Source organism: Dendrobium catenatum, unplaced genomic scaffold (assembly GCF_001605985.2).
Source record: "Dendrobium catenatum unplaced genomic scaffold, ASM160598v2 original_scaffold_75961, whole genome shotgun sequence".
In the NCBI taxonomy this organism is placed as follows: domain Eukaryota; kingdom Viridiplantae; phylum Streptophyta; class Magnoliopsida; order Asparagales; family Orchidaceae; genus Dendrobium; species Dendrobium catenatum.
Genome location: NW_021394407.1, coordinates 52,282 through 110,258, shown reverse-complemented (window position 1 = coordinate 110,258; position 57,977 = coordinate 52,282). Strand labels below are relative to the sequence as shown.

The 57,977-nt window shown below is 32.3% G+C and overlaps 1 protein-coding gene across 1 annotated transcript; it reads right to left on the bottom strand.

Moving 5' to 3' along the window:
* Positions 1–5,621: 5,621 nt before the first annotated feature.
* LOC110108318 (putative mannan endo-1,4-beta-mannosidase 9) lies at positions 5,622–8,723 on the bottom strand. The gene is made up of 5 exons (XM_020838903.2): positions 8,318–8,723; positions 6,751–6,945; positions 6,516–6,638; positions 6,187–6,392; positions 5,622–6,076 (listed from the first exon to the last, which is right to left on the bottom strand). Exons 1-5 carry the CDS (start codon positions 8,666–8,668, stop codon positions 5,701–5,703), a joined length of 1,251 nt encoding a protein of 416 aa, XP_020694562.1. The 5' UTR covers positions 8,669–8,723; the 3' UTR covers positions 5,622–5,700.
* Between the last annotated feature and the right edge of the window lie 49,254 nt (positions 8,724–57,977).

Sequence of the window (57,977 nt, the reverse complement as noted above, 5' to 3'; positions counted from 1 at the left end):
ATGAGATTATTTAAAATCAAGCCTTGAATTCATCAAATAGTCAATGATCTCTAAGTTTAAAAGTTTCGAAAAAACGAGGGAAGCTTGCTTTTAGTGGGCTCATTTAGTGCCTCTTGAATCTTTGATTGGCTCTTGAGCATCTTTTATTTTGATACAAAAATGTTGTATAATTTCCTTTCAATTTGCTCATTGCCTCTTTCCTTTAATCTTGCAAGACTAAAAGCTCTTTTGCTAAACTCTTAAAAGAAGCTCAGTTTGAGTTCCTAAAATATTAGAGAATAAGAGCTCTCTCTCTAACATAGGAAGAATAAGTCACAAAATAAAATAAAAACATGTGACATAAAGCCAATGACAAGATTTAAATAACTCGAAGATAGTAAGAGCTTTAGATGTTATGAATAAGATAGATATTGTAGAAGATAGTAAAGAATCTTAGTTTCAAAACCATTGGCTAAATGGTAGACTTTGTTTAAAGAAGAAAAATTATACCACTAAACAAGTCAGAAGGGAGGAAACTATCCACGTGTTTCTCCCGTTTAACTAAATTTAAAAAAGCTAAACACAATCTTCAAAACTCCAAAATCTAAATCTTGAAAGATTTCAACAGTTGGAAGCAATTTTTAAAAACAAGTGAAGTTAAAACACACACATAATAAAAAAAAACAAACAAAGCGAAATAAAAACACACGAAACAAAACATATTTCAAAAATTATTGAGCAGCAAGTTTGAGCATGAATGAGCTGGGAGCCTCATATGTTATTATCCTATGCCCCCACAGATCTTTGGTGAGAGCACTCCTGCAAAACTAACAACAGTCAGATTTAAAACCCAAAAGTGGTTTGGGCTCCTTCTTAGGAAAAGTACGAATGCAATGCAGTAAGGATATGTGTGAATTATGCATATTAGCTTCCACACCAATGGTACTACCGGGAATGTGCAAGTGTGTGAGATGTGTCCTAGCTGCCATATGAAAAAAATCTAACTCAGGAAAGATTTCTAAAGTGTGAATTATAATACCTTTCCTAGGTTTTGGCAATGATCAAAAATAGATGTCTTCCTAGTTTTTTACAAGCTCTTAATCATTTTGGATCTTCAAATTATGCTTTTTAAAAACTTCATTTTCAATCCTCAAATATTCACACTCTCTTTAGATTCTTAATCAATTTAAGTGAGTGTGTTGAAACTTTTAATGCATTATTTTCATCAATTAATTCCAAATATTTTTTTGTTAATTATCAAATTCATCAAGAAGAGCCATGATTTAATCAATCGTTGCATGATCTTTGAGAAAACTTCATGCTCTTTTTGTAAATTCAAAATTTCTAATTTTAGGCTTGCATGAGTCTTCTGAGTTTTTGTGTATGATGTATGTTCTCTCACAATTTCAAATAATTCATCATAGGTGGGTTTATCATACCTCTTCCTCTATCACTCTTGCTCAAGAATGATTCCCCCATTAAGACAAGTTTGTGTTTCTCATCTAGTTCATCTCAGAGAATCAGTACCAGATCTGCCCAAAACACCTTTTGAGATTCTCTTCTTGTCTTTTTAAACTTAGGTTTCTCTCAATCTTTTACCTTGCTTGTGTTATATGAAGTGTCGGGCAATCGGCTCTCACATGTCTAGTTCCTGCATTCAAACAAACAACATCAGAGATCCTTTAACATGTTTATATCCTTACCTTTTCTCATTTGATGGTGCTTTTGTTTCTTCCTTAGAAAGCTTCTGAATTTCCTAGTGATGAAGGCAATTTCATCTCTTTCAGACCCGAAAGATTCATAATCTGATTTGATGTGCCTTCAGTGCAATCTTTTCTCCTTTTCTTCTCACCTGACATCAAGATTTTTTGATTCACCCTGCTCTTAAGCAATGATGAGCCAAGTAATTATCAATAGAGTAAGTGTTCAAATCCTTAGATTCAGTGATTGCAGGATTTAGCATCATATGACGAAAGGCAAGCATCTCAAAATCTTGTTTACTTTTTATTAGTTCGAAGTTTTTTTCCTAGTGCATGCAGTGAAGTAACTATCTGAGTTAAACTAGTATACATGTCAGAAATCATTCATAAGTTTCATAAGAAAAAGTTGTAGTCATGCAAGAGAATGTTTAACGGTATTGTTTAACTCATTAGTACCTTCATAGGTGATGCACAATTTATTCCAAATCTCTTTACCAGTTTTGCAAGTTGAGATACGCATTGAAATCCTCATATTTTAAAACACGGAAAAAGCAGTTCAACATTTTGCATTTAATTAGACTAAATCTCATTCACTCAAAATCCATTCAGTAAAAACAACTTCATTTTAACACCATCAATTCACGAGAAGGTGGAGAATAACCTCTTGATATAAGCATTCACATGCAATAATCAGTATTGTAAAAACATTGACATGCAGGTTTTCCAAAGTCAAAAGGTAGGTTATTCGAACGGGAGGCGGGTAATAGAAATACCCTTCCGTAGTGTTACGATTCCCAAGATTAGCCATGATCAATTTCAAAAAGTTTTCAAACTTAAATTATTGAATCCCGTCTGATACCACTTAAAATTGTTAGGGATTTAAGCCCTATAAACTACCCAGCTAACCAAAGAGGGGGTGATTGGTATTTTAAAAATTTCTTTAACAAAGAAAAAAAACATAACTAAAATCACGCCACAAAAAATATATGCGGAATTAAAGTCGGAAGCAAGAATAAATAAGAATACAGAAATTTATAGTGATCGTCAACCGAACCTACTGTCCACTCCTTGGAGGCAGCCCTCCAAGTATTGCACTATAAAATGGGACTCTCCTTTAGCCCCCACGGCTAGGGGAAAGCCCTTACAAGAACCTCCTTTTTGCCACCCCGGCAAGGCAAGAACCTACTCCTTTTGCTTCCTCTCGAAGCTGGCAGAGAACCACAACAAAAGCTAACACCTTACCTCTACCGACTCTTCCACGACGAAAACTCTAGAGAAGAACAAGCAGAGCGATCCTTGAAGCAACCTTGTGAATCCCTCACAAGGCTCCCCTCACAAGATCCTCTCTCTCTTCCCTTCTCTGTATTATTCCTCGAAGGTCTTCTCAGGTAAAAAGGCAGCAGCACAAGGTCATCAAAAATGTTGACATGAGCTCTTAAATAGAAGAGCTTCAAAGGAGCTCATTAATTGCACAGTTGCCGACTTTATTCGTCCAGGCCCGATACGATTTGGACATCGGCCTGGCCGATCAGTACATAACTCAGAAGATCGGCTAGAGCATCGCCCTGGATACACTCCTGGACGATTGAAATTTGGCTTGATTATCCGGGACGACCTCACGATCGTCCAGGCCGATTAGTTCAAATCAGAGGAAAATCGTCCTGAGAATAGCCCTGGATACGAGCTGGTTGATATTATCGTCCTGAAGTAACTTAAGGTTTTTGAATAGATCGTCCTGACCGATCCTGCGATTGTCCAGGACGATATGATCGTATCAATCATCCTTAATTACTCCCTTGATTTCCTGATCAATTAAGGCATAATCTGTGAATATCGTCTAGGCCGATCAATGATCGTCCTGACCGATAATTTAAAAATACAATATACCTTAATTGTCTATGGCGGCACCTTCTTTCTATTTTGAGCATATCGTCCTGGCCAATACACGTGTCATCCAGGCCGATATGTTAATGACGGCTACCTTAATTAAGAATCCTCATTTAGACTTTGTGTTTTAAGCCTGATCGTCCAGGCCGATGTAAAAATCGCCCTGGCCAATATGAGTAAAAATAGAAATTCTAAGTATCTCAAATGTGTGTGTGTAGGGTTACTTAGCATCAGTCTCTTTGACCATTACAAGTAGACTCAAAAAAGTGAAAATCAAAAGTACAGACTGATTCAACCCTAAACCTACGCAATCCTGAACTGGCTTTGTCTTGTTCGTCCGATCTTCGATTCCTGAAAAGTTAGAAGCAACAAGCAGTCCAAGAGAAATAGTGTTTGTCAATTATCAAAACATAAGCCATGAAAATAGATTTGTAACACCTCTCCCACGAAATCTCCCACGGCATCTCCCCCGAGATGTAACATTTCTGCTAGGACCAGCACGAACCAAAATGAAATCGTTGCCAGGGTCCGAACCCCCACAAAATTCCGGAGTCATCAAGCCCGTTTCAAAAAAATCAGATTCATATCCATACTCCGACGATCCGTCCAACCAATTAAAATGGTTCCTAATGTCCAAACTAGACGATTCACCCAAGCGATTAGCCAAAGACTGTGAATCCACCACATTAACAGGAACCTCAATTAGAGGATTACCATCAACTCTAACTTCCGATGCAAGGGCCACAGTAGAGGACACTAGAATATGCGGGAAAAAAGGAAGAGCATTTGGTGAAAGACCAACCGTGACAACATCCGAAAAAAAATCACCAGCTACTCTACCAACCGAATCCTCCACAACAATAACATTATCCAACTCAACATCAACGGTAAGTAATAAAGCAGGTTCAAGTTTAGAATTAACAGGAGACTTTAAAACATCACATAAACCCGGTAAAAGACAATCAGCCACAATACCAGGAACGTCATTACCACCAGCCACAGTAACAGGAGAATTCCCAGTCGCAGGGGAACAGCCCGAAGGCTCAACAGAAGGTAAAGCCTCACAAAAAACATCAGAATTAGCAAAATGAATTGTAGTAGCAGCCACCGAATTATTGCCACCAGCATCCAACACATCCGACACCACCCCAGTGATACCCAAATTCGCATCAATAGGGGCAACCACATTTTTTGGATCTTTAATAGAGGGATGCAAGATAGGACACGAATCTTTAAGATGACCTAAGGAATTACAATGTGAACAGAAGTGAGGAATGTCATCAAAAATAACATTTTGAACATAGCCTGATTCCACTGACCCAATCCAAATCTTCTCAGAATGTTTTTTAGTAACATCCATTTCAACAAGTATACGAGCCAGAGACGGCCGGGATCCATACGCAGTCGCCAAATCCGACTTGAGAGGACGACCAAAAATTGACCCTAAGCCAAGAAGAATCCTAGGAGAGAAAAGGTGAGGCCTAAGCAGGGGGAAAGAAACCCAAATCGGCACAAAAGGAGAATCCACCTCAATTTCCAAGTTAGGTGACCATTTTACAACTTTCATATAACAATTTTGAACAAAGTAAGATCTATGAGAAAAAAGTCGGCAATAGTCAAAATCATTCACCAATTTGATCAAGACATTTCGATGATTGAGGACTGTTATCGAAAAATCACCAAGCAACTTTAAATTGAAACAGAAATTCCGAATAGCATCGACCGATGGTCGCTTACCCAGAAATCTTCCAACTAAAGCAAAATCGAAAGGGGAAACGAGAGACCGCACCTCATCCTCAGAAATAATGAAAGAAGGCAAGCCACGATGAGAAGAGACCTTTAAATCAGGGAAAGACGACGAAGAAACCGCAAGAGCTTCCTTAAAGGAGAGAGGCGCGGAAGCCCCGAGTCTAAACACAAAAATTTGATAAATTTTACTATATTATTTTTTACTAATATTAAACTAAAAAAGAAAATATTAATAGTAAGAAAAACATTTATCAACATTCCCTTAACAAATTTCAATTACTTACAAATTACCATTAAACAAAACAATCTACAAAAAATTAAATAAATACAAAATAAATTTTCATCCTCACTAAATCCTTTAAACCAATTGAGCCTAATAACTCTTTCATGTAAAAGCATGGGCTTTATTGAGACTAAAAAGCTTTTGGGATTGATGATATACAACAAAGGCTGTAGATGGTGTTTCGGAGAGGATAACCTCATAGCCATCTCTCAGATCATCTAAGCCATCAATTAGAAGTTGCCAAAATAAGCTACCGGCTCCAGCACCACCTTCTTTGGCTGAGCCATAGACACCAGAGTATACTAATTTATACAAGCTGTCTCTCTCTTTTAGATTGACCGGATATGAATTTGGACTTAATCGGCCAAACTCCGTGATCAGAAGTGGCTTACCGAGGATTTCATTAGAGTCTCGAATGTGAGCTTGAATCCAAGATTGAACGAAAACAAATTGGTCCAATAGAGTCGAACTTGGCATCCTGTAAGTTCCAAGGTTTTAGAGCATGCAAATTTTGGTATTTATTCTTTCATATAAGAATTCAGTTATATATATATATATATATATTTGATTTGTTCAAATAAAGCGTACCATTGCTCCGGATAAATATGGATTGTGGCAAAATCAATTCCAGCGACAAGATTATTCGAAATAAAATCAGCGCCAGCTCCATCATACCAAGGATTAAATTGCTTCCTATCAGATATGGAATCTCCATAGAACCCTTCTAATCCAATTTCAAGAAGGTGATTATTGTCAATTGTTTTAACATAAGCGGCCATCTCCTCAATCCAAGCCTGTCTATTCAAAACTAAACAAAATTAATAATTTATCTTGTCATTAAGCTGAGCAAGAAATATTAATTAGTCAATCTGTGGTTAATTAATATGCTCAATAACCACCATTTAATAATTAAATACCTGTAAAGTATCTCCAGAGATATCGCTTTCGCATCGAGGCTCATTGATTAGTTCCCATGCTAAGATGTTGGGATCATCCTTGTATGGTATCCCTGTGATCGAGTTGTTCCTAGTAAGAATTCTCTGTTTCAATTTATTAAGAAAAATTAATTAGAATAAATTAGACTAAAAACTATTTAACAAATTAATTACAGTTAAATAAAAAAAGCAAGCAAGGATGATGATATTTACATACTTTGACATGTTGCTTGTAGAATCTCTTGACAAGATCATCTGTAAAGAAATCATCAGGAGAGGATATGGGTTGGCCTTTCTCTCTTGCCCATTTTACATACTGCTTCTTACCTCCAAAATCCTCATGATTATTAACTAAACTTAGGATTAGTAGAACTCCATTCTTCTTTGCCTCAGATATCACAAAATCTAGCCCCTGATGTGTATTATTTAAAAAAATCATTAATAAATTAACTTCAATATATGATCAATATACATGCTATTTATATGGGCCACTATTTCTGTCAAATTCAACAAATTAAATTGATTTGGAATTCACTTCAATTAAAATATTTCAAATAAGCAAATTTAAAAAAAAAAAATTGCTCAGCATTATGTCTGATATAAATTCTCAGTTTAAAATGTAAAATTAGTAGTATCGTTTTAAAAGATGATAATGTTTTATCAAATAAAAAAATGATTTTAAATAATTTCTTACATAATAAAAATAAACAACTAACCATTGAATAAAACATCTTAGTAATAAAAAAAGTTTGCTGCTATCTCCTATGCTACGCTGAAATTAGTTTGAATATCCAGAGTCAAATATATTTCCCAATTCCCACAGGACTTTGATTTTGACAAATTCAACCTTTTATAAATATATATATATATATATATATTAGAAAACAACGACAAAGTTTATTGATGATTATTTAATTAGACAATTTAATTTTGTCTTCGTCTTGCACGAGTTAAATATTAGAAGTAGCTTTAACTGACAGTCTGGATGACCGTATTAATTCCTAAGTATTGTCGGACAATCAAACAAAATATATTAATTATATTATTAATTGCTTAAAGATGATCAAGCATGAGTACAACTAATTGATGATCATTTTTTTTTTTTTTTGAAAACAATGATCTAATTTAAATATTTTTCTTAATTTGGCCAAAATAACCTAATATATAATTTTTTTTGTGAGAAGATATCTCAAAATCATTAGATTTACCTGTATATTCATCCATTATAAATTGCCTTATGTATACAATACTAATATCATAACAACTTCAATATTTTTCGGATTATTAATAATTTTTAGTAATTAATTTTAATCAAATTATATTAAATAGAATATTTATATTTAAAATAATTCATACTATAATATATACAGCAAATATTCTGAGTCGTAATATTTTTAAATCGTTTTAATTTACTTTCGAATAAATAAAATACCTAAATAATTAATCAAAATAATTATTAAACTCGTTTTAAAATAATGTTAATATATTTAGATTCATCCAAACAAAAGTTGGGATATTTCATATTTCTATAATAAAAAAAAAAATATTTTCTATAAAAAATTTATAAGATATTTACATAACCATTTTAATAAAATCAAATAATAAATAAACATAATAAGATATACATGCATACTGAAAGTATTTATACTTAAGGCTATTCATCTTAATTTGTGGGTTGAGAATTTTAACCACCCATTTAGAGATTTTAAATTAAAAATTTAGGTATGTTATATGTGAGAATTTATCTTAATTATTTAACCAAAAAATATATTATAATTAAGTACCTTAAACATTTTCTCATTATAAAATCCTGGAGAAGTCTGTAGAGGAAAGTAGTCATCAGCATCACTGAAAGCCCAAGTCCTTACAACATTCATGCCCAATAAGGAAGCCTGATGCAAAGCAGTAGAGACTTTTTCCTTCTCGGTTGGCTCTGAAGCCTTACTCATAAGCCAATAAGCATTTAATCCATTTATGTAAAATGGCTGTCCATCTTTAACAAACTGTTTGCCATTTACTTTGATAAAGATTCCTTCAGCACTTCTCCGCGGATCAGTTGCAGGTAAGTTGAGAGAATGTATTACTGTGAAGCTACTGGCTGCAATAAACAGGAAGATTTGAAGATTTCCTAGCATTGTTACTTGAATGGTGAGAGAGACGAGAGAGAGAGAGAGAGAGAGAGAGAGAGAGAGAGAGAGAGAGGAAGGGAGGAAAACTTGAATCGTATCGTACTTTTCTCGTGAATGGTTGAATGAAAGTACTATGTAATACTTGAAGGTTTAAGGTTGTTTATATAGTCATTTTGCGAGACCAGATGGAGGTCAAAGAACGAAGGGGCGGTGGAAAAGAGAGAAAAGATAAATGCAGTGGTAGTCTTTTATTTGAAGTCTGGAGATAGAAGAAGGGACGTAGACAAGGCTGTTTCTTATGACTCGACGGACTTGCTGGAAAAAAAAAATTGCTTCAAGTAGAAGCAAAAGAAAATCCATGAGCCGCGTCGGTAAGATGTAGAATTTTTTATTTTTTATTTAATTAGACAATGTTTATTTGAATTTATAAAAGTATATTTATTTTTTTCTGACGTATTGTTATTTAGTTTTTTTTTTTTTGTTTCTTGTTTTTTAAAAAATCGTGATTTTGTTGAGTGTAGAATATTATGGTAGAAATACAATGATAAGTCACCAGAAAAATACATCTGGTCAAACACGAATTCAATACTATTTTAATTTAGAAGTTTCAAAATTAAATTAAAAATTGATATATCATTAAAAAAAATTCTTGATGGGGCACAAATTTAGAAGTAATATTAAGTTGGAAATTTTAAAAATTAAATCGAAGTCCATCTAAACTCCGATTTCAGCAAACTTATAGTCAAACTAAACGTCTAAAAAATACGAACCCAACAATACCAAATTCGACTCAATCCAAACACATATGAGTCAAAATCAAAGATCTTAAGCCCATTTGGAAGGTTCAAACCATAATTAGGATTACCAAATGATTTTCAAACGTGACATGCTTATAGCCGAATCGAGCGGCTCGATGAGACGAATCTAACGAGGCCAAGATCATCAAATTTTGATATCATTAAGACATTCAAATGTCCTGTAAACCATCCCCAAATAAGGGATTAAACACTGGTCATCCATTCAAACCACTATCAATTTATCCTTGATCTTCCTCCTATTTACTGGTCATGCCACACTCATAAAATTATAAATAGACCCCTCATTTCCCATGAGAGGGGGGAAGCAATAAGGAAGAAGGGACCCCAAGGGAGGAAGAAAGAGACCCAAGCGAGAATAGAAGGAAGAGAATGAAGAGTTCTCATGCCACCTGACTCCTCCTTGACCATCTCCGGACCACCAGCTGACGTCAGGCTTCCGCTTATCACAGGACTTCTACTATTGCATCTTTGTTTTCATTACATGTGTATTTTTTATGATTCAAAATTATTGTTAGATTGATTATTGTTTTCTCCTAACATATAATAGAAATATTGTTTTTGTGGTTTGTGTGTACAAACGTTTCAGGTAGATCATACTTCAAATTGCTGAAAACTTTAAGACAAATTTGAGTAGGGTTTATTGTATTTGGAGTTTGCACTTTTTATACTTTTATTGAGTTTGAGGAAGTGTGATTGTATTTGAGATACTGTGCACACACATACACACTAGGGATTGTAAAAATCATAAATTTTTAAACTAATCGCAATGTACCATTTGGGATCGTACGGGACAATTTGGTCTGAGCAATCCTCCAAAAAGCAGTTAATCGAATAATGCATGAAATTTTCTAAGTAATGTTTGTACTGTACGAATTTATCTTCATACAAACGACTTTCAAAGTACAAAATTGATGCATATCTTTTCGTCCATATGAAGAGTTAAATTTTATTTAACTATTCATACTGTACAAACTTTTGGGTTTATACAGACAACGTCTAGAGTACGAAATTGATACGTACCTTTTCATCCATACAAATAATGAATATTTTGAATTGTTCGTATTGTATAAACTTGGATTCGTATAGACAACTTCTAGAGTACAAAATTGACTCGACCATAGGGTGTGAAAGGATAACGGTTCTATACCGACACTTGGAGGATGCGAATGAATGACGGTACTATGCTACACCGGGGATTGGTGGAAGAGAGGTTAATTATAAAGGCTTTTCCGCCTTATTGTGAGAGAAAAAAAAGAGTCACTTTGGTAATAGTGTAATTAATACCTAAAGAGGGAGTCTTCAGGGAGTGGACATATGTCTAGTTGGACTGAACCATTATAAATTTTTGTGCTCTTTTATTTATATTTACCACATTCTTAATTTTTTGTATTTTTATTTTTGTGGTTAAAAAATTTAGTTTGATAAAGATTTTATTGTGTTTAAAATTATAAGAATAATTTTCTAAAATTTCATTTGATTTTTTAAATTACCAATTCACCCCCTTCCTAGTTAGCCTTGAGACAATTGCTTTAGGTCTAACAACTTATACAAACTTTCAAGTGGTATTAGAGTAAGCGTTCAAAAATTATGGTTTAGACAATTTTTTGAAAATAATCATGACTAATTTCGGAAACCGTAACACACCTGAATAGTATTCAATCACTAGACCCCCATTAATTGATTATATCCCTTTTAATTTTTGGAAAATACGTATATCTACTTTTCTTCAATCACTTAACTATCACATGTGGATTTTTGTAAATGAGGGATGTACTAGACCAACTAGACATGTATATGACATTAGAACTAAAACACCATTTGTTGACTGGGCTATAGTAGAAAAAGAATTAGCTAAGTGAAATACTAAATATTTGAAAAGTTTTTTTATGCACTTAAATATGATAAGTATATGTGTGTCTCTACCTATAGATCTTGAAAAGAATTTTGGGATAGACTTTGTATCACATATGAAGGGACTAACGAAGTAGAATAATCTAGATTGAATATTTTACTACATAATTATGAACTATTTCACATGAAACTAAATGAATCAATCACTGACATGTATACACGTTTCACTCAAATAGTCACCTTATTGCATGTTTTAGATAGGGAACTAACGAATGATAAGAAAATGAATAAGATACTTCGTTATTTGCCAACTGCTTATGATGTAAAGATAACTACTATAATGGAGTTAAAAGACTTAAATATTTACTTTATTCACAATATTCTTGGATCACTAACTGATTACGAGCAAGGAGTGACTCAAAGACATATTGATATAAGTGAAAAGAGAAAATAAAAGATTATAGCATTGTAAATGGATGATTTTTTTTTTTTTGAATAAAAAGCATCAAATTGCATTAATATGAAAAAGAAACAAACTACAACCTAAACATATTGCATTCCTCCTTTAGCAAAGCCATAAAATAAGGACGAACCTTATTCACCGTAATGACATCCCAAATAAAAGAGCTAAGAAGAGCATAGTTAGCACATAAGTCTGTTAACTTATTACAATTTATGTTTACACAATTAAAAATTACAAGATTGAAATCTTTGATAGCATGAAGCGCCTCTAACTTAGGAGTGCTACTTGATTTGGCCTCTTAAAGAAACTTAATAATATTAGAATTTTCTCCTTCTATGATAATTCCCTTGTACTTGTACATCTAATCATTAATAACCTCCTTGAAAGAAAGAGTAGCAAAAATCTCCAATGAAGATATATCCCAATGAATATATGACTTTCCAAAAGCCAAAAGAAATTGTCCTTTGTGATCATGAAATACCCCTCCAATTCCATATTTATAAGATGGAACTAATGTTGCATCAACATTCACCTTGATCCAATCGGGCGGAGGAGGATGCCAATGCGAATTAGATAGACAAGGCGACTAGTTAGCACCCCATATACCTGAGCTTCTACTAGCACCATAAGCAGAAATAGAAGCATAACAAACGGCATTAGTAGCTATGCTCAATGAGCTATCCTCATACCCTTTATGAATTAACTTGTTCCTCGATTTCCATGAAAAGACACTATATTGTAATATAGATTCTCCAAAAAGGAATTCTATTTTGACAACCAACTACAGCATTCATCAAGTGAAGTAAAGGTAGGAATAAGAAAACCCCACCTATTAATGTGTTGTAGAACCTCCAATAGTTTTTTGCACTTAACTGTAACATGCTCACTATTTTCTTCTTCATTGCAGTTCCTAGGACAATTTGCATCCCTTTGCAATCTCTTATAAGATAAAAAATTATAAGTAGGAAGAGCATTATTAAAAATTCTCCACCATAATGCCTCCACTCGTGGGTTCAATTTGACCTTTCTAATCTAATTTCAAGTACTGAATTGGAGCAGTTTGCTAAATCGTAGCTTCATACTCAAGGGAAGAAATAGACTTTCCAGAATTTTGCTAAAGTAATTTAAGCCTATCTTTTTCCATTTCAAAAAGTGGATGATTTGAAGAGTGATTTGTCTCTGCCTGAGGATGAAGATGACATTGCCTTGATGACAAGGAAATTCAGGAGTTTTTTGAAAAGAAAGAAAGCAGACATCAGTAGTGAAATAAAGGTAAGTTCCACAAAAATTTTAAGGCTTCCAACGATGTTATTTACTATGAATGTAGGAAGTCTGGACACATCAAATAAAATTGTAGAAATTATAAAGCCAATCTTAGCAAGGAGAAGGTCGATGAGGAAACAAATGTTAGGAAGGGCAAGAGGAGATTATAGAGAGCATTTTGGGCAGATTCAGATTCGGATTCTTCAAAAATAGAAGTAGAGAAGGAAGTCACAAATTTGTACTTAATGGCTAACAAGCTTGACCAGTTAGATCAAGAAGAGAATCGCTCTTATACTAGACCTCGTAAGACAATTTGGTACCTAGATAGCGGATGTTCGAATCATATAACTTGAGACACTACATAATTCATATCGCTATAAGCCAGGTATGGAGGCAAGGTTACATTGGGAGATAATATCATTAGGAAAGTGGTAGGCATAAGTATGATAAAAAACTTAAACAATTTTTTTTTATTGAGAATATTTTATTGGTAGAAGGATTAATATATAATATGTTGAGTATTATCCAACTATGTGAAAAGGATTATAATGTAAAAATATTTTCCACTAGCTGCATATTAAGCCAAAATAGAATTGACATATTGCATAAAAAAAGGGTAAATAATATATACATGCTTAATTTGAATTGTATTAAATCTCTTAATGCTTTTTGTGTAAAAAAAAATTAATGATGAATCATGATTGTGGTATAAGAGACTTTATTATGCTAGCATGAAAATTTTTTAAAAAATTATCCAAAAAGAACTAGTTAGATGAATACCAAAACTAGATTTTACTAAGGATCACCTATGTAATGCATGTCAACTAGGAAAACTAGTTAAATCCTCCTTTCACAAACCATTAGAAATCATTCATATGGATAATTTTGGACTGGTTAGAACAATAATTTAAGGAGGTAAAGTGTTTGAATTTATGATTATTGATGATTTTCCTAGATTCACTTGGGTTAGTAGAAAAATATTGTCAGTTTGAAGTATGATTTTTTGAAGAATTTTATAAAGAAAAAGGAATATATCATAATTTTTAGCACCTAGGACCCCTCAGCAGAATGGAGTAGTAGAAAGAAAGAATAAAATATTAATTAAAGTTGCTAGAGCCATGTTGGCAAAATACTCACTTTTGAAATAATTTTTGGGCTAAACTTGTTAGTACAACTTGTTATGTTCTGAATATGGTAAACATTAGATCAAAATTGAATAAGATAACCTATGAAATTCTTAAGGGGAGAACATCAAATTTTGTACAATTGCATATTTTTGGATGTAAGGTGTTCATTCATAATATTAAAAAAACATTTTTAGAAAAAATTGATACAAGACTTGATGAAAGAATTTTTCTTGGACACTATAATAATAGAAAATCTTATAAAGTTTTTAACAAGAGAACTTTGATAGTTAAGGAGACCACACATGTTGTGTTTAATGAATTTATCATTTTGGAAGAGCCAAGGTTGGAAGAGGATCATATTTAAAAAATCTCCCAAGGAATTGAAAAGATAAATATGGAAGAAAATATTATTAAAAAAGAGAACACTTAGAGAATAGAAATTTTCTAAGAATCATCATAAGAAATTTATTTTAGGTGAACCTAGTGAGGATGTAAGGACTAGGCATGGAGTTAGCAAAGAAGTGAGTAATTCTACCTTTATATCTATGGTTGAATCCGTTAATATAAATCAAGCACTTTCGGATAAATTTTGGATTTTGCCCATGTAAGTAGAGTTAAATCAATTTATAAGAAATGATGTTTAGGAATTGATTGAAAGGCTAAATAATCAAAGTATTATTGGGAATAAGTGGGTATTCAAAAATAAAATGAATGATTTAGGAATTATGATTAAAAATAAGATAAGATTGATGGCCAAGGGGTATAATTAAATAGAAGGGATTGATTTTGAAGAGACTTTTGCCCTTGTAACTAGACTTGAAGCAATTAGAGTTTTATTAGTCTTTACCTCTTTTAAAGATTTTAAATTATATCGGATGGATATTAAAATACTCTTTTTGAATGGGGTGATACAAGAGGATGTTTATGTTGAGCAACCTCTAGGTTTTGAAAATTTTAAATTCCCTAATTATGTGCTTAAATTGAAAAAGGTATTGTATGGATTCAAACATACACCTAAGACTTAATATGAGAGGTTAAGCAATTTTTTATTAGAGATATCATTTTTAAAAGAAAGTGTGGACATCACTCTCTTTTTAAAAAAGATAGGAGATGATATACTCATTTTTATAATATATATTGATGATACGTTGTTTGGATCTAAAAATAAAAATCTTTATGATGATTTAAAAAATAGAGTTGTTAATTTGAGATGAGTTTAATGGGAGTTTTGATTTATTTTCTTAGTTTTAGCATAAAATAAATTGAAGAATGAAAATTTCTTAGATAGTAAAAATATATTAAGGACATTCTTAAAAAATATGAAATAAATAATGCTAAGCTAGTGACTACACCAATGAGTTTCTCAGTTCATTTAGATATGACCCTAAAGGAAAATATATTAATCAATAGAAATTTAGAGCTATAATTAGATCATTGCTTTACTAGACTTCTAGTAAACTAGATATAATGTACAATATTTGTTTGTGTGCTAGATTTCAATCTGATCCAAAATAATCACATTTAATAGTAGTAAAAAGAATTCTTAGATATATTTTAGGAACTCAAAATTTAGGGATTTTGTATCCTAAGCACTACTCTTTATTTAAAATTGTTGGATATTCTGATCCAGATTTTGCAGGTTATAGGGTTGGTCAAAAAAGGACATTTGGAACATATCAACTCATAAGAAACTCTTTAGTTTCTTAGTCCAGTAGAAAACATAATTTATTATCCCTATCTAATGCTGAAGTAAAATACATTACCTTCGCATAATACATCACCTTAGGTAGTTATGTGGCACAAGTTTTTTAGTTGAAATAATAATTAATTGATTTAGGATTTTCAATTGGCACAATTCTAATTTTTTGGGATAATACTAGCGCCATTTGCATTTCAAAGAATCCTATTCAATACTCTAGAGCCAAGCATACAGACATAAGACACCACTTCATTAGAGATCATGTAGCTAAGGGAGCGATTGAATTGAATCACATTTCTATGGAAAATCAACTTAAAGATATTTTCATAACATCATTGGCCTTTGATACTTTTAGCACCTTAGAAACTAGGTTAGGTGTGATTGATCTTAATGCTTAAATTAAAAATTCTACAAACTTGATGTGTTATAAATATGTGTCTACTTAGTTTATCTCTATTTATTTATTTTTTGTAATTTTGTTCTTGTGTGTTTTATTTTTATTTCCTTATTAGACTGGAAGCATATCATTTGATGTAAGGTGTTTGATTTTGAGAAGATTTTTTTATTGTCATGTATTATTTTATAATTATTATTTTTGTACTATACAAAATTTGTTCATCTTGTATGAATTTTGTATTATATATATAATAGGTTTCTGAGTTGAGAAAGAAAAACTTTTTTTTTCTTCATAAGGTTCATACTATACGATAACATCATTATACTGTATGATTTATATAGTTTCTTCTATACACGTGGGGATAGTTTACTAGTTGTGTAAGTTATTTATTGCTGATCGTACGTATGAAATCATATTTTATCTGTATGATCCAGTTGTCAGTTGCTATGCTGGAAAAAACTTACTGTCTTTAAAATTATGTTTAATATTCTGATCGTCTCGGATGAACACCTATTCGTCTGTACGATCATATGGTCAAAAAGCCTGTACGAAAGAAAGCCACGAAAATGACTTTTTACAAAAGTTCATTTTATTTTTTGGCCATTTTTGTTCATATGTGCAAACTTTTTTTCGTTCCATACGATTTAAAAATCATGCGTATGATCAAAGTTTTGTATGGAATGATAGGTTATTTTTCTTTAAATAGAAGGGTCTTTGAAATCATTTTCATTCACTTTCATATCCATTTCAAAATGTTCTAGAGCCCTCATCTTAGGAAGGAGAAGTTTTAGGAAACGTCCATGTTTTTCTAAGGCTTCTTCTTCTAGAAGTGATAGGGATGATAACTTTCTAGCTAAGTAGAATGAGGATGCTTATTTTAGGTATTATGCTACCAAAATCACCCCTTTTAGACTTCTCATTTAGGGTAATCTTCACTTTTCTGTCATGCCCTTATTGTTAAGAGAGTTGCTATTTGCACATTTTACATTCTTGCAACTTGTATAGTTTTGATGATTTCAAATATTATTTTTTTATGTATAGTTATCTCCTAACACTTTTTGGAAGACTTGTTTTTGCTCTTGTGTGTACTAACATTTCAAAAAAATCAAACTCCATACTACAAAGACTTCAAATCAAATTCAGCATTAGATACTTTGTGTATTTAAAAACTTGTATTTTTCTTTGAATTAAATTTGAGAGGGAGTGATTGTAATTGAGTGAATACACACACACACACACTTTAGGAGATCTTGAGAAATTTGTACTGATCGTACAAGACGAACATAGTTTGTACGGGATGATCAAGTCAATTATCTCCTCGTAAGAGCAATGGAACGAACAGGAATTGAAGAAAATTGATTTGAATATTTGCAATTTGTAGACGATTTTTTTGTGTCTTTCCTACAAATAGTCCAAACTAAACTACCACATAATGTTTTTGCCTACTGATCTTCGTGCCTATTGAAAGAAGAGTCAAGTAGAGAGTGTGAGAGAGTGTTTAAAGGAGATTTCTTGCCATTTAAGCGTGAAGGTTTAACTTGGTACTCAAAGGTAAGAGTCTTTACTCTTGGTTTGTGATTATTTCACTCTTTTCTCTATTCCTTCTAAAATTCTTGTGAGAAGATTTGTCAAGGAGATCTGATTCTCTGCCGATACTTGGAGAGTGTGAACAGCCGAAGGGTTCTCTGCCCACACTTGGAGAGTGTGAACAGCCGAAGGGTTCTCTGTCTACACCAGGAGAGTGTAAAAGGATGACGGTTCTCTGCCAACACTAGGGATAGTATAAAAGGATGACGGTTCTCTGCCAACACCAGGGATAGTATAAAAAGATGAAGGTTCTCTGCCAACACTGGGGATAGTGTAAAAGGATGACGGTTCTCTTCCGCACCGGGTAATGGTGGAAAGATTGTTTATAAAGGCTTCTCCGCCATGCTGTGGGTGCAAAAGGAGAGTCACTATTGGTATTAGTGCAATACTCGGAGGGTGCCTACGGGGAGTGGATGTAGGTCTGATTTTGACCGAACCACTATAAACCTCGTGTGTTTATTTTTCCGCTGCCTTTTTTATTTTTGTGTTTTTACTTTTAAAACTGTGGTTGAAAAATGTTTTCTACTAAACTTATTAAATTTTATTTTTCAGTTTAAAATTTAAAAGAGGGATTAATTTTTTAATTACCAATTCACCCCCCCTCTTGGTTAGCCACTGGGACATAAGCATAGGTTTAACAACCTAATTCATAGTGATCAATTTTCAACAAATGATATCAAAGCTTTGTTTCAAAATCATAAGTTTAGACTACTTTTTGATTAACATAGATGGCTACATTTGGAAACCGAAATACACCCAAGGGTTACTCTATAATTAAACCTCTATTATTCGACAATATACCTTTTGATTTTTGGAAAACACCCATGTCTATATTTTTACAGTCACTTGATTATCATATGTAGAACTTACTTCAGGAAGGGTATACAAAACCAACTAGATTAGTTGACGGAGTTAGAGTTGAAACACCTTTTGCAGACTGGATAGTAGAAGTACATGACTTAGCACAACTAAGTGCCAAATGCTTGAATAGTTTCTTTTATGCTTTAAAATCAGAAGACTACAAGCGGGTTTCCACTTGCAAAAGTGGAATAGATATATGGGATAGACTTTGTATAACTTATGAGGGGACTAAAGAGGTTAAATAATCTAGACTTAATATCTTGCTGCATGATTATGAACTATTTCGCATGAAACCAAATGAATCCATTTCTGATATGTACACAAGATTTACACAAATAATCACCTCTTTACATGTACTGGGTAGGGAACTACCGAATGCTGAAATGGTTAATGAAATTCTTTGCTGTTTGCCTACTGCTTATGATGCTAAAATTACTGCAATTATAGAGTCTAAGAATCTAAACATTTACTCTATTGACAATCTTATTGATTTGCTAATTGCTTACGAGTAAGGAGTTAGTTAAATAAAGATTGATGCATGTGAACCACGAAGGGAGAAAAATATAGCACTAAATGTGGAAGAGTTTGAGAGTGAACACTCACAACCTGGGGATGAAGACGACATCGCATTGATGACTAGATAATTTAGAAGCTTTCTAAAGAGGAAGCAGAAGAGACGCCGACATTGGAATAGAGGTAAATTTAATAAAAATGCCAAGGTTTCAAATGATGTGATTTGCTATGAGTGTAGGAAACCTGGTCATATCAAGAATGAATGCCCAAAACTCAAAGCCACTCCTAGAAAGGAGAAAGTTGAGAAGAAACCAATTGTAAAGAAGGGCAAGAAGAAGTTTCAAAGAGCTTTTTGGGCAGACTCAGCTTCAGATTCATTAGAGACTGAGAAGGAAGAGGAAGCCACTAATATGTGCTTAATGGCCGATAATCTTGATCAATCAGATCAAGAAGAGGTCTGTGACTTAAACTATGATGAACTTTTTGAAGTTTCTGAACACATGCATGATGTATATAGGAAAATGAAGAAAATGCATGCTAGTCTAAGTTTAGAGTTTGAAGAATTACAAAAGGAACATAAAATCCTTAGGAAAGATCATGCTTTAATTGATGACAACCACATGAAATTACTTGATGAGTTTGATGACTTGAATAAAAAATAAGAATATTTAAAATCATCCTATGCTGAACTTGAAAAAGATTTTAAAAATTTTAAGGATGAATCGGAGAGCAAAATTTATAGATCAAATTATACAAATTGAATTTTGGAAGATATGAATTCATTTTATAAATTAATGATAAAAGCTTTCGAGGATAATAGGATACCCCCTAAACTTGAAGATTTTATTAATCCTATTTTGTATCCTAAATTTATGCAATTCTTGAATAGACAGATGAATGGTAGAAGACTTAGAAAACCATTTCCAAAAGTAAAATGTAATAATTGTGGATTATTTAGACATATAGCTCACACCTGTACTTTGAAGATGAAAACTTATTTGGTGTGGAGACCTAAGATGCATAAACCTAGACATATGATAGATGCATCTGATTATAAATTGCCAAAAGGAGAACCCAAACTTGTTTGGGTTCCCAGGTCTAACGTTTGATAATTTTGCAGGGTCGCTCTCAAACAAGACATCATGAGAGCATATGATACTTGGACAGTGGATATTCAAAGCATATGACTGGAGATACCACACAATTCATATCGTTGGAAGCCATGAGTAGAGGCAAGGTTACACTTGGAGATAACACCATAAGAAAAGTGGTTGGATCATGTATGATTGGAAATTTTAATAAATTTTACATTGAGAATATGTTATTAGTAGAAGACTTTGTCATGCTAGCTGCATATTAAGTCTAAATGGTAAAGATATTTTGAATGGTAAAATGGTAAATAATGTGTATATGCTAGACTTGAATTATATTCAATCTCCTACTGCTTTTTATTTGAAAACTGTATCTGATGAGTCATGGCTTTGGCATAGAAGACTTTGTCATTCTAGCATGAAAAACCTTAGAAGGATTACTCAAAAGAACTTAGTGAGAGGTATACCAAAACTAGACTTTACTAAGGACCACCTTTGTGATGCATATCAATTAGGAAAGCAAGTGGAGTCCTCTTTTCAATCAGATAAGAATCTTAGAACTAGTAAACCTTTAGAGATTTTGCATATGTATCTTTTTGGACTAGTTGGAACTGTGAGTCTATGAGGGAAGGTATATGGATTTTTGATTATGGATTATAACTCAAGATTCATATGGGTTAGATTTGTATTTAATAAGAGTGAATCATTTGAGGAGTTTAGAAACTTTTTCACTTAGATTCAAAGAAAACTAGGGTGTGAAATTATTTCTATACAAAGTGATCATGGAGGAGAAATTGAGAATGAGAAATTTGAAGAATTTTGTAAGGAGAAAGATATTGATCACAATTTTTCTACACTTAGAACCCCTTAGCAAAATGTGGTAGTTGAAAGAAAAAATAGAATATTAATAGAAGCCGCCCGAGCAATGTTGACAGAATACTCACTTCTTAAATATTTTTGGGCTGAGGCGGTTAGCACTGCATGTCATATTCTGAATAGGGTGAATGTGAGATCTAAACTAAATAAAACACCCTATGAGTTGCTAAAAGGAAGAACACCTAATTTGTCTCATTTGTAAGTTTTTGGTTGCAAAGAGTTCATTCATAATAATGGAAATCTGCCTTAGGAAAATTTGATCCAAAATCTGACGAATGAATTTTTGTTGGGTACTCAAGTATTGAAAAATCTTATATGAACTTTGGTAATTGAGGAGACCACACATGTTGTATTTGATGAATCTGAAAATATGGAAGAGCCAAATATTGTAGAATATGAGATTGAGATTAACTCCCAAAAGATTGATAAGATAAATTTGGATGAAAATTTAGAAGAAAATGTGGAAGAAAATTTAGAGATAGAAAATCCTTTGCCAAGAGATTTGAAATTTTCTAAAAATCACCAAAGGAAAATGATTATATGTGAACTAGGTGAGGGCGTAAGGACTAAGCGTAGATTAAACAAAGAAGTTAATCATTCAGCTTTCATTTCAACTATAGAACGCACCAATATTGATCAAGCACTTTCGAATGAATTTTGGATTTTTGCCATGCAAGAAGAGTTGAATCAATTTATAAGAAATAAAGTTTGGAAATTAACTACAAGGCCAAAGAATCATAGTATAGTTGGAACTAAGTGGTTATTCAAAAATAAAATGAATTACTCAGGAGTAGTCATTAGAAATAAGGGTAGATTAGTTGCTAAGGGGTATAATCAGACTAAAGGGATTGATTTTGAGGAGACTTTTGCCCCTGTAGCTTGACTTGAAGAAATTAGGGTTTTGCTAGCTTTTTCCTGTCTTAGAGGATTCAAATTATATCAAATGGATGTAAAAAGTGCCTTTTTAAATGGGGTAATTCAAGAAGATGTTTTTATAGAACAACCACCAAGTTTTGAAAATTCTAAATACTAAAATCATGTTTTTAAGTTGAAAAAGACATTATATAGATTGAAACAGGCACCTAGGGCTTGGTATGAGAGGTTGAGCACCTTCTTCCTTGAAAGATCTTTCGAAAAAGAAAGTGTGGATACAATTCTCTTTTTAAAGAAATGTGGAAATGATATACTCATTGTTCAAATTTATGTGGATGATATCATTTTTGGACCTTCAAATAAAAATCTTTGTGATGATTTTTCTACAACAATGAGTAGTGAATTTGAGATGAGTCTAATGGAAGATTTAAGTTACTTTCTAAGATTTAGCATTATGCAAATTGAGGAAGGTACATTTCTTAGTTAGTCAAAGTATGTTAAGGACATCCTCAAAAAGTATGAAATAGATAATGCTAAACCTGTTAGTACACCAATGAGTTCCTCAGTTCAGTTGGATAAGGACTCTAAGGGAAAAATCTGTTCATCAAAAGAAATTTAGAGGGATACTTGGATCTTTACTTTACTTGACTGCTAGCTGACCTGATATCATGTTTTTAGTGTTTGCTTATGTGCTAGATTTTAATTAGATCCAAAAGAATCACATTTGACAGCAGTGAAAAGGATTTTAAGATATCTGTTAGGAACTCAGAACTTTAGAATCTGGTATCCTAAGTTTAGCTCTTTATTTGAAATAATTGGTTATTCAGATTCTGACTTTGTAGGTTGTAGAGTGGATAGAAAGAGCACTTCTGAAACATATCAATTTATTGAAAATTCTCTAGTCTCTTGGTCCAGTAGAAAATAAAATTTGGTAGCCCTATCAACTGCAGAAGCTGAATACATTGCATTAGGAAGTTGTGTGGCACAAGTACTTTGGTTAAAATAATAATTGAATTATTTAAAATTAACTATAGGCACTATTCCAATTTATTATGATAACACTAGTGCTATTTGTATTTCTAAAAATCCTATTCAACATTCAAGAACCAAACATATAGACATAAGGTATCATTTCATAAGGGATCATGTATCCAAAGGAGAAATTGAACTCACTCATGTATCTACTAAAAATCAACTTGCAGACATTTTCATAAAACCTTTAGCCTTTGATACTTTTAGTGCATTAAGAACAATGCTTGGTGTGATTGATTTGAAAGCTTAAATAAAAATGTTTTTGCAACATTAATGTTTGTTTACTAGTTAATGTGTTTGTGTGTTTTTTATGTGTTTATGAACTTGTATGTGTGATTTTCTTTATTTAGAGTTTGTGTTTTCTTTTCGTTGTTTTATGTTTTCACGTGTTTGTGTTTAAATTTTTGATTGAGTACAAAAATTTGAAAATTTTGAGTGACAATCGTGCGGGATGAAATGTTTTCGTACGAGACGATTTGTGTAGTGTGACAAACTATCATATTTTAAACCGTTTGAGTGCAGTTTTTAGTGTTTTATAATCACTTCGTCTGTACGATCGTCATGATCGTCCGGGATGAAATGTTCTTCAAACGACGGGACGAATGAATAAAGCGATTGAATGGATAAGGTAGTTATTAATATGAACTTCATACATATGTGGACGAACACATGTCGGTTCGATGGAGGGGACGGTTTCAACTGCCATTAAAATGATATAAGTTCTGATCGTCCAAGGATGAACACGTGTTCGTCTGTACGATCAGTCTGGTCAAAAGTCTGTACGAAAGGATGCTTCGTAAGTTGTGTTGATTACAAAAAGCCGTTTCATTTTGACGCATTGGATCGTCCATACGAAATTTTTTCGTACAGGATGAATTGAAAAATTCATTTGGGACGAAATTTTTTCGTCTGGTATGAACGTGTCGTTTTCAATAAATAGAAGGGCTTTTGAACTCAGCAGTCACACTCAAAACTTCACTTTCAATCTCTTTCATACTCTAGATATTCTTCTAAATGGCGGGTTTAAGTAAGAAACAAAAGTTTATAGCAAAGAAACAACATAGAAATTCCTCTGAAAACTTCCTTTCCAAAGAAAATGAGGAATCTTTTCTTAGATTTGCCTCAGCAAAGATCACACCCTCAAGAATCCTAATCCAAGAACAACTTACCTTTCAGGCAATGAACTTATTTGCCTCAACACAGTTTGGTTTTATCCTTATCCTCGTCTATCTCTACAATAAAGAAATCTTCCACTACTTCCTCACCAACATGTCCTTTAATTCTAACCATTCTATAATATGTTCCTTTGTCATCAAACAAAAAGTTGAAATCACCAAGGCTGACTTAGGAGCCTTTTTGAATTTAAGGACAGAGGGAACCAGAGCCCATCACTTGATCAACACTCATGATTATGCATGGTATGAACTTAATAATGTGATTAGAGGAAACAATGTGAATGAATATGTGGCTAGAGTATCCGATCTAGTTCGTAATGCTCGTATCATCTAGCATGTCCTTAGAACTTCTATAATTCCTATAGCTGGTGATAGAATCAACATTACCCCTCTTCTTTCTATGGATACCTTCTTGATCATGACTAAAGAACCTATAGATGAAGGCTAACTTATCCTTGACTATCTTTATGGGATGTCTGAAATTAGACATGTAGAGCATAAGAGAAAGAAGAACATCACCTTAGGACATCTTGTTTCTTACATTCTAGAGAAGAAATATAATTTGGTTTATCCTCATTAAGAGTTTGAAGAACCGCTCTACTACAACGATGGATCATTTAGAGCAATCTTCAAAGAAGAACCCAGTAAAACTCATGTCATTAGTGATACAGAGGAAGAACCAGAAGCTGCACCTGCACCCGCCAACGAATCAAATTATCATGATTTGGTTCAAAGATTTGATTGCTTAGAGACTCATTTTGATCAATGCTTAGATTAAATTAAAACTCATCTTCAGCAGCAGGCCGCTCAGTATCAGCATGACATGAATTTTATGAGGGATTAAATGAGTGATATCAGTACCAATGTGCTTATGATGAGTACTTACTTTAACATCTTTGGTGCTGCACCTCCTCCTCCACCATATCAGGGTCCTTCTCAGTGATTGTTGCACTTAATTTTATGTATTTTCTATAGTTTGTGTTTTAGATGTGTTTTAAGTAAGTTTGTTGTATTTTCTTTACTTTAGATGTTTTGTTTCTGTATTGATATCCTGACCTTAAATTGTAATATCTACATAGTGATATCAATATATATTCTCGTATTTTGGATTTAATTATATTGAAATGTGTGTTAGCCTTCATGACAATCATTAGATTTTTGATCATAATAGTGTTATATTTTGAAGTGCAAGTCTAAATTAAATTCATTAGAAAATCTATTTTTTTAATTTAAGTTTTGCTTATAACTTGATATAATTAGGATTGTCAAGTTCATGTCTCTTATTTAGATTACATTAATTATAATATTATTATTGCAACTATGATGTTTTTTAATTTTATATTTCACTTATTAATAAATATTTATGCACTTAGAAAAATTTGAAATTTTTTATTATTGATTTTGGAAAAATCAAAATTACTCTTGAAAAAATATATAAATATACAAAAATCAAAAGAAATGCGCAATGTTTCGCAATTAGAAAAAGAGGCACAAAATAAGCCCAAAAGTAAAATGATGCACAAAAAATGTTCCAATAATTTGAAAAAGATGCGCAAAGCGCCACATATGGTAATTATTTCTTTCCATTATCCTTTAATCTCTTATTCAAATTGATCTACTGTACATTTATATTCTGTTTTGAAATTTGAAATATACAAATTTTCTATTCATCTTTTTTGCAATGATTTTCTCTATCTTAGTGTCTAAATTAACACATGCTTTTGATAAATTCTTTCTTTTATCAAGGTTATATCTCTTCTTAAATTCTATGAATTAATATGATTTGCCTAATATTTTAATTTTATTTACATAACATATTTTAATCACTTTCAAGATTGAATTATCAAATAATTTTTATATGTCTACTTACATTTCATGTCTTGTTCTTCTTTACTTTTTGCTGTTGTCAAAAAGGGGGAGAAATTATTTGTATCATGTTTTTTGGTTTTGTTTGATCTGTTTTTATTTTTTGTTTTGTGTTTTATATTTGGTGTATACGTCCCCATCTGTATATTTCTAAAAATGCCTCCTTATTTACATGTGTTCATCAATTCAAAGGGAGTTTAGGAGATTTTTTGAATTTGAAAATTATACAAACAATAATTATTTTGCCATCATCAAAAAGGGGGAGATTGTTAAGAGAGTTGCTATTTATAAGTTTTACATTCTTGTAACTTGTATAGTTTTGGTTATTTTAAATATTATTATTTTATGTATAGTTATCTCCTAACACTTTTTGGAAGAGTTATTATTGCTCTTGTGTGTACTAACATTTCAGGAAAATCAAACTCCAAACTACAAAGACTTCAAATCAAATTCAGCATGAGATACTTTGTGTATTTAAAAACTTGTATTTTTCTTTAAATTAAATTTGAGAGGGAGTGACTGTTATTGAGTGAATACACACACACACACTTTAGGAGATCTTGAGAAATTTGTACTGATCGTACGGGACGAACATAGTTCATACGGGACGATCAAGTTAGTTATCTCCTCGTAAGAGAAATGGAACGAACAGGAATTGAAGAAAATTTTTCTAAGACCTGATCGTCCAGGATGAAGTGTTTTTGTCCAAGGAAGAAATGTTCTCTGGAAAATTTTTGTTCAAGAATGAAGTGTATTCGTTCCGGGATGAGTTGCTTTCTGGAGTAATTTTGTCCAAGACGAAGTGTAATCGTCCCAAGATGATTTGCTCTCTGGAAAAATTTTGTCCGGACGAACCAATATTTGTCCCATGATGAAGTGAACCAACTCTAAAAAATTAAGTGGCGTTCTGCAATTTTTGGGAACCGACCTATGGAATAATCGTTCGTACCAGACAAACCTAGTTCGTACGGAACGATGTATGAGTACGAAGTCATTTCATACCCATATACATTAGGTTCATTTCTAACGCATTTAAGTAAAATCGTTCAGGATGATCCACGATCGTACGGGACGATCCAATTCGTATTGACTTGAATATTTATAGTTTTTGGATGGTTTTTTTATGTCTTTCTTATAAATAGTCCAAACTAAACTACCACATAATCTTTTTGCCTACTGATCTTCATGCCTATTGAAAGAAGAGTCAAGAAGAGAGTGTGAGAGAGTGTTTGAAAGAGATTTCTTGCCATTGGAGCGTGAAGGTTTCACTTGGTACTCAAAGGTAAGAGTCTTTACTCTTGGTTTGTGATTACTTCACTCTTTTCTCTCTTCCTTCTAGAATTCTTATGAGAAGATCTGTCAAGGACAACCGATTCTCTGCCAACACTTGGAGAGTGTAAACAACCGAAGGGTTTTCTACCCACACTTGGAGAGTGTGAACAGCCGAAGGGTTCTCTGCCTATACCGGGAGAGTTTAAAAGGATGATGATTCTCTACCAACACTGGGGATAGTATAAAAGGATGACGGTTCTCTACCAACACTGGGGATAGTGTAAAAGGACGAAGGTTCTCTGCCAAACTGGGGATAGTATAAAAGGACGACGGTTCTCTACCGCACTGGGTAGTGGTGGAAAGAGTGTTTGTAAAGGCTTCTCCGCCTTGCAGTGGTTGCAAAAGGAGAGTCACTATTGGTATTAGTCCAATACTCGGAGGGTGGATCCGGGGAGTGGATGTAGGTCTGGTTTTGACTGAACCACTATAAACCTCGTGTCTTTATTTTTTCGCTGCCTTTTTTATTTTTGTGTTTTTACTTTTAAAACTGTGGTTGAAAAATGTTTTCTACTAAACTCATTAAAATTTATTTTTTGGTTTAAAATTAAAAGAGGGATTAAGTTTTAAGTACCAATTCACCCCTCCTCTTGGTTAGCCGCTGGGACCTAAGCTTAGGTTTAACAACCTAATTCATAGTGATCAAGTTTCAACACTTATTTGCTTCGAATCAACTTTTTTTCATCTTTACTCTGATATATGCCTATCGTAAAGAGTATTTTCAATGCTTATTGGCCAACTTGAGAGTTAATGAGGAACACTTTAGAATTACTTCTTATGGTTAGAAATAATGAGTAGAAATTACCAAGGTAGATTTAGGCAATTATCTCCACTTGAGAACCTAAGGGATTCGTGCCCACACTTTGACCTCAAGAGCTAATTTTCATTGGTTAAAAAATAATCAAACTCTTAGAGGTGTCTCTCAAGTGAGTCATTTAGCTAGAATTTACACTTTGAATCAAAATGCTCGTATCATCTAACTTGTTTTGAAAACTTCTATCATTACAAAACTGGTGATCGAATTAACATGACTCCTCTTTTATTTAATGTCACCTACTTGATCATGACTGAAAATCCATTTGATGAAGCTCAATAAATCATGGATTATATTACAGTCTTTATGAAATTGGACTTCCACATCACAAGAAAAATAAAAATGTGGCTTTAGGACATTTAGTTGCCTACATCTTAGAAAATAAGTACTATTTAGTTCATCCTAAACCTCCCACTGAACTCCCTAAATACTTTACTGATGACTCTTTTTGAGCACTTTTTGGAGAGATCAAAGTTTAAGTGAAGATTTAGATGTAGAAGAGGGGGGGGGGGGGGGGGGTTTTTTCCCCAGCCCGGGGGGTTCCTACTCCAGTACCTGCACCTTGACTCGATTAGAATTTCTACCAGGAAATGGTACAGCATTTTGATAGATTAGAGACTCATTTTGATCAATGATTTGATCAAATTGAGAATCACTTAAATTAGTAGGATTCAAGATATCAGAAAGACAAGGGTTGGATTCTAGGTCAATTTGACATTATTAATACGAATGTAGCTATGATGAATAGTTACTTTTTAATGTTCAATTAGCCGCCTCCACCTTATTAGGGCCCCTCAAGTTTTTAGAAGCAATTCTATACTATTGTTGCAGATGAATTTTTATATTAATTGTTGTAATGTTTCTTCTTGAGTTTGGCATTTTCATGTGTTTAGGGTGATGATGTTTGTTGGTTGCTTCTATGTGTAGTATCAATGAATTGTTTGTATGTGATCTGTTATATTAATGAAATGTGATATGTTTTATTTGACATGTATTAATTCTTAATTCTTGAAATATTTGTGTCTTTAAAGAGAAAAATCTATTGAAGTTGATTGTTGAAATAGGTAATCAATTACTTTGCTCTATAAATTAATTTTATTATAAAATCTTATCTTTAAAAAATTAAAATTAAAATTATAATTGGATTTAGATAAGGAGATAAATTTTATGTTCTTATAGACAAACATATCTAAACTATAATGATTGCAAGATTGATGTGTTATTATTTTTATTTTCTTTTTTAATATGTTTATTTTTATTATCAGTAAAATTTTAATTTAGATTACTGATATTGGAAAGACCTAAAAAGTTAAACAAAAAAGTGAGAAATGCACAAAGCATGCAAAAATAGAAAAGATGCGTAATGGTTCACAAAATAAAAAGAGGCACAAAATTAGACTAAATAGAAAGATGCACAAAGTGTGCCATAAATATTTGAAAAGATAAGAAAATTCACCAATTGAAAGCTTTTATTATGTTCTTTCCATTATCATTCAATCCCTAATCCAAATCCATCTAGTTAACAATCATATTCAATATTGAATTCAAAATTCATTAATCTTTATTTCATCATTATTGCAATAATCATTTTTATTTAATTTGTCTAGCATGAATAATAAATATGGTTGACTTTTGTTATCTTAGTTGTCCTTTGATTTAAAATTTTGAAAAATTTTTTTTTAGTATATGAAGCAAATTTTATATTTGCAATTAGTTTACAATCTTTTACTTCTTCAACTCTTTTGTCTTTTCTACAGAAACATTTCGTTTCAAGATAAACTTCCCTTTTTGTTATTGTCAAAAGGGGGAGTCATAATATTATTTAATTGATTGATGATTGTTGTTTGATGATTTGTGTATGTTGTTTTGAATGTGTGTTGTTGTTTTAAATATGCATGTAAATATGAATGTGTGTGTTTTTATGTTTTGTTCGAGTATTTTTTAAAGGGTTTTGTTTGTTGATCTTAATGGAATCCCTTTGTTATTTAATGGGTCATTTATTTAGGGGGAGGTAAGGAGAAAAATTGTGTTAAATGTTAACTCAAATAATAATTAGTTTTGCCATCATAAAAAAGGGGGAGATTGTTGCATCTCAGTTTTCATTAGTATGTTTTTCATAACATATGTGTTTTTTATGATTCCAAAATATTATTGTATTAATTATTATTTTCTCCTAACATATATTGAAAATATTTCTTTTATGGTTTATGTGTACTAACATTTTAGGTAAATCATACTTCAGACTGTTGAAGACTTCAAGATAGATTAGATTAGAGTTTATTGTATTTGGAGTTTGTACTTTTTAAACTTTTATTAATCCTCAAGAAGTGTGATTGTAATTCAGTAACCGTGCACACACACACTAGGGGAATGTAAATAATTATAAATTTTTAAACTAATCGTACTATATGATTTGGGATCGTACTGGATGATTTGGTCTAAGCGTTCCTCCAGAAAAAAGTTAATCAATTTTCTAAGTACTATTCATACTGTACGAAGTTACCTTCATATATACGACGTCTAGAGTATGAATTTTTTTAACTATTCATACTGTACCAACTTGGGTTCGTATAGATGACGTATAGAGAACAAAATTGATGCATTTCTTTTCTGCCATATAAATAAGTGAATTTTTTGAACTATTCATACTGTACGAACTTGGGTTTGTACATATGACTTCTAGAGTATGAAATGGACTCAACCATTTTCTTAAAAAATGAAGCATGATTTGATCAAAATAGTTCGTACAATATGATATGGGGTTCATATAGACGACTACCAGTGTATGAAATCGGTTCAAACAGTATTGTACCTAACGATCTTATTTAATTTTGAACTGATCATACTTTATAATGATATTTTGTACCGACCTCTGATAGTGCAGAAAAATGATTCATACAATATTGTATGAGCAATTTTTGAACTATTCATATGCACAATATTCACTCGAATTATGCCATAATGGATGAACAAAATTGAACTTTTTAGTTTTCTGGATGGTTTTTCCTGTCATTCATATATAAAGTCCTTAAAAACTTATTGCAATGAATCCTTCTTAGTATTTTCTTAGAGAGTAAGTGTGAGAGTGCTTTGGGTGAGTGTTTTGAGAGTGAGGAAGGAGATCTTGCAAGTGAAATTTGTGAAGGGTTCATAAGATTGATCAAAGGTGAGAATCTTTTTGTAAGTGTGTCAAATCTCTTTGTTATTTCTATGAAGTTGATCGATAGAAGATCTGATTATCTACGGACACCAGGAGGGTATGAACGGATGATGATTCTATGTAGACACCAAGAGGGTGTGAAAGGATGATGGATCTCTGCCAACACTTGAAGGGTGTGAAAGGATGAAGGTACTCTACCGCATTGGGGATTGGTGGAAGAAAGGTTAATTGTAAAGGCTTCTCTACCTTTTTGTGGGAGAAAAAGGAGAGTCACTTTGGTAAGAGTGTAGTACCTGAAGAGGGAGTCTTCAGGGAGTAGACTTAGATCTAGTTGAACTGAATCACAACAAATTTCTGTGTTCTTTTATTTTTAATTGCTACATTTTTAATTTTCTACATTTTTATTTTTGTGGTTGAAAAGTTTTGTATGATAAAACTTTTAATGTGATAAAAATTATAAGAATAATTTTCTAACATTTCAAGAGATTTTTTAAATTACCAATTCCCCCCCCCCCCCCTCTTAGTTAGCCTTGGGATAATTGATTTAGGTCTAACAACCTATACAAACTTTCATCCACCAGTTACCAAACTTATGCCCTTCTCCGGATGACTTCTACCTGGCATCGATCTTTCGCTCATAGTAGGACTTCTGCCCGTCATCAGACTTTTGTCAGACTTTTGCTCGACACCGAATTTTTATGTCCCTAGACTTTAGCCCATCGCTTGACTTTCTCTGGACTTCTACCCGGTGCCAAACTTCCATCCATAGCCGAACATCTGTCAGACTTCTACTCAATGCTGAACTTCCATCCATCGCCAGATCGTTAAACTTCTAGCTGATGCTGGACTTCCACCCATCGCTAAATTTGTACTTGACGTCTGGCATCTGCCCGACCACGGTCCTTCTAACCTCTGCTGCCTGTCGCCTATGGTCTTTCTTACCAAATGAACAAGCTAATAGTGATGCTTCCTATTTCCACCATGTAACACTCTCTATATGATGTATATTTTTTACATCAAGCCATGGCCATCCTTCTAATGAAGAGACTCATTTGTAATCTACTACAAATAATAGTGGATTAATCCAAACTGGGCCAACCCCTATGGTGTTTACCCTTTCTAGGATTTTAAACATAAAAATCTTTATGTCTCTTATGAATACCACACCATATCTCTCTTATTTGATTGTGTGTTGGATCTTCGTATAAAGCTAAGAAGTTAAAATTTATAATTATCTGCTGCCATGAATATTCCATGACATAATAAAGTTTACCAAACTCGATTTTATTCAAGCATGCAGTTGAAACAAACATTTTGTCAAGTTAAGCCCAATAATACCATAATATTCTAATTTGGTCAAAATAATTACAAATCAAACACTTGAAATATGGTTAGATAAAACTTTGTTTAAAACACCAAACGATCTATGAATATTACATGTTTACTGTCAAAATGAGCATCATGAGGAGAGGAATTCAACAAACAAATGACTAGTTAGTTACAATATATTTAAAGCACTTAAATACAAAAAGAATGATTAGTGATATTTGGAATTTGCACGAGACATTAAATAGAGTATTTTTTTATTTTGTCTAAAATTATCAAGATATCACTCATTAAAATTATAAATATAAGATAATTCTTCACATGAAAGGGATCGTAATTTTAATACTACTAGATGTTTTAAAGAATTCATTTTAAGAAAATCTGTTATTACCAATAATGTTTTCTAAAGGAATTGAGAAATTTTTTGGCAATAATGAGATTTTCTGACAGCTTTCCTGCTGATTATTTTCTGCCGACATATATCGCATAGGAAACTAAAACCTGCGGTTCATTTTTGGGCTACGCTGGCCTACTAGGCTGCCCTCCTTCTCTTCCCAGCTACCTTCAACCCGTCTATCATGGGAATAGAACTCATACTAAAAGAAACATCAAACTCCCAGTCATTTTGGCATGAAGGAAGATGCATTAAAAAGTTACCCTTTTATATTTAAACTATAATAATATGAAAATTAAAATTTTAAAAGTATATAATTAAAATCTTAAAAATAATAATTAATTAAAATAAAGAAGTAAATCAATAATCAATTAAAATAAGTTAAAAAATTAATAGTTAATTAAAATAGAAAATCTATCAGAAAAATTTGACAGAAAGAAATTTTCTGGAAATTTATGTTGAAAAAGTTATCTCATTGTATTTCATTGAAAAATAACAAGAAAATTTACTACCAAAAAATTCTGTCGGTAATCGGTGATTTTTCTTTAGTGATTCCAAAGCTCGGTCTTTATACATCATAAAAAATTATCATAATTGGGCTTGAATCTCATGTCATATTAAAATAGAAAAAATTCAAAATAAAAATTTAGACCATTCAAACTCAAATTTCAACAAACCTATAGTCTAAATGAATGTTTTGATAGGATGATCTAAATGACACAAAAGTCGCTCAAGTCAGAGCCTTAGTAGACCCAAATAAAAGGCACAAAACTTATTTGAATGTTTTAGGATATTAATTGGATGTTCAAATGATCTTCAAATATGACATATTTATATTCAAATTGTGAGGCTTGATTAGTTGAATGCAATAAGCTAGTAATTGTTGAATTTTGACATCAATAAATATCTTAAAATATGAAGAAATGTTATATTATAACTTGAATAAATATTAGTTGTTTTATTGAGCACTATTGATTTGCTCCTGATTTTCTCCATATTTATGGGGCATGCCACTCCCAAAAAAAAATATTAATAGGCTCTCACTCTCCATATGAAGGGAAGGAATAGACCCTTGGCTAGGAATGGGAAGGGTGCTTTGGGGCATGAATAATTCCAGAGCTCTACTGCAAGCACCACCGCCTATGAACCCTTATGGCCTAATCATCAATTTTGGACCTCCTTCACATGACTATCGCCACTACCCCTCAACCCAACTGTGATTAGACATCAGCTTGTATGTTGTCACCAAAGCTTTCATTGACAAATCATCACTGTTAGCCATTTTCTTGTTGACATTTGCTCAAATGCCATCATAAAAAATTTCACCCACCAATCACCACCAACATACCACCATTGCCTTCCAATAATGGTCCTCCATCATCTGAATATAATCCTAATACAACCATCACCAAACATGGTCTTCTAACAATTATCACATAACTATGACCCTTTCTAACTTCTTTTTTCGCAGATAATGATCCTTTGACCTCCATTGTCGGCTAGTAATAAGACTCCGAACTTAGTTACCCAACTATGGTCCCTCTGACCATCGTCACTATAATACACCCCCTCTGATCTCCTTTCAATGATTACAATACATTTGACCACTTACCCCGACTAGAATCACTATAATCATAATTGCCTTAATATTGTCCCTCAATACTTAGTCACCAATCTAGAGTTTCTTTTATCTCAACACGTGACTATGGCCCGTCTGACCACATTCATCAAATAATGGTTTGTTTAACCATCATTTCCAAATAGTAGCCCATTCTATGACCTGATCTTTATCATGGTTCCTCTGACTAGTGTTGCTTGACTAAGGTCCCTCCAACCTTAATGGCCCAACTAGGTCCCTCGACCCACTATATCTGTTAGATTGATAGATACAAGTTTTAGAAATAAATGAATTATGCATGTATATTTTTATACTTTATATATTAGAGCATTTCATATATCATATTGACTTAAATTGCATAGAACATTATTTAAATATTATAAGATAAATGTTATATGCGCATTAAATCAAGAAAACCTTATTGTTAATTCAATAAATAATATGATTTGGTTCTTAAAATATAATAATATGCATAAGAGGGTGGGCCAACAAGCTTTCCATTAAATAAAAGTTTTTTTTTGCAGCCCTATACATAGCTTGTGATTGATTAACCAATTTAAACAAAAAGGAATAGTCTAATGAATCTTAATGATTTATTGAAAGTCATTTGTTGATTAATTTATGATTTATGGATATTGATATTAAGGTAAAGATTGATGACCATGTTGTCAATAATTGGGATTAAATTAAATATTATTGATCAAATGGTCAACAATTAAGATTAATGAGGTTGAAAATACCATATTAAAGCTAGATATCTTGCGTAGTACTCATAATCACATGATTATACTTCCATAATAAATATGAATCTTTTAATAGAAAGAAATATTATAGAACTTATAAGATCATTATTAAGATTGATAAAATATGGCGTATCATATGATATGAATTTTGACACATATTAATGGATACTGATACAACATATTAATATAATATGCTTACATGGCATATTGATAAAAAGTTTTACATGACATAATTACCAAAAGAAGCATGTGATAACAACATTAGCATAAATATTATTGATAAACAACTTAGGCTTATTTAACAATAAAGAATTTATTCCTGATTATTGGTCTTTTTACTACTTTAGTTTATAGATGATAAGAATATTTTGCTTATTGAATTGATCTAGTTTAACTGATCATATCAATTTTGCTACTTATTTATATTGATTGGAACGATAGTAGACATATTGATATTTATGTCTTATACAAAATGCAGTGATAAGTTTTGGTTATCTATTAGGCAATATGTCTATTAGATAACCGAGTGAGGCTAATTAGCTGGTAATAGTTTAGGTTTTATTTCTCAATATTTGGTTTTGTACATTATTTTATAGACATTGTTGGATATTGTATATTGTATATATTTTTGGGATCTTATTAATTATTAAAATACTTAACAAACAATAATATAATTATGTTATTTTTATCTTATGTTGAATTCTATGAGCTCTGATTAATGTATAGAAGATAAAAAGATATTTAATTTTTCCACTTTAAATTCTATGGTATGATAAAGTGGTATCAGAGCAATAGTTATGAAAAGAATTAATTTGTTATCAAAGTTGTAGGATTTATATTAAGTATGTAGTTTTGATTACTTAAAATTTCATGTTTTACGTGGTAATTTATTAATAAAACATTTTGTAGATTTGTTTTCTTAAGTATTTATTTTACATTTGAGATTTATTTATTGATCATGGAAAATGAATCTAAGTGAATTAGAAAATAAGACTAAATCGGATACTGAAGCATTTCCCTTAACATTTGAGAATATGGTAAATTTTGGTAACATGATTGCTTAGATGGTTTTCATAAATTGGTAAAGTACTACAACAAGGTCTAAGAAGATTATAAAAGAACCTTCTAATAGTACTTTGTAATATATCTGGTGTGGGAGAAGAAATGTAGGACTTTGTTATAGAATGTTAAGACAATGTTTTTGGTGTGATAATTTTGCGCATAGAATGGCATAATGCCTATTACCTAGACATGGCTTGGACATGTTTAGATATAAAGTAGATAGTTAAAACTAGTGAAAGAGGGATCTAAATGTTCTTGATGATATGAGTGGTAAGATTTTATTTTATTTTTGTATGTTTAGCTTTCTGATGTTATTTCCTATATATATTTTTTAAAATTGATATTTAATGTTTAAAGTGATTTTTATTTACATATTATAGATTTTGGTTTATTTTATGCATAATCTCTTAGATTGATATAAAAATATTGAGGAAATAATTTTTGAAGGTGGGGAGATTACATTGAACAAAAAGTTTAAAATAAATTTATTTGATAAATATAAAAATATGATATACTAGGCAACTCTATGGTATTAGGCTTGCAAGGGCTACAGTGGTTTGATTGAAAGTGCTGTGGCGCTAAAGGCACTGTCGCACAAAAAGATACTACTATGGAATTGAATGCTTTATTCTATAATAACTCTGAGGAAGGCATATAACGGAAGGCTTATGATAAGCTAATATAAGACTAGCTGACTTTGAAATATGCCTAGATTTTTTTTAATATAAAATTAGTAATAGCCCACTGAATTATGTAATATATGAGTTGAATCATGTGATAAAGTAAAGGTGTAGCATGTCAAACCCACAAATAAGTATTCTTGTAAATTATAACTTAAGTAGTACTGCTTATTTCAAATGCACCACTTATCCTACTGAAAAGCTAAAAGGATGTTTAGATTTTTTATCACAAAAAGAATATTAAGATTGTAAAAATGAATCTGGATACTTATGAGAATAAAATATTTTAGACTATTGAATGTAAATAACATAGTTTTCATAATAAGACTTTTAAATGTATATATGGATCAAAGAATATGCATCCTAAGATCACTATTGAACTTATAATGATGAAAATAAAGGTTGAAGTACTTCTTTCAGTTTTACTATCTCTATAGAACCTAGAATATTCATACATCTTATATTAAAGTATGGCAATATTCTATTTCAATATTTTTAATTATTCTAATATTCCTCTATCGAGGCTATACATCATGCATTTTTTAACTACCAACATGGTCATTATATGCATTAAATAAAGTTCAAGAAATATTAAGAATATTAATATTTTAATTAATGCATAAGAGTCTATCGAAGTAATAACATTTTTTTTTTACATTATTAGCCCAAAACTAGAGAATTAGTCAGATATATAGGAAATAAAAAGCAAATACATCTTACTTATTTTCATTTAAAGGAAAAATAAAAGATAATTAATAAGAAAATTATAACGTAGAAGGATCAAATGATCTTATACATAATCATACTTCCACTAATTATAGAGTTTCCTACACAAACAGGCTAGGATTTCCACAAGAAAATTATCTTGCACTTCTTTATTCTTTCTTAAATAATAATCTAAGGGTCACTAAAGAAACACACTAAAAAATACAAAAATTCATTCAAGTACTAGAACTCTATAATTAATAGAACTGAAAAGCTATTTATAGTAAGTATAGGGTTGGCACTGCGGTACTCGACATGGTGGCATCATTGTGATAAAAAATAAACTAGTGTCTTAGCACTGTATTGCTTGCTCCAATATAGCACTGGCTAAAATGACACCATTTTTAATTAAAACAATGCATATATTTTTTTTTTGAATTAGTGTGCCTCCTCACATTGGTAATTAATCCATAGTGGTGCTCTAGATGTTTGAGCACTATGATGCTTTGATGGGAAATCTATCATTGAGGAAAAGAAAGGAATGATTCTTTAACACTCATTTAATAAAAGAACCAGTTCTACAGTGTTGAATTTTAGTGTCACTGACATTACGTAACACTGTGGCGTTTACTTTAGTACTCCTATGGTGCTTTCGAATAGAGAAGACAAGCACTATATTGTCTGCAATAGGTACCTTGATGCGATAGATTTTGGCACTATGAATTTATATAAGTTGGCGCTATGGCACTGAAAAACACTTATACTGTTTTCCATTTCTAAACATTTTCTGTGAAAACAAAACTAAAATAATATATCTTTATTGAAATTTAAATGTAATAAATAGTAGATAATTTATTCTTAAAAAATTCTCTCAGGCAGTACAACTTCATGGAATTAGTTAGCACATGAATTCCTAGATAAGTATTTTCCACTTTCAAAAACTATTAAACTTAGAAAAAATATTAATTTATTTACACAATTTGATGGAGAATTAATTTATGAAAGTTGAGAGAGATTTAAGGAGATACTTAAGAAATGCAATAACCATGCTTTATTTGATTGTTTGATTATTCAAATCTGTTATAAAAGAATACTATTAGGATATGTTAGGTCAATCATAATTGCTATAATTGGAGAATATTTAATGTCTAAGCTAATTGAGTATGCTTATGAATTAATGTAGGAAATGACTACTATTAATTTCTAATGGCCTTCTGATAGTTGAATCCTAAGAAAGTGGTTGGAGTCTATTTATAAGATATTTTCTTATTTATTATTGCTTAGGAAGCTACTATTTCAATAAAATTAGATATTATTGGAGTTAACATAAGATCTGGCTAATCTATATAATCGGAAGTGACTCATTTAAATTATGTGAGGATACTAGTGCTTAATAAATTGAAAAATTGAATTTTATTAGAAGAAAAAATAATCCTTATTGTAATACATATAATCTATACTAAAGGAACCACCTTAATTTTAGTTTGTCAAATAATATATGAGGTAGTAATTAGTGGAATTTAGGTTATCCTAATCAAGGAGGAAATAAGTATAATCCTTTGGAATCTATTGTGAGTCCTAGACTTTCTTACCCTCTAGTATTAAATCAAAATAAACAATATGGGAATAGAAAGTCACCTTTAGAAGAGTTAGTGATTCAATTGGAAACTCAATTATAAAGTCAAACTACTACAATTAAAAACTTTGAAACTCAACTAGGACATTTTAAAAAATCTTTTAGTAATAAACCTCTTGGGTATCTCGCTAACAATACTAAATTTAACCTTAAAGATAAAGGAAAAGAATCTAGTGGAAACCACTTGAGGAGTTGTAGTGATGTACCCTAGCAAAATTGATAAATCTAGATAAGTCTAGTAAAAGTTTATAAATTTTTTGCTTATGGGAGGCAACCCACTTGTGTTTGCTATTTTTAATAACTGTTAGTACGTTGTGTTTACCTTATATTATTTTACATATTATTAAATTTCCTTATGTTTCAATTGTTGCATATTATTCTCTAAGGTTATTGCACCTATTTCCTATTTAGCCAAAATAAAAATTATAATTAAGCATTATGTAAATTTAGGATAATAATAAAACCCTATATTATAATTTGAATGAACATTACCTAATAATTCCTTCTTTAAAAAATATAACACTTAACTAATATAAATCTTTTATGCTATTGAATTACTTTTCAAAACTATTATACATTAACTTATGTTGAAGACAAAATTAAAAATCAATAAATAAATTTTAAGACAAGAAACAAGTAGCTTAAATCAATGAAATAATAGTTAGACTTGAAACTATAACAAAAGAATTTATTGAATTTTTATATCAAGTCAAAATGATTGCTAGAGAAGAAAAGAAAAAAATTAATATTCAAAATCATTATGCTTGTACTTCTCAAAATAGAAAAATAATGAAATGGTTCAAAAGGAAAAAAGATAAGAACATTCAAAAATTGGTATTAATTTTAGATTTATTTTAATAGTATCGTACTATCTAACTAAAAAACATAAAATAAGTAGACATGTAATAGTGCACCCATGAAATACCTATTAAAACTATGAGTAACTAATTCCAAGATTACATTATTCATTTATATTTATAAGACATTTTTTATTTTTAAAGGTAGTGAAAAAATTCAAGATAAGTAATAATAAGGATGACTGATTATTATAAATGTTATGTTTTTTCAAATATGAATTATAACTTATTCATTCAAAATAACTTATAAATAGTATTATATTTTCTTATGTTTTTGTAATTTGAAATGACTAATTTTTACTTTTTTATAATGGAAATCAAGGGGTGAATGTAAGTATTACTTGAGGATAAGCAAGAGTTTAAGTTGGGGAAATTTGAAAAGTGTAAAATTTCTATTATTTAACTTATGTTAAATTAATAAAAAATATGTTTTTTTTTGTTATATTTATATAAGAACTATGAAGAAGAAAGTAAAATTTATAAATTTTAAATAGCCTTGTATCATCAACATTGATTATATAGTAACATCTTCTCAAAAAAATGTTGAAGCACTGATTTCAACAAGGTGGTTCCAACCTTCTCTATTTGCAAGCACTGTGACATCACCAACATCAATGTTACGATGTATCAAAGCACCACTATGCTTAAAATCAGCACCGTAACATTGGGTGTCTTGGGAAAAATCAAGGAGTGAAAACCCTTATAATACTGCATCACTGAAATGTCATGATAGGCACCGTAGTGCTCACATTTTAAAGTGCCATGGAGGAATAATTACGACTGCTAAGAGAAACAATAATTCAGGTTGTAATCATACCAGGTCACCCAATGCCACAGTGGAGCTAACACATTGTGGTGACATGCTAGTTCATTTTTCACCATCGTACTGCCACCCTATCCATGTACTTATTATAGATATATGTCAGTTCAATTATTTGGAAATTTCAATACCCTTAGTGAAAATTTATTACTTTTCAATGTATTTCTTTAATGCCCACTCAGAGTAAAGTCTAAGGGAGTCTAGGGAAGTGCAAGATATAATCTCTAGGAGATTGTAGTGTGTGTTTGTACAAATAACTTTATATGTAAAGAAGGAAAGAGTGTAGAAAAGACACTAGGATATGTCCTAGAGATGAATTTCTTACTACATCCCTTGCACTTTGTTCTTCTATGATTAAAATATAGATGAGTTTGCATGTTGTATCTTCTTGGTCGAACCATATCTCTTATCTTTGTCCGAAGATGTAATGTGCATATTAAGTACTAATATAGACCCTTACTCTTTAACAAAAATATGATGCTCTTGATATTTCTTTTTCTCATTTAATGCATACAATGGCCATATGTATAGTTAAAACATAGTTTGATGTATAGCCTTGATGGAAGTGTGTATGAATAATTAGGAATTTTGAAATTAAATATTGGCATGCTTAGACATAGGATGTTTTAATATTTTAGATTCTATGGAGATTATAAAAGTTTAGGATGACTAAAAATATATTTTTTACTCCTATGACCTCGACAGAGATCTAGGGATGCACATGTTCCTATCCACATCTACTTTTAATAGACTCATTAGAAAAAATATATTGTTTACATGCATCAGTTTAAAATATTTTATTAAAATTGTGTTAACTATATTGCTTTTTTTCATTCATTGGTAGGAACTTAAAACTTTATTTTTTATTTTAGTAGGATAAATTCATGTAATTGGCGTAAGAAGTAGTAGTTTTTTATGGTACAGCAGAATACTTCCTCATGGGTTTGGCACTCCACTCTATAACTTTATTACTTGTTTTGCATGTATGCTTGCATATATTGGTGATATATATATATATATATATATATATATAGAGAGAGAGAGAGAGAGAGAGAGAGAGAGAGAGAGACCTTTGTATATTTAATATTTAGTAGGTTTGATAACGTCACACCATTATCCTATCACATTATATGCCCCCATCACAAACTAACACTCATAACTAAACATAAATTGGATATTACAAAATATATATTGCTACACACTTAGGAAAATAATTAGATAAAAGGAAAAAACTTTAAACATAAGTGGGTTACCTCCCACTAGCATTATGTTTATAGTCTTTAGCCACACTATACCCATTATTCTATTTAAGGATGAACCAACTCTGTTAAATTTCTCAAACATTCTGTGTTAGCACCTAAATAACTTTAAAATCATGCAAACTTTTCATATCCTGAATTTCAAATGCTCCATAAAGAAATTCTTTCAAAACAGTGAGTGGTCCTGACCATCTTGATTTTTGTTTTCATGAAAATAGTTTAAGTATGGAATTAAAAAGTACAACATCCTATCTAGTGGTAAATTATTTCTTTATAATCTAATGATATTGTCATTTTTTAATGTTATCTTTATTAATGTTGATAATTTCTTAAGCCTTTTTTTAAATTCATCCAATTCATTGAACCTTATAAAATTTTTTTCTTTTATTTCCTTAAGATTAAAATTAAAATCTTTAATCATATAGAATGCCTTATGTTCCAATTCTACAAGAAGCTAGCATGGTTTCTCAGATACTAACCTGTAGGGAGAAATTTAATTAAAAGTAGTTCTATATTCCCATATTGCTTTATCTTATTTAATAGCCCAATCCTTCCTATTAGAAATGATAGTTTTTTCTAAAATTTTTTTACCCTCCCAATTGCTTATTTAAACTTGGCCACTAGTTCAGGGAAGGTAAGCTGTTGCAACCCTATGATGAATATCATATTTACTTGATCCTGTTTCAACTCTCTTATTACAAAAGAAGACATCCGCCATCATTGATTAAAATTCTAGGAATTCTAAAAGAAAAATATTTTTATTTAATAATTTAACCTTAACCTAAGCATCCATTCTAGGAGTTTCCACTCCTTCAATCCATTTACACATAAAGTCAGCATCTATAAGTATATGTTAGTATCCATGGGACTGCATAAATGGCCCCATTAAATCCAATCCCCAAACATTAAAAATCTAAATCTCTAGAACATAGTTTATTGGCATTTCATTTCTTTAGGAATGTTGCATAAACTTTAACATTTATCATATTTTTTTAGCATAGTCATTAACATCCTTATATAGAGTAAGCTAGTAAAATCTAGATTGGAGGATCTAAGAAAAAGATCTAAATCCTACAAAATATCCTCCAATATAAAAATCATGATATTCCCTAATGATTGGTTCTATTTCTTCACCAAGAACACATCTTCTAATTATTAGCTCATTATAAGCCTCAAATAAATACGGTTCATCCCAAGACAAATATTTGGTATAATGTAAGAACTTTCTTTTTTAACAGAAGATAAATTAAATGGAAGGATACCTCTAACAATAAATTTACCATATCAGCATACCAAGTTCATAGATATATGATCTTCTTTTTAAAATCTAGATAGATGACTGATAATTCAATTTACAAATTTTTTTAATCCAAAATTTTTACATCAAATTCTTGTAACAGAAGAATCCACCACACCAATGTAGGTTTAGTCTCTTTTTTATTACAAGGTATTTGATTATAGAATGATCACTATAAGTTATTAGTTTTGTACCAATCAAATATGATCTATATGTTTTAAAAGAAAAATATTTGCTAGAAATTCTTTATTAGTGGTTATATATTTATAATGTATAGGATTTAATGTTCTGCTAGCATAAAAATGATATGGATTTTTTATCTTACTTTATACCAAGAATAGCACCAATAACAAAACTACTTGCATCATACATAATTATAAAAGATAAGGACCAACGAGGAGCAATAATTGAAAGTACGTTGGGGATGTTAAGCCCTATAGAATTGGCCCAAGCTAACCGAGAGGGGGGGGGGGTGAATTGGTATTTTAAAAATATTTCAATAAAAAACACAAACTCAAACTAAACCAAACTTCACCACAAAGAAATTTAAAATGTGTAAATTAAATATGGAAAAAGCAGTAGTAAAGAACACAAAAATTTATAGTGGTTCGGTCAACTCAACCTAGATCCACTCCCTGGAGGTACCCTCCTAGTATTGCACTAAACTCAGTTACTCTCCTTTTGCTCCCACAGTAAAGCAGAGAAGCCTTTACAAAACCTCATTTCCATTGCCATTGGTGAGGCAGAGAACCTAACTCCTTTTGCTTCCTCCAGAGCATCACCCTGAATTCAAGCCGGCCGATATTTATCGTCCAGAAGTAACTAAGGTTTTGAACATATCGGCCAGGCCGATCCTGAGATCATCTAGGCCGATATGATCGTATCAATCATCCTTAATTACTTCCTTTATTTGTCTAATCAATTAAGGCATAATTATAAAATATCGTCCAGGCTGATCCAAGATCGTCCTGGTCAATTACCAAAAATACATAATACCTTAATTGTTTATGGCAGCAATTTCTTTCTGTTTTGAGCTTATCTTCCTAGCCGATACACGTATCGTCCAGGCCGATCTGTTAATGACGGCTGTCTTAATTAAGAATCCATGACTAGAATTTCTATTTTAAGCCAGATCATCCAGGACGATGTAAATGTCGTCCTGGCCGATTTGAGTAAAAACAGAATTTCTAAGTCTCTCAAGTGTGTGTGTGTAGGGTTACTTAGCATCAGTCTCTTTGAACATTACAAATAGACTCAAGAAGAGAAAAAGCAAAGTAGAGACTGACTCAATCCTAACCTACGCAATCTTGAACTATCTTCGTTTGTTCGTCCGATCTTCGATTCCTGAATGTTAGAAGTAACATGTAGTCCAAGAGAATCAATAGTATTTGTCAATCATCAAAACATAAGTCATGAAAATAGAATTGAAATAATAATAACTGCAGAATAAATTAGATGATATTTTAATGTATTAAAATATTTAAAACATGTAGTATCAAAAACAAAAGGAACGTTCTTTTCCAATAAATGGCATAAAGGTTTTGAAATTTTAGAGAAGTCCTTTAAAAATCTTCCATAAAATCTAGCATGCCCAAGAAATCTTCTTATTCATTTTATAGAAGTGGGAGGGGAAGTTTCTCAATGACTTATACTTTGTAATGTTTACCTTTAATCCTTCTTTGAAAATTTTATGCCCTAAGATAATTCACTCAGTCACCCTAAATAGTTATTTCTCCTAATTAAATACTAGGTATATTTCTACGCATCTTTCCAACAAAGAAGTTGAATCATATAGTTAATTCTATATCATATCATTCACTTTATGCAATGAAATTTTATGTCGGCCAATCATTCAAACAAATTTTTTACCAATAGAACTCTCAGGTTATTATTTATCTTCCATATATTATAAGTTGTACACACATGGGGGTGCTATTTATCCTAGTGTAGTAAACTCTCTCTAATTACCACCATCAACTCTGTCATCAACTTTGTTTGCTAAAATTTCACTAAAATCTCTTGATCTTGTAGTTCTTCAATATTTAGTCCTCCTAAACTATCTAACTCTAGATTCAACTCTCTCTTTGATTCCTCTCTAAGGACAATATGCTTCATTATGTCCTTATTGTCCATAGATAAAACACCATTCTATCAGAAGGTTGCTCTAACCTAAATGTCTTTTATATTATGAATGCAATTATTGTAGTTACCGATAAATGTTGTCGATCCATATCCCCTCGAATGACTGTATCTTATTCTCTTTTCATTGAAAATTTCTCTATCCCTTTTTTTCACATTATATATGAAGACAATATCATACCAAGATGATTGTACTACCAAATCAATCTCTTAAAGTCTTGCTCATTCTACTAACTCGAAACTCTTGAATCTGTAGAGGCACTGACAACTAGCTCAATTCCCTATTCAATTCAAATAAAATTTCTTAACACTTTTCTTCAATATTATAGATTAAAAGAGTAGCAAACCTAGCCAATGTAGTATACTCAGCTTCATACTATATCACTATCTTGCATCCTGTAACAGGCTAATAAATGCTTTATGCTTTTTTCATCGGGCTAAAGAAGGTAAGAACTACATGCTGAACACTATAGTAAACTCATCCCAAATAATCTCACCAATTATTTTGCCTTAGAATTTCACCCATAGCTTTTCTATCCATAATCTATTGGCCTCTCCTTCAAATATGAAAACTAGTAATGTCACCTTCTAATTTTTTAGGCATTGCATGTTGAAAAAGATCTTATGTATCCTCAATTGCTAATCTTCTATAGCCTAGGGTCTTACAACTCCTCTAAAAAATGGGGGCTTCAATTATGAAAAATATGTATATACTTATCCCTCTTTTATTCCTTACTCCTAGATGGCCTACCTTGTGTATCACCCATTACTATGCTAGTACACTAGCCAACTACATAACACTATTTAATAGTAATAAATATGTATTATGTTGTTTATTCAGTACATTTTCCCTAGTTGATCCATGCAACTATTCACTTTTATGCAATCCTATCTAATATGGATAATTCACAAATGTAATTAATTATGTATGCAAAATAATACAACTTAATCTACCTAACTCATAATCTATTCCTATAGCTCTTGTTTATAATTAAATTCTTCCAACAACTACTATGACACCAATTTATCATGCCCCAAAACTAAATTTGAATGAATTATTCTTATTATCTTTTATAATTATAAAAATAACCACCTGAGTTACCTATTTTATTTTATCAAAAATATAAACTAGTACTAGAAATTATTCTATTGATCAAAATAATGTGTGTGTGTGTGTGTTTGTATTCATAATCTAAAAATATTATATAGTTTTTAGGAGTTACAAAATCACAATATATAATCTATCAGGTTCTAATTATAAAAGAATAACTAAATAAAATAACTGAAATAAAAAAACCTTAAGGATCTAGTAATTGGCAAATCTCAAAGTCATGATCCTGCTCTGGCCTAACCAAAAATTTTTGAAACAACATATATTGAGTAAAATGTCAAGTAGGTTACTCAATCATATAACTGAACTCAAAGAACTATAAAGGAAAAGTATGCATGTCCTCAGTCAATTCATAAAAATATTTGTAAAACCATATGCATTAGTTATAAAATAAATAAAATATTAGAATTATAAGGTATGAATACCAGTAAAATAGTTTAGTACATAAATAGTTGAATCAATAAAACTAGTAAACTAATATATTAGTAGATAATGAAATCATTATAGAGATCAAATCAAATAAGAAATAAGTAATCCTTCCCAAATCATTATAGTGACTGTGAATAAGTGGAATTATTAATAATAGCTTTCATATCCATAAAGTTAATGGCAATAATAGTATTATAGTATAATAGTAATAAAATCATATTAAGTAGAACAACAAAATGGTATAAAAATAATGAAGCAGTAACATGCACTCCCATAATCATGCTAAATAAGAAAGGCATTCTAGGTTGCACATAGCTTTTCTAGATGTCACTATTTTTTTTTTTTTTGAAAACTATGCAAATTCTGTTAATTCAGAAAAGTAAAGTTACAATTAATTAAATAAAAAAAACCTATCACAGTCCTTCCTAATCAAGTCAACAAAACTTGAAGGAAGTTCAATCTCTAAAAATATGTCCCAATAAAAGTCACCAAACATGGAAAGATGAGAACAATAATCTGCATCTTCTTGCATTCCCTAGAAATAAATTGAAAAATAGCATTCCTAAAAACTTATAAAAAAGAAATATCCATTCTTCGAGCTTTATTATTCCTACCCGAAGTCACCTTTATAGAATTTTGAAGCATCTTCATAGTATTTACATTATCACCTTCAATGATTATTCCCTTATTTGAAACCATCCACTCTTGAATAGAGTATTCAAAATTTAGAATAGACTTGAACTCCAAAAAAGCTACATCCAATTATATTAAATTCTTTCCATAAACACAAAGCATTCTACCTTTATGGTCTCTTAAAATACCAGCTATTCCTATGATATTTGATTTGAAACATAGCCACATCTACATTCAATTTAATCCAACCTTTGGGTGGGGGACACCAAGCTTTAGATTGTATTGAATGCTAATTTATATCCCAGTTCTTCTCAATCGAAAATGAATGCTGATATGAATAATTAGATAGGGCTTCTGAAGCTATTGATGAGACCAAAGGAGCAGATTTTCCATGCTTAACCATATTCCTGACTTTCCAATTTTGATATACAACAACAATATAAATTCATGAAAGACCATGTTTTGTCCGTCCAACCATCTTCAATCCTTTATAGCATTGATCCATACTTTGAAATTGAGGAACATTAATACCGATTTGTCTCAACATTTGCAATACTTCAAAGAGTTTCAAACAATATGTTGAAATGTGCTTCATATCCTTAAGAACATCGCAACCTGTCGGACAATTAATGCTGCAATTTAATTTCCTATAATTAAACTAAGTGTTTGAAGGAAATGCATTATTGAATAATTTCCACCAAAATAGTAACTCCCTATGAGAAAATTTTCATTTTCTCATCCTCCTCATATATTTCACATTCCCTTCTTGAATTTGATAATGATGTTCATAAGGCATTGATGTTTTTGATCTACGTGATTCATATTTTATTAATTCAACCTTATTTTCTTCTGCATTTGTGCCACTTGGTGTATGTATAATCAAGATTCCCATGTCTTCAAAGAAATTTATCTTCAAAGCCTCCCTTTTCCATCTTCTTCCTTCATCAATGAGAAAGGAAACATTTTTATCTTCAAGCTCTATTATATTACACGTCGTAGACCATCTATTATAATTTATATCGAGCAACCAAACATCATTCATAATGTTTATTTTAGTTCCTAAATATACCTTCCAACTGAATTTGTAAAATTCAGTTAGAGAGAGAAGCTCCCATTATAGAGAGAAAATTACTTTTCAAATTCCACATTCCCAATTTTTCATCTATATTTTATGCAATTTTCTTGGACAGAGTGTCGGAAAACCGCCGGCCATCTGTGGCTTCGACTATGAAGCCCAATTCTATCTGTGGAATAGTTGTGCTAAATAAAAGTGATGAAGGTCGTAAGAATGTTATTTTTGATCATGATGTAGATGAAGCATGTAGGACGATATCAAAAAGTGCGTTAGTAACAAATGAAAATTTTGGTTTTGAATCTTATAAGATTAAACATGCTAAAGGTAAGGGGAAGGATGTATCTTTGAATGTTGAATGTAAGACACCACGTGTTTTGAAATCAACTTGATTTTCTCCATTGAAATCTTTCGACCTCGAAGCTTCTTCGTCTGGTATGAATATTTTTTTTAATAGATTCAAAAATTCAAATGCAATCTCTGGTGACAGTGTGATAATTGCGAATTCCTTGAGTTAGGTTAACAAAATTATTTGTCAAAATGTTGATAAACCTTCTGAGAAGGTGTTGGTGGAATCTTCTTCAGGTAAGGACTGTAATGCATTTCCTGTGAATGATAAAATTCTTGTGAATAATGTTGGAGGTAGCAGCTTGGACAATCCATGGACAAAGAAGTCGTATATTAAGTTAAACTTTATGAAATAGGATGTTATTTTAACGGATGATGGGAAGGAAGTAGAATTAGTTGAAGCTAATGAAATCAAGAATGCTAATAGACTTAGAAACTCTTTGGTAGCCAAGGTATTTGGAAGAGAAATCCCTTGACATATAGTGGCTTGGGAGTTAAGGAGGCAATGGGCTCTTTTTGGCCAGTTTAATTTTACGACCCTTGGGATGGGTTTGTTTTTGTGCTCTTTCAAAACATTAGAAGTATTGGATGGAAATGTTTTAGGAGGTCCATGGTTTGTGAATGGTCACATTGTTGGCATGGATAGGTGGTCTCCATAGTTTTCTCCATCTTCAATGTCAGGTCTTACTTCACTTATATGGATTAGAATGCCTCAATTGCCATTGCAATGCTGGGATGAAAACAATGTGGCAAGGATTGCTTCTATGATGGGTTTACCAATGATGTTGGATAGCAATATGTTTCAATGGGGTAGAAGAGAGTTTACAAGAGTTTGTGATCATGTGAAACTAGACTAACCTCTTCCCTTAGGTGTTTGGGTGGAAGGTATGGCAGGAAGATTTTTTGCAAAAGTGAAATATGAGAGGATTTACACTTTTTGTTATGAATGTGGAATGCTTGGTCATGTCAAAGGTAATTGTAAGAAGGAAAATATGGTAGTTGAAAGTAGGGTGTATGGTGTTACAGGCAAGTTCAAGACAACCATGATCAATTCGTATAATAAATTGAGAATAATATAACTTATGGACCTTGGGTCCATGTTAATTACAAAAGAAACAATAGGCTACCTAAAGGTGTTTCTAGTGGAAGAATAGTATAGAAGGTTTTTATTAAGATGGCTTTAAGCAATCCTGCTATTATGGAGATAGATAAATTTGTCAGTTTGGGGATCAATAAAACGGAGACTATTGTAAATGTTGGAGTAGAGAAGGTTATTGAAGAAATTATGTTGGTGGAAGAGGGTGAAATTGTTTTGGAAAGAGAGATAGGTATTGAAAGTTTTGCAAATCCTTTGGAGTTCAGCAACCCGTCTACTGAGGTGCTGGAAGAGCTTAGTGGTGACAAGGTAATAAAGTCTTTACCCATCTCTTCTTCTATTAGTATTGTGGTAAATAAATTTCAAGCTTTGAATGATTGTGAGGAGGAAAAGTTGAATTTTCATGAGACTCTTAGTAAGAAGTCTGAGAGTGAAATTATTAACAATTTAGTTTGGAAATTATCAAGCCGTTAGGAGATGGAAGTATAGGGGTGTTAGAGAAGAAGGAGGTTGTTGGTAATAATGATGGGGCAAAAGTTAAATTAGCAAAGGAATTGAGCTCGCTTGGGCATGTTAAAATTTTACCTCGTGTTAGAAATGTTGATGGAATGTTAAAGTAAGAGGCGAGGGCTCTCCCCCCTTGATGGATCAATGAATTCTATTACTTTTTGGAATTATAGAGGGGCTAAAAAGAGAGAAGTTTCTTTTTACTTAAAGGATTTTGTAAAAGAGTTTAACATTTTTTTTGTGGGCTTGGTGGAGACTAAAATCTCTTCCTTTGATAGAATTGCATTTCAAAAAATGATGGGAGCTGATTGGGATTACTTCTTACTTCGATCTGAAGGATTGTCAGGGGGTATCATGGTGATGTGGAGATTTAATTTTTCTTCTTTCTCTATTGTGAAGTCTTCTGATCAATGTGTAATTGGAGCCATGAATGTGTTTAACAAAGGGACTTGGATGATCTCTACTGTTTATGGTAGTAAGGAGGTTCATAAGAGAAAGGACTTGTGGGACTGTCTTCAAGAGGTATCTCATAGAAAGGTTCCTTCTGTAATTGGTGGTGACTTTAATTGTATTTTCGCTCAAGAGGACAAAAGAGGTGGTAGGAAGTTTGTTTTTTTTCAAGGTTCTAAAAATATGATAAAATTTATGAATTATATTGATTTTCTTGAAATTGGAGTGGTTTGACCAAGGTTCACTAGGTGTAAAAATAAAAGTGGTGGAGGAAAGACATTGGAAAGGTTGGATAGATGCTTGCTTAATTCCATTGCTTTGGATGAAATCCAAAAGGGGGTTGAGAGGCACATTACTAGGGTGGATTTAGATCATTGACCTGTTATTTTAAAGATTTTTTATTCAGCTTTTAAGAAGAAGAGTTTTTTTTTGAAGTTTGAAGATATTTGGGTTTCATTTCATGCCTCTTTTTGTATTATTTTGAGAGTATGGAAAAAATCCTATGATGGAGATGATATACAAATTTTAAATAGAAAATGCAAAAGAATGTTGAAAGAATTGTTCTTTTTTAGTAAGGCAAAATTGAAGAATTTTTTAATACTTAAAGATGGTTTGAAAAAGGAGGTGTTACAACTACAAGAAGATGAGGTTAAGGAAGGAAGCCTGTATGAAGAAAAGTTGATTTCTTGAGAGCTAACGTGGGTGACCTTAATGTCTACCTTACAAGGTTGAATACTTGGTGGATGTAAAGGGATAAGGCAAGGTGGATTAAGCAAGGGCATTCTAATTGAAAATATTTTCATGCTTTTGCAAATGCTAGAAGGAATGGTAACTGGTTTAGCCATGTCAAAGGGATGGATGAAAAAATGATTGAAAAATCAGAAGAGGTGGAAGAGGTTGTTTCAAAATATTTTAGTGAGAAATGGAGGGAAAGGGAGTATTCTTTGTATAATAGGCCTTCTCCATGGAGAGTATTAGATGATGATGATAATAGAAACAAGTTGAATACCAAATTCACTACTTCAGAAATTCTGGATGTTATCAGGAATTTGGGAGAGAACAAAGCTCCAGGATGTGATGGAGTAACTTATTCCTTCTTCAAAACATATTGGTATATCATTGGTGAAGATGTATGTAAAGCTATCAATAGATTTCTCTCTTCGAGTTTTCTTTGTAAAGAATGGAACGAGACTTTGGTTGTTTTGATTCCTAGGGTCAAAGATCTTGTTTCACCAGTTAGATACCGTCCTATTATCCTTGTTACACTATTTATAAGATTGCAGCTAAAGTCTTATTAAATAGGTTGCTATTGGTGGTGCATAAGGTAATCGCAGAATAATAGGTGGCTTTTGTGAAAGGAAGATCAATCTCGGATCATCTCTTCTTGGCTCAAGAAGTTTGCAACAAAATCAGATGTTCTAAACCAATGAATGGGCTATTAGCAATCAAGATTGATAGGGAATAGGCATATGATAGTATGTGTTGAGAAACTTTGAGACAAATGTTGAAGATCTTGGGTTTTTCTTCCAAATTTGCAAATTTGATGACGAAATGTGTGATGGATCCAAGGTTCTCTATTATGATTAATGGAAGGAAATCAAAGTTGACTAAGGGAAGATGTGGTTTTCAGCAAGGATGCCCACTTTGTCCCTTATTATTTATTTTGTGCTCTCAATTATTTTCTAATTCATTTTAAGGGAAGGCGTGGATCTTGGTATCAAAATATCACCAAATGCACAGAAAATTTTGCATCTCTTGTATGCAGATGATATTCTACTTTTTTAAGATGTGAAGTTGAAAAATATCAAAAAAATTAAGAAGTTGATCCTAGATTATTGCAAGTGGACTAGAAAAATGGATAATCTTCAAAAGTGTTTCACGTTGATGGGGAAAAATAGGTAGAAGAAAGAAGAAACAAATCTCAAAGTTAATAAACATTAAGGTGGTTGATGAAATGGAATATTTGGGAATCAAGGTTGCTTTAAGAAGATTGAAGAAATTAATTTTTCAACATCATTTGGATAAAGCCTCCAAGAGACTCAATGCTTGGGGAAATAGATTCATCTCTCTTGTAGGAAGGATAATCTTGGTGAAGACTGTTTTTCTTGCAATCCCTTTATTTCTCTCTTCACACTCATTGGCTCCCTTGAGTATTTTGAAAGAGTTTGACAAGATTTGTAGCAATTATATTTGGAATAAGCATGATAGCTATCATGGGCTTCACTTCGTGGCTTGGAATGTCCAGTGCAGATAAAAGAAACATGGTGGATTTGGTCTTTATTTGACAGTATCTAAATTGGGGACTTTAAGGGCAAGGTTTCCTTGGAGCCTATTAGAAAATTCAAATTTTTTGCTTAACAAGAATAGTGCGGCTAAATATGGAAAATTTTGGTGGAAAGGTGAGGGGAAGAAGAGTTGTTTGACTACATGGAAGATTGTTATTGATAGTTTGAATTCTTTTAAAGTGGTCATCAGGTGGAATATTACTTCAGGTTCTTTGATTGATATCTGAAAGGATATGTGGCTTCTTGAAAAAAGCATAGAGAAATGTCCTACATTTGTAGCTAATTAGGAGGAGGATAATGTAACTATGGATTCTCTCAATCATAATGGAGCTTTGAATTTCCCTAAATTAAATAAGTTCTTTGGTGAAGAACTTGTGAACTTGATTAGAAAAATTGATATACTTCATAGCTTGGATGAAGATAGGATGGAGCTAAAGTTTAAAATGTCTGGCAAATCCCTTTCACCAATGGCTTCAGAACTATAGATTAATGAAGATATGGAAGAAGTCTATGATTCATGGGTGTATAAGCTTAAACTCAATCCTTGGGTTGAATTGTTTAGTTGGCATATATGCAAGAATGCCATTCCCAATGCATATTTCCTCTTACATAGAAGACTTGCTGATTCCAATCATTGTCCTAGGGGATGCCTTGAAGTGGAAAATATTAATCATTGTACATCAACATGTTCGAAGCTTGTTGAGTTAATAAGTTTGTTTAATGCATGGGGATTTATGGTGCCAATTTACTATTCTTTTCATGGACTGTATGAAGAGCCTAAAATTGATTTCAGTTAGGAATCCATTCATTGCTTAGTTATACTTAACTTTGCTGCTATTTTCCCGGAATAATAGGAACGAAGTGAAACATGGTAGTGTGGAAGATAGTGCTACTATTATTACAGGTAGAGTCATAAGTTTTATGGCAATTTTACATAAAGATAAAATCATCTTGGGTCACTGTGGTGCTAATCAATCTTCTGGACTGTTCAATTTTTGGCACCCTCCTCCCAAATGGTTTAAAATAAATATTAATGGATCCCTCCAATGTAAATTGAATTGAGCTGGAGTTGTTGGAGTGGTTAGAGATAGTAAAGGGAGATTTTTTGTTGATCCTTTGGTTGCGGTTATGTTCATTGGGATAGTGCACAGTTGGAGCTATTGGCTTTCAAATCATTAAGAAATGTTATTCAAGAGTGGATGCTTGAGGTAGATGGTATTATGATTGAAGGGGATAATCAAAATGTCATGAACTTTCTCCACAAATAGTATACTATACCGGAGAAGATGATGGGAGGATAGATAGATGAAGACCTATTATTCATGAAATATCTAAATAATGTGTTATTTAATTTTGTTAATCAACATTGTAATAAGTTAGCAGATTATTGTGCTAACCTAGCTTGTGAGTATAATTTTATTTGGGATGTTTTTAGTGAGAATAATGTTCCCCCCTTCCTTTGTTGCTCTATTGAAGGAGGAATGTGATAGGTTGTCTTTTATTTAAGTAGTTTGTATATAGGTATTTTTTTTCTTAATGCAATTTCCATTTATTCTAAAAAAAAATTTTAAAAAAATAAACCTGCCAACTTATAATAGGTTTCAAAAAATGGGCATATTCCTTGATTATAAGCCATGAAGAAGAGGCATTCCTCTTAATTTTTTTTTCCCAAATTCCATCTCCATACTTTGCCTTCAATACTCTGTTAACAAATGAGTTTTGATTTTGTATAAAATTCCATGCAAGAAGAGATCTCAGTGGACCTTGTCTTTGAGCCACTCCTTGAGCCAAAGCCAACGAAATTTATAGGAAAGTACAGCGTCATCTGTTGGTGGAATTTTGAAAACGGGTTTTGAAAAATATTAGTTTTATTTGGGAATTAGAATTGAGGTTGAATCTTAATTCTAAAAGTCGAACCAGCTCGTTCGGAAAATTATATCACCCCGAAGGATGAAAATAAAATCCCATAACGGCGTTTGGACTTAGAATTATGCGATTTATCTCGAATATCGTAGCTAGACTCTAAAGAGAACTTCACACGGCCCCGAGGAGACAGGGTAAAGGCCAACTAAATGTCTGGTTATGATATTCGAGGGGTATGGTTGTCGATTTCATATCCAAAGCCTTATCAAAGAAGAATGTATCTCCCCAAAGGGAAATAACACCTTTCAATGACAATTCTTCTAATACGATAACGACAATCATTTTTTTGGACTTTTCCTAAAGAAATCTAAGAATATTAGGTTAATTTTGAAATCAGGTGTGTGGGGTTCCAAATCTCCTACGAGCGCAAGCCCTCGTAGTTAATTACATCGTAGGGAGACAGAGTCCCCTACGAAAACTCTCGATTAAAATAAGAATGAAATTTTGTTAGATTTTCTAAGAGTGATATCAAAAAAAGCGAATATAATCTTTTGAAAGATCAAAAGGGAATGGATCAAGATTGAACATTTATTAACAGAATCAAAGGAAGAGAAAAGAGAGAGATGGAATGAACGGGTAGGATTGAAGGCGCTCCGATACCAGGGATTAATCCGAGTCTGTGACAAGATCATGCTGGAGATTTCGTCTTCAAACTCCGCTGTATCGAGACCTACAGAGCTTCTCCAGCTTGATCCGACCATCACGCTGACTCGATGAATTTCACAGGGAGGATCAGACGGTGGGAAACTCACAATCCAACGGTGGGATGCCTTGGGGTGAAGGTTCTTACACTTGACAAAACTACCCTAGCTGGGCAGATGGTTGAAGAATTAGAAAAACGCAAAGAGAAGGCTCCACAAATGAGCTTCTTATCAGGGAAGGTTCAGGGGAGGTGGGAACAGTTCTTCTTCAGGCTGGGGTCAGAGGAGGCGGAGGACGCACTTCGAGGGGACACCGAAGGCTTTCACGGCGTTGCTCGAACAGAACGAGGGATCGATTCTCAGGCTCGAGGAAGCTTGGGAGTTCGAAGGAGCTCTGGGATCGAACGAGAGCGAGATTCCAATGCCTCGTGAGTATGGCGAGCTCAGGGGTATTCGGCACCCTTTGGGAGCTTGGACGGCCGGATTGAACGGGGAAGGCTCGGATTCGTGCAGGTGACGATGGCGATGTCCAGGAGGGATCGTGGAGATCAAAACGGTGGGCGTAGCTTGAGCCATGGATTATCTGGGGGACCACCGGAATTAAATTCCCATTTGCCCGACAGCCGTTCGCATGGGCTGGGGGGTTTAACCGGTGGAGAATACGAATGGGACATGCTGGAGCAAGGTGAAGTTAATTTGGCCTGAGGAGCCTGATTGAACTGGTACTGGTTGGACCCAAACTAACTCGGTATTGAGTCGAAATAAGCGTATCACCAGGCCAGACGACCCTGGCTTGTATGGGAGTTGGTCGGTCTGTGCATACCATGCAAGACTGAATTGGGTCCAAATTTGATGCTGTTGATAAGATGGCTCGGGTTGATCCAAACTGCTCAGTTTGGGGTCGATTTAGGGCTCAACCAGGTCAGGCCAGACCTGGGCTTGAGGTGGGAAGCGGGTCTAAGGCCTTGGTGCACCTCAATGCAAGGGTCAATTGGTCCAATTCTGATTTGAGCTTGAGATGGTTCGCCGCGTCCAAGTGGTTTTTTTGGCTACTTTGGCTTAGCAACTGCTTGACCCAAGGCCTAGACAAGGCTGGGCTGGCTGGAGGAGATGTATTGGAAACCTCAGGTCCACCTATGGGAGGTGTTGGTCGAAGTTATTGGCTTAGGTTGAGCAGTTGCTCAATCCAAATGCTTTTGTGGCTTTGGGGCTTAGCCTATACTCTTGACACAAGATGTGAGCCCAAGGGTTGGTAGATCAAGGAAGGTGTATTGGTTTAATGGGAACTCATAAGCCCGCCCGCCCGTCCTTGCATGTTGGATTCAATTTTGGTTTAAAGATCAAAGATTGGCTCAAGGGAGGCCTTCTTGGTACCTTGGTCTAAGCCATATAGGCTTAACCCAAGTGAGCCCAAGGCTTGGGTTCACCAAGAGGGGTCTCTTGGGTACCAAGAGGTTATCCATACATTCAAAGGACTTGGAATGGACTT

Coding starts and splice junctions, on each gene's coding strand:
- LOC110108318 (XM_020838903.2), bottom strand. CDS start 8,668: ATGCTAGGAAATCTTCAAATCTTCCTGTTTATTGCAGCCAGTAGCTTC. Junction 6,639..6,750: donor TCTACAAGCAACATGTCAAA/GTATGTAAATAT, acceptor AAATTGAAACAG/AGAATTCTTACTAGGAACAA. Junction 6,393..6,515: donor TCTCTGGAGATACTTTACAG/GTATTTAATTAT, acceptor TTGAATAGACAG/GCTTGGATTGAGGAGATGGC.